This window comes from Ochotona curzoniae, unplaced genomic scaffold (genome assembly GCF_017591425.1).
Source record: "Ochotona curzoniae isolate NIBS_2020 unplaced genomic scaffold, NIBS_Ocur_1.0 contig_2599, whole genome shotgun sequence".
Classification (NCBI taxonomy): Eukaryota; Metazoa; Chordata; class Mammalia; order Lagomorpha; family Ochotonidae; genus Ochotona; species Ochotona curzoniae.
This window is the reverse complement of record NW_024465520.1, coordinates 7288713-7360801: the sequence shown is the minus strand read 5'-3', so window position 1 is coordinate 7360801 and position 72089 is coordinate 7288713. Positions and strand designations below refer to the sequence as shown.

Here is a 72089-nt window from a genome sequence, read left to right as displayed (position 1 = left end):
CCACCCCCCCACCAAGTACTCTTCCTCAGGAACTTGTGCTACGCTCTAATCTCCTTTAGGTCCTCAGGACCTGCCAGCTAGCAGGTGGCATGACCCTGATTTAGCCAGCTCATCTCTCGTCCTAAATTTCCTAACCTGCACCCCTGGAAGCTTTACTTTCTGACTTCTGTGCTAATTTCTGCGCACCAAGTAAGCCATCCCATTGTAAAGTTAAGGTGTGTCCCTCACTCTGGCCAGCCTTTGGAGGAGGTGAACCCGCTTTGGCAGGTGAACCATGTTGCAGCTGCCTCGCAGATAGCTAGCAGAGAGCTGGGGTGGTGCCCCAGCCTGGAGACCAGTTTTGCTTTGTAGATCAGGCTGGGCAAGGCCTGTGGCCTTCACCCTTCCTGACTCAGAAAGTCTGGGCTTGAATGTGTGCTCACAACTTCAGTGGCCTGTGAAAGGGGAGCAAGAAAGCACGAACGATGGAAATCCAGTTTGGGGCATTGTTCATGCTCTGCTTCTACTACTAATGGGAAGCATAAGATCTGTCACTGGGAACACTGTTCAGGTGCCTTGGCATCCCCTAGAGATAAAGCAAGAAAGGACTTTAACACGGACACTTGAGGCCACTTGCATCTCTTACAGAGAAGTAAGGCCAACAGAGGGGGAGTCACCAGCCCCAAACTCCGAACTGGCTGGGATTTTCGATGATGGTGACATGATGTCTTCTGTGTTGAGTAAAAGGGGAAAGCAATCGCAAAGCTGCAAATCAGTGGCTTATGATAATTAAGGCAGATAAAGTGAATTTGCTCTCAATCCTGGTCCCACCGGCTTCTCCCCAGCTCCAGTGCCATCAGCTGGGCTGGGCCACCATCTCCATCTTCCTTCCTCCTCCTCCTCCAACCTATTCTACACACAGGTAGTCGGCACATTCTGCTTTACTGAAAAACAATGGTGGACCTGGGATGATAGCCTAGTGGCTAAAGTCCTTGCCTTGCATGTGCCAGAATCCCATACAGGCAGCAGTTCTAAGCCCGGTGGCCCCAGTTCCCATTCAGTTCCCTGCCTGCAGCCTGGAAAAGCAATTGAGGATGGCCCAAAGCCTTGGGTTTCTGCACCTGTGTGGGAGACCCGGATGAAGCTCCAGGCTCCTGGCCTCAAATCGGTGCAGCTCCAGCTCTTGCAGCCACTTGGGGAGTGAATCAACAGATGGAAGATCTTTCTCTCTGTCTCTCCCCCTCTCTGTATATCTGACTTTGCAATAAGAACAAATCTTAAAAAAGAAAAAAAGAAGAAGAAGAAGAAAAAAAACAGTGGTGTCACAGATAAAATTCTCTTTCAATACAGCCTGTTCTTTTCATTGATAGCCTTATCACAACTACCATTGTCTATTTTATTTGTTCAACATCTGCCTCCCCTTGACAAACTCTAGGGTAAAAGGAACTTGAAGTTCTTGTTCACTCACCCTTAAGATCCTTGGCAACCAGGTACCCAGGCACCCAATTAATGTCTTGTTGAACAAATGGCTGCTTACGGGCTAGTCCAATAGCAGCACTCAAGTAAACACGCTAAGAGTCCATGTTCTCTCCTTTCTCTGATTTGGTGAAGTCACCGGGGGAAACTGGCACAGGTGGGGAGATAACAGAGCATTCTAGATGTGGGAGGGGGAGAAGAGGCTTCTCCACCCCCTACTGTTCTCCGGACAGGGACAGGCTGATCTGCAGGCTCCCTGCTTTGAAGTTCCTTACATCACTGTGTCACCTGACTTGCAGATCAAAGTATGACTTTGTGTTGGATGATCCTTGCAGAGAGCACAGACCAGTTCCCCTGACCTGCAGGGAATTAGATTACGAGATCAGATCATTTTGCAAAATCCACCAAGATCACAGCAGTCCTTGGTGCCTGGGCATCTATTGTATGCCCAGTACTTTGTCCAGGTTAACCCACTTCAATCTTCCCAAAGAGATAAGAAGAGCTCCATTAGCCCCGTTTTGGAATTGAAGAAATTAGGCTCAGAGATGAAGGGATTTGCCTACACTCCCCAGCTAATAAACAACAGCACTGGGACATAAACCCATTTGCAGAACCCATGCCAATATTAATCAGCCTTTTGATACTACAACCAAGCACCTAAGGCAAGCTATTTATGAAGGAAGGTTTGCCTTGGCTTGGGATTTTCATAGTCCAAGATGGATGCCATCTGCCAAGATGGCAGATGGCTAAGGCAGAAAACATTTTGTTGAAAGGTTCAGATGGCAAGCCAGGAAACAGAGTGACTGGGCTGCCTCAGGCTTTACATTCAACCCCCTTTCAACAACAACTTTCCAAGGGCATGTCTGATCCCCGTGTCCCTGCCAACAACCTGGAGAGTTACAACTGAGACCACCACTTAGACATCACGGTTGGGTTAACCTTCACTAGCTAATCCATGACTTTGGGTGTCATAGTCTATTCCAACCCAGCAGCCCAAGCTGGGTCAGTTCATATCACTGCTGGTAAATCTGAGCACCAGAATAGAGTGTGGTCAGGCTGCACTGGGACACAATACCAGCCAATCCACATTAGGGCCAGGACTAGGGGCTGGCAGGGCTGGGCTAGGTTGTAGCCCCCACCCAGCTGGAATTGGGGGTGAGCCAGGCCCAGCCAGGCTACAACACCCACTGGCAAATGCCAAGGTAAGGCAGGCTATTCCAGACTGGGCCGCAACACCCAACTAACACATGTGAAACCTGGGATTGTGGGGAATGGACCCAGTGGGGGTCTGAAGGGAGCCCCCTTTTGGGCCACTGCTCCCACTGGTGAGCATGAGAGCTGAGATGGGAGCAGACTAGGCTGGGCACAACATCTGATGGCCTATATGTGAGCTGGATCAGGGAAAAGTCAGGCTGGCTGACTGTACCTTCTGGTATATGCATAAGCAAAGTTGGTGTGCGTGAGTTGGGCTTTGCTGCAGCATCAGCTGGCAGAAATGGCATGAGGGCCAAGTTTTGTCAGGTGCAGTCATGACTAGACAGATGGTGGCACCCACTGGCACCAGTGTGGACTAGATAGTGGGGCTGGTTGGGACGAACTGGGTTTCAATGCCCATTGACTTATACAAGAGCTGAACTGGATATGCGACAGATTGCACCAGTCTGCAGTACATACTGGCAAGCACGGGAACCAGGGTAGGGGAGGGCCTGGTGGGGTTATTGTGGGTTGCTCTATCTAAGTTATAGCTCCCACTGGTTTATGTGAAGGCTGAGTATGTGGTGGGCAGGATTGGATTGGACTCCAACACCCATTGGTTTGCATAAAACACGGGGCTGGAGACAGAACTGATCGAGCAATTGCAAGTACCAGTGTGTGTATAGGCATTTGGGTGACAAACTATGCAGGATCATGTATTGGCAAACACACATTAGAATCAGGTCTGGGATGGCCTTAGATGAGGTTTCTTTGGGGATTCCCTACTAATTGAACCATTGGACTCAGAATCCCAACCATGGAGAGAATTGCAGGTTCCACGGTCTGACCATAGAGTGCATGTGTCAGAGCTGGGCCTCCTCAGTGTCTTAGATGGAACAGTGGACAGCATATCCAAATGCACATGGAGGATATGGCAGTACATTGGATCCTCCAGAGGACACCTGGTACCATGGCAGGGGACAGAACAAGTTGATCAACTACTCCAACCAAGTGTTGGCAATGAATAACTGAGCATACGGAGACCTTAGCAGCCAGTGGATTCTGGAGAGATTTCATCACAATTGAAGTGGTGGGATCAACAGCAACTCAGGATTGTTGAACTATCAGAACCTCTTGAGAAATTTGTGGTGTTGTAAATTTCTATTTTTCCTCCTGTTGTTGATTTTGTTTTGTGGCTTTTCATTTAAGGGGATGTATAGTAACTGTAATGGAGACTATCATATCCAGATGTGAGGATACAATGTAGTATGCATCTCTACTTCCAGACAAAGATGGACTCACAATGAAACTGTTTACTATATCTTAACAATAGGATGCTGGACTCTCTGCCATGGTCCACGCCCACAATGATGGACATATGACTGTCTATGAAGCACTATACCTTAGTAATAATATAGGGAAACTCAGTAGAGAGGACTTGAGGTGGGGATAATGGAAATCCCAGGGCCTATGGAACTGTATCATAAAATGATAATAAAAAAATTGTAAACAAAAAAGCTTCCCAGGTGAGGTCAGTACAAGACCCACAGAGTAATCTTTTCACCTTACCACCGCTTCTTCCCTGGCTCTATCCTGCAACTGAAACAAGAGAAGTGATGCCTAGCACAAGAAGAGTGTGCACTTCAGGATAACATCTGGATTCTGCTCCTGCCACTCGTTAGCTTTATTCATTTAGGCTTTTGACAAGTCACCAGCATCCTAGCAGGACGAACATCATGCCTTCTGACTTAGAAAGACATAACAAAACCCGCCCGAAAGACCCACCTGACAGCAGCGGTCAACCTTGCCTGGATCACATACTTGGGGCAGGAGCAGCTGGTGGATCCAGCAGAAAGGGCTTCTGCACTGCAAACCCCTCCCTTCTCAGACTCCCCAGGTGTGATGCGGATTGGGTTTGGTGGAGGATCTGACAAGCTGTGAGAAGAAGGGTTTGAGAGAAGGCCCCACGTTGGAAGGCAGATGGGGTCTCAGTGATGCATCATAGCTCCCTATCATCTGATCAGTTTCTCATGCCATGGGGTCTCATTCCCTGCCTGGCTAACCATTTTCTGAATGCAATCTGATTTCCCATGCAGTTCACCTAGAGGGCAAGGATGTCTTAGGTAGACTGTTGTAGATGGCCCAGTAGTCTGGCACTTGTAAACCCTGTTTTTTTCCCCAAACATTGATTTATTTATTTGTCAAGGAAAATTACACAGAGGGAGAGTCCTCTTCTATCCTCTGGTTAACTCACTAAATGGCCACAAAATCTGGGGATAAGCTGGACTGAGGCCAGGAGCCTGGAGCTCCTTCCAAATCTCCAACATGAGGGTAGGGACCCCAGCACTTGCACCATTTTCTGCTGCTTTCTCAGGCTTGTTGTCAGGGAGCTGGATTGGAAGTGGTGCAGCCAAATATGAAGCAATGCCCTTGGGGACGGGCAGAGGCTTTTCTTTCCCACTATGCCACAATGCTGGACCCAGAACATTCCCCTAATTAAATTCATGGGCTTTTTACTCAGCATCACCAGATGATGTCAACTCAGGACCTTGCCAACTGAACTTTATAGACCTGTAAGACTGGACTCGACTATGGTAAAGCCCAGTTTAACACCTTTCCAGGAAATGCTTTTGGGGGCATGGAGTCAGAGGACATCCCTTGTCTAACCTAATGAAAAAAATGCATTGTCATCACCATTGCTACAAATTCTCTTCACACGATGCACTGTGGCAGGGGCAGTCTGGAGTCCTTTGACAGTGAAATGTGGTGGCTACAAAACTCCAACCACCATACAGCCTGGGTTAACGTAGCTGATGCAAAGGCGTCACGAGGGTTGAGAGAAGCCGTAGTTAGGAGGAAAGCAAGAGTGACAGTCTGGGATGCAAGCAAGTGTTGACTGCCAGTGAGTCTGGCAGCTCCATCAGCAGGTGTTGGTACCTGGTATCTGGATGCTGAAGGGCTTCCTTGCATTCATTCCCTCACTGCACGGCTTTTGGAAAGATACTTCTCCACAGGACCTCATATTCCCACACATCTCACCCATGATGCCACAGACACCAACTACTTTCTGTTCTTTTATTGTGCAACTTAGGAAATGCCACCTCAAACTATGCTGCCTTGGTACCCTGGTTATTTCAGGCTGGCAGAATTAAAGGAATCGTAGTTGCAGCAAGAGGCTGTGTGACCGGCTGCCCAACTGCTCTTCACCTGAGACACTCCTCAGCCTCATGTTTTCAGCAAGTAATTTGAGAGGTTAGGGCAGGCTTGCTGTATGAGGAATTTTCCAGAAGTTCATGGAAAATGCATATTATGGTTTTTAAAATATAATTTGTAATTTTGTGCCCAGCTGTGAATTCATTTTTCATGAATTTTCTGAAGTTACCCACTCCAAGCTGTGCATTCCTCAGTGTTCCTCAACTGCAATACAAACTCAGGTGGGTACAGCATCTATCTGACCCATTTTCTGATTTCCCCATGAGGCGTGAAGGCCAGGGAATCCTGAGGCAAGTGTGCTGATGTTCCTGCTGCTGGCTGTTCTCAGAGTAAGAGTCCTTTGTTTCTGACTCAGGAGTCTCACATCTCCTACCAGCATCCATGAAATAGTAACAAGCTCATTCACTGGTTAGTAACTGAGGTAGAATCCAGTGCCAGGTCTGACAGCAGCTACCATGCTGGGCTCCATACCAGGCCTTGGAAATGGAGCAGTACATAAAAGTAGACAAGGCATTTCACAGGACACAGCTTCAAGTAGGAGAGACAAGCAACAGACAAGCCCAATACATGAGAAATTATCAGAGGGTAACAAGTGCTCTGCCGTGAACACAAATGGAACTATGTGCTAGAGATGACTAAGAAGCTCCTTTAAATGGAGTGACCAAAGATGGTGAGGAATGCACATGGATGTGAAAATCCCTGGAGGGAAGTGCTGGACCAAGACCAGCAAGGCCAGGAGGCCTGGGCAGATCTATGCAGCAATGGGAGAACACGGTAAAAAGCAGGACACAGTCAGGTGAAGTCAGGAAGGGCTGAGACCCTTGTCTGTGAGGCTAAAACGAGGGCGCTAGATGCATTTCCGGGTGCAAAGATGAGCCACTGACCAGTTTTAAGAAGCAATTTAGGTAACTGATTTAGGGTTTTTTTTTTTTAGATTTGTTTCTTTTTATTGGAAAGGCAGATCAGATTTACAAAAAGGAGAGATAGAAAGATCTTCCACCCACTGGTTTATCCCCAAAAGGCCACAACAGCCAGAGCTGAGCCTATCCAAAACCAGGAGGTTCTTCCAGGTTTCCCACATGGATGCAGGGTCCCAAGATTTTGCACCATCCTCTGTTCTTCTCCCAGGCCATAAGCAGGGATCTGGATGGGAAGTGGAGCAGCTGGGACACAAAACAGCCACCCAAATGGGATCCCAGGTATTGCAAAGTAGAACTTTATCCACTGAGGCATCTTGCCAGGTCCCAATTTAGACTTTTAGAATGATCTCTATTCGGTCATTAAAGAGAAATGACAATCAATGGCAGAAACAGAAGCATGAAGAAAGTGGCTGTATTTGGCCAAGTGAGAGATGACCACGAAGGAGATGTAACATCCCTCATATGTTGATTGTTTTAAGCTGAAGTCCTTTGTAGCAGAAAGATGCTGCATCTGCCTTTTCCTACTAAAACCAACCATAGATTCCTCTGGGATGAGTGCTTATACCCTTTACAGGGGTGAAAGTTGCCGTTAGCACTACAGATGGTGCTGAAATGGGTCTAAGAGTGAATAAACACACTGAAGTAACCCTTAGCTTGCTCTAGCTTAACACATAAACACCATGCAATCACTTCGCTAGAATTAGCTGCCCTGAGCCAGAGATGCTTCTGTGCAACCTGTATAAAGGCCTATGACCTTGACCATTACCCCATGTACATTCAAAATCGATAAAACTTACATGATTTTTTTTTCTCTTGTTAATCCATCTTGGGTCAATTTGGTTTTCTACAGCCCATCTAAAAACTAGGGGTACAGGGAGAAGTCTCTCTTTCCCCAGAAATGATGGTCTGGACAAGGCTAAGAAGAAGTGACAGTCAATAGAGTCAGGCTGTGTTTTATTGGTGGAGTGGACAGGGGTTGCTAAAGGACTGGATGGCAGGAAGGGAAATGATGAGTATAGGAATAAGGAAAAGAGAAGGATCAAGGATGATCTCACTGAGGTTTCACCCTGAGTTCCAGGATAAGTCCCATTTATGGAAATAAAGGAGAAGGGGGAGAGAGCCAGATTAAGGCAGACAGCCAGGGAGACTGTAGCTAAAGGTATCAACTAGAAATATGCTTACCCGGGCCTGGAGACAAAAGGAAAGATCAGGACAGGGATGTTACTTGGGGGGACCATCACTCATACATGGTATTTCAACTGTGGATGGAAGAAGACCTGGGGAGAGACCATGAACAGAGAAGATTGTGGACCACATACCCGTGACCTCCAACTGCGGACATGAGGAAGCAGGTAGATGAGGAATGAAGACATTCACGAGGTATGTATGGCGTCACAGTCTCCAGGGGAAAAAACACAGCTGGTTCAGCAAATAGAGAAGTGGGCTGGTGGCAGTCACTGAGAAGATAACAGAGTCACAGTGAGCTATCAGGAGCAGTCCCAGTGGAGTTAAAGAGACAAACGCCTAGAATACACCAAGGTAGGCAAAGGCCGGGCGTAGAAGAGTGACAGAGGCAGCAGAAGCTATAGGCAATCCTTTCCAGAAGGTAAGCCAAGAAGAGTTCCAGAAATGAGCAGCAATGTCAGGGGAAGAATGAAGTCAATAACAGATATCTATTGTGTTTTTTAAGTTGGAGGTGCTAAAGCCATAGCAAAATGCCAAGGTGAAATATCCAGAGAAGAGAGGGAGAAATTGCTGGGGCCAAGTCCTTACAAAGACAAGAAATGTCAGGGCAAACGATTTGCTTCTTCAATTAAGATGGTCAGGGAACAGGCACAGTTAAAATAGAGAAGCTGGAACCTTGGAAATTGTGCCTACAAGCAAGGGTTGGAGCAAAGGCTGAAAAGTCCTGCCACTGGCTGAAGTCTGTGCACATCTGGTCCTGAGCTAAAGATGCGCACTCAATCCAGATGAGCGGAGTGGAGTGCCCCTCAGGAGGACGTAGCATTCCTCCAGCCTCCTCCAGAGCCTGGATCAGCATTTTTCTGGACTCATCAGTGCCAGAGAGAAAAGCTGTAAGCCCTGTTATTGCATCCAGGCCCTGGCACCATGACACCAAGTAGGGCTATGCTTGCAGCTCAGAGAGCAAAGTTCCTGGTACCCTGGACAAGTGTGTGGCCACCTGAGTTGAATTACGGTGGTTTCTTTTGACAACACGATGAGATGCCCCTTGTGTTCACCCAGAGCCTGGCCCACTTGCTACCCTCCTCCCTGGTCAGCCCACCGTCTCACTTATCCCCACAGGGACCACAGGAGGCAGCACTGAGTAGCTCTGCTAATTTTCCTCATTATTTCAGGTCTAACTTGTTTCTCTTCAATTCCATACACTGTTCTGTGATTGGTCTTATGCCTTTACATCCTGATATAACTTAATCCTCATAAAATACTTCACTTCGAGATGGCCGTTATCACTATTATATGATACAAATGAAAAGGCTTACAAAGGTGAAGAAACTTGCCCAAGGTCATGCAGCTTGCAAACAATGGTACTGGGATTGTCAAATAATCAATTTATTTGAAGGGCAGCAAAAGACACTGAGACATAGAGAGATATCCCAAGCATTGGTCTACTCCCCCAGATGCCTGTAACAGACAGGGCTGCATGAAACTGAAGCCAGGGGCCTGCAACTCAGACCAGGACTCCCACATGGATGACAGAGACCCAACTCTTTGAGCCATCCCCTGATGTCCTACACATTAGCAAGAAGCTAGAACTGAGAGCTGAGCTGGAATTTAAACAGAGGCACTCCAGGATAGGATGCAGGCATGCCAAGTAGCCTCTTACACACCATGTAAACACCTGCCCCTATGAATGGGATTTAAACCCAATGCTGTGAGCCCTCCAATGGGCCTGCCCACCTGTAGACATAACCAGGGTATGTACTATCTATCCATGAGGAGTCTGAAAGCAATGTACAGTAACATACACATACAAAAACACAATGCAATTACAGTTGCATCAACTACATAATCAAAGCAAGTTGAGAGAAAAGCATACAAATTGCTATGCAATTCAAAAGAAAATGCTCCTTGGTGAGTGGAGACATGCTTGCACTGGACCTTGAGTGTCAGCTAGGATGCTGCCTAGCTGAAGTAGTTAGAATTCAGAAGGGGGCGGGCAGCTTCTCCCAAATCAACTACAATCCACTTTGTGCCTAAATCTAGCCCTGGTTTCCTCCTGTTCCCTTCACGTGATAGTCTGTCTGCCTGTCTGTCTGTCTGACTGTCTGTCTGTCTCTCTCTCTCTCTCTCTCTCTCTCCCCGGTGCATGCACACACACACACATTTCCTCTAACCCTACATTCCTAGCACTGAACATAAGGTTAGCCACATGGATGCTCTTTAGAGAACATTTGAGTTTAACAGCTCTGTTCTGGTTTCTTAATTCTAGTCTTTTCTTTATCTCATTTCTAGATTCATTAGTTTTTTAAATCTATTCTGATTTCTTTTGAAAAGCAGAGCAACAGAAAGATAGAGAGAGAGAGAGAGGAGAGAGAGAGAGAAACCTTCTGCCTGTTGGCTCCCTGCTGATTCACTCCTGAAATGCCCACAACCAACCAGGGCTGGGCTAGCCTGAAGTCAGATCTCCCACACATGTATCAGGGACCCAAGTATCTGAGCCCTCACCTGCTGCCTGCCAGAATGTGAGTTAGTACAAAATTATATTGGAGGTGAAGGCAGGACTTGAATCCAGGCACTCTGACAGGGGATGTGGGCACCCTAACTGGTGGCTTACATGCTGTGCCACAACACCTTCCCTTAACATTCATGACCAACCATACTCACATTAAACCCACTCCTACAGAATTTCCCTACTTGCTGGAAAACTTTGCCTACAGTTTCTGGAAACCCCCCATGTAAGTTCCTTATCCACAAACTCACAAAATGGGTCAGAGCTGATGAAACCAAAGCCACACTTAGCTGGTTCATTGACCAAGCAGCCAAAGTCTCTGTAGAGCAACCAGGACAACTGGTGGCAAGCATCAGACTGACAACCCTCAAAGTCAGGACCATGCTGAGATGGCAGAATGCGGAGCAGAGGCCCTGCGTGACGGGCCACAGCCAGCAGGACCCACAGTCCAGGCCCAGGCCTTTCCCTGGAGCCTCCTCTGTGGCCCTCCACTTCCTGTCTGCAGCTCTCTTGGAAACGGCCTATTTTATCATCCCAACTCATTCCCCCCTGCCATTGCCTTCCCGTTTCGATTTCAGATCACATTGACCAGTTTGAAGAAGGTAGCACACTTCAGCATGCTCCCTCTTTGAGTTTAATTTTATACCATTGTCAAGATAGACCACTTTTTCTAAAAAGTTTTTATTACATAAATCTCCAAAAGAAGGAAGAGAAAATCATGGGATCCAGTATGGGCACCGGTTCTAATCCAAGCAGCTCCACTTCCCATCCAGCTCCTGACCCTGCACCCAACGTGGGAGACCAGGAAGAAGCTCCTGGCTCCTGGCTTTGAGTTGGCTCAGCTCCAGTCGTTGCAGCCACTTGGGGAGTGAACCATCAGACAGAAGATCTCCCTCTCTGTCTCTCCTCCTCTCTGTATATCTGCCTTTCCAGTAAAAATAAATCAATCTTAAAAAAAAAGAAGAAGAAGAAGAAGAAAGTGAGAGTTACAGAGAGGGGGAGAGAAGCAAAGGGAGAGGAGGTGGGAAGATCTTCCATACATTGGTGTATTCCCCAGATGACCACAATGGCAAGGGTTGAGCCAGGTCAGAGCTGGGAGCCAGAAGCCAGGAGCTTCATCCATGTCCCCTGCATAGGTAACAGAGGCCCAGGAAACTGAGCCAGCCTCCATTGCTTTCCCAGGGCATTGGCTGGGAGTTCCATCACAACTGGAGTAGCTGGGACACCGACTGGAAGCACTGCAGGCAGCAGCGTGTGTGTGTGTGTGTGTGTGTGTGTGTGTGTGTGTGTGTGTGTGTGTGTGAGTGTGTGTGAGTGTGTGTGTTGTGTGTGGAGTAACTGCTAGCATTGGTGATGGTGTATGGCCTAGCAGTTAAGATGCAAAGTAAAATGTTCATGTCCCCCAGTGGAGTACCAAAGTCTGAGACTCAGCCCGGGCTGCTGACTCTCCAGCTTCCTGCTAATGCTGACCCTGTGAAACAATGGTGGCAATGAATTAAAAGAATTTTGGGCTCTCACCATAATGAAACAGGTTGGTCCACAACCTGAGATGTCAGAGGCAGCCAGTTGTTTCATTTCTGATGCCACCTTCTGCTGCTGTACCTGGGGCAGGCAATACAAAATGACCCAGATGTTTGGACCCCTGTGGGAGACCCAGAGGAGGTTCCAGGCTTCAGCCCCATCCCAGCCCCAACCATTACAGCCTTCTGGGAAGTGAACTAGAGGATGAAAGACACTGTTTGTTTGTTTGTTTGTTTGTTTGTTTGTTTGTTTGAAAGGCGAAAAGACAGTGAGCAAGAGACAGGGAGAGAAATATCTCTTCTGCTGGTTCACTCCCCAGATATCCACAGCAGCTCAGGCAGGGCCAGCCCAAGCCAGTGCCCAGAACCTAACTTGTGTTTGCCACATGGTGGCAGAGACTTGGCACTTGAGCAATTACTTGCTACCTCAGAGCATGCACCTTAGCAGGAAACTGGGATAGGCTGCCCCGTGCAGCATCGCAACACTGGCAAACTCAAACATCAGCCACAATGAACCCTTTTTAAGACCTTGTCATTCCAGTTACTCCCCTGCGTACACTCATACCATAACATCTTGGTGTGGTAATTGTGTATTCAGCTGAGTTTGTGGGTCCTTTTGACATGGTCATAGATAGTTTTCTTTGATGTTCCAAGCTCATTTTGTTCTTCCTCTGCCCTCAACATATAATTCAACTACTTCTCCAAGGAATTTTGGTTTCTTTTCCTGGGAAACAATCATGTAAAACCACAGCCTAAGCATCAACCCTCCCTCTTATTCAAACTCAAGCCAGTGTATAACTAAACACCTTGTAACAAAACACCATTGAACCAGAATTTTTTTTTAAGTTATTTTTTGTTTCTGATGGTTTTTATATAGTTGATTAGAGTGTAAAAGGTCAAGGGCTACAGGAAGGTGGGCGTGACTATTGTTTCCACAGTCTCTTTTTTTCCTTCCTGTATCTGGGGAGAAAGGGAAGATATGGGGAAAGGCCACATCCAGCCTCCCAACTACCCTGGGATGGAGGACAGCCACCCGACGCCATCCCAGGGTTCTTGATGTGGGGTATGCTCTGAGGGTCCTGCTCTAGAGAGGTTTTTAGAGTTCAACAGTTCTGAATTACTGCCGATCTCGCCACTCCAAGCACGATGAATCTCTCCAGAGTGACACAGTCCACTCCATTGGTTCAGATATTCACTGCCAACACTTGGCTGGAGCAGTTTATCAACTTTTCTGTTCTCTGTCCTTCGTTGTGGTACCAAGTGTCCTCTGCAGGCTCCAACATACTGCCATATCATATCCTCATGTGTACCTGGATATACTGACTACTGTTCTATCTAAGCCACAGAGGAGGCCCAACTCTGACACATGCATTCCACAGTCAGACCATGGAACCTACAATTCTCTCCATGGTTGGGGTTCTGAGTCCAGTGACTCAGTTGGGAGGATCCCCACAGAAACTTCATCCGAAGTGATCCCAGACCTGATTCTTGTATGTGCTTGCCAATACAGGGCTTGGCACAGTCTGTTGCACACACTGGTAGTTGCATTGCCAGATCAGTTCTGTCTCTAGCCCTGTCTTTTACACAAAGCCCAATCATTCCCACCATACACTCGGCCCTCACGCAAACTAGTGGGAGCTACAACCTAGTCAGAGTGACCCACAATAATTCCCACCAGGCCTGCCCCTGCCCTAGTTCCTGTGCTTGCCAGTATATATAGCAGACTGGCACAATCTGTCCCACATCCCATTCAGCTTTCATACATGTCGATGGGCGTTGAAGCCTACTTCTTCCCGAAGAATCCTATTGCCCAACCCACACACATGCTGGCAGGTGCCATGCTCTGCCTAGCCATGCCTGCCTCTAGTCCTGGTTCACCAGTTGGAGTGGCAACCCAGAGGGAGGTGCCCGCTGTTTCCTTAATGGGCCCATTCCCACTCCAGGATCTTGCACTCTCCAGGTGGTTCTGCAGTTTAACTTGACAGAATCTGGTTCCCCATGCCAGCATCCACCAGCTGATGTTGCAGCAAAGCCCAACCAATCCACACCCACTCTGGCTTATGCATGCACCTGTAGGAACAGTCAACCCAGTCTGGCTTTTTCCTGATCCAGCTCATATGAGGCCCACAGGTGTTGTAGCCCTGCCCAGCCAGGTCTGCCCCAACCCAGCTCTCACATTCGCCAGTGGGAGAGTGGTGGTCCAGCAGAACCAGAATTCTTAGTACTTCCACCTGAAGAGACAAATGCATTTACACAAATCTGATTTAAAAATTCTACTGTTCAATGATGAAAGAAGAATTTTTTAACAAATGTTGCTGACACAACTCTATTTTTACACAAAAGAATGACATTGAGTCCCTGCCTCACACGATATGGTTATATGTAACTCAAAATGATCACAGATAAACATAAATGCAACTGAAAACACTGGCCTGAATAATTTAGACCTTGGGCTAGGTGTATTGCTCCTTAGATGTGATACCAAAAGCAGAGGCAGTGAAAGAAAAATGGGGTAACTTAGATTTTAAAGCATTTCATCAAAACGGCAAAAACAATCCAATTTGGGGTTTTTTTTTTTTTGGCAAATCAAATACATAATAAGGGTTTAGTCTCAGAATATATACTCTCGCAGCTCAAAAAAAGACAACTGACTCAAGTTTTTAAACTGCCAATGGGTCGAATAGTCACTTTTCCAGGAAAAAAATAAACAAACAAATGTCCAACAAGCACGTGAAAAGATGCATAACACTGCTAACCATCAGAGAAACACAAATCCAACTCACAGTGAGATGCTGTGTCACTTCCACCATGCCGACCAGAATCACAAAGACAGATGACAACAAGTGGAGTCAAAAACGTGGAAAACCGTCATTCCCCACGGTGCTGATGGGAACAGGAGACAGCACAGTTGTTTCGGAAGCCAGGCTGGCAGTTCGCTGGCGTGTTAAGCGTTGAGTTGTCATGTGACCCAGCAGTTCCACTCCAGAAGCCACACAAAAACTCGACATGAATGTTCTTACACACACTCTTATTCAGGACGCTAGGGAAGTGAAACGACCCAGACTTCCATAAGTGGAAGAAGGAATAAACACAACGTGGTATGTCCACATCATGGAATATTCATCCATTAAAAAAAGAAACGAAAGTGCTAATACATGCATGACAGATGAATCCCGAAAAAACAATGCCAAGGGAAAGAAACCAGGTCACATGATTGACTCCATTTGTGTGCAACTCTGCAACTGGCCAGGCTACAGAGACAGGAAGTAACAACGGTTGGCTCGGGTGCGGAGGATTGGGAGGTAAGGGGGTGATTGCTAACGCGCACGAGATTCTCGAGTGATAAGCATGCTCCAAAATTAATACCAATAGTGATGACACAACTCTGAACACACCCCCAAAATTCAATTACACATTTCAAACGGCTCGACTGTATATAACATCATGTCAATAAAGCAATTACACGCATGGCGAGGCCCTCCCCCTGGTAGCCTGGTGCTTACCAGGTATCCACTCTTCAGTCACTCATCGCCCAACAAACGTGTGCTATCTGCACTCTAGCAGGCACCATTCCATGTGGAGATAATCTGGCAAAACGTGTCCCAAGAAGCCCACAAAATCTAGCCTTCGTGTGGCTGACATGCTCTTCATGTGGAAACAAACAGCAAAGGACACTGATGAAAATACTTTCTCCAGGGTAATATAATGAAAACAACGCAATGGGGAAAAACAAGGCAAGGGAGAGCCATGCTCCCAGGAGGCAGGACAGGAGAGGGTGGGAGGGGAGGCCTCACAGGGGTGGAGCAGAGACCCAAAGGAGGGCAGGGAATGAACCACACTGACATGGAAGGAAAGAACATTCTAGAAACAGAGCGCATGCAAAGGGCCTGAGGTGGACATGGGTGATGTCAGGGAAGCAGAGTCGGTGAGCAGCAAAGGAAGAGACAGAAAAGAATCTGCTCTTATTGGAGCAGAGCATCATGGAGTGTGCACAGCAAGGTGTGCAAGCCACACAGATGGTGTCTCCGTGGGCAGAGCATGTGCAGCCTGCTTGGCTGCAAGATAAAAACGCAAGACAATTGGCCACTATCTAATTCCAGCTCTCATCTGGCCTATCTTAGGGCCCAGGGGCGAGAAGGCCTCTCTGGGCAGCCTGGCGGTAGCAGAGGGCCTGAGCTATGTCAGGCATGCTGCCTTGCGGAGTTCCTGGGGTGCCTCTGGGAATCCCTGTGCAGGACGGGTCAGCCGCCTCCCGCTTCCCGCAGGTGATCCTAGCTCTCCATCTATACCGTATCCGGCTTTCCTTTGCAACCCAAACTGTTTCCAGTGTCTCCCAAACAGGCAACTTCAAGAGAAACATGAAGTAAAAGACGTCACAGGAAACACACAGAACTGGCAAAAATGCCCAGAATGGATCTCAACAACCGTGCTGGGTGCAACACGAACTCGGTGAACAGGAGCGCCGGCTCAGAAAACACACACTGGGCCCACAGCCAGACAGCTCCCCCCCACACCCACCCCCAGTCCTCGGCCAGGAAACAGAGCCCACCCGAACTCCACAGACCTGCCGTCAGGAGTCCGGTGCGACCCAACGACAACCTCAGTGGGGTGTGAGTGGGGAGAGAAAGGCTCAGAGTGGACAGTCCTGCCGCCTACCTGAACCAAAACCAGGCCATGCCCTGGACCCCTCTCCCAATACGTGTGTCTTGCGGCTGTGTAAGTGTACACACACACACACACACACACACACACACACACACACACACACACACACACACACACACACACACACACACACACACACACACACACACACACACACACACACACACACACACACACACACACACACACACACACACACGGGTTTGGCACCTGCAACAGCTCACAGCACAGGAGCTTCACAACTCCACACGTCCCATCACGAAGCCAGGTGCGTTTCCGTTCCCGTCTGATGCAGCCGCTGGATTCGCTCCCAGCCGGTAACATTCTGAGCCCGGGCGGCTCCTTCAGCGCCAGCGCCAACACCAACTTGCTGCTATGTCCCTGGGCCCGTGTGGTATTCAGGCCATGAAGAGGAAAAGGCCTCGGCCGGCGGCCACGGGAGCCTGCGCCAGCACACACCGGAAGGTGCTTGGCTGCCCCAGCCCATCAAGGCTACCCTGAGATACATCTCAGCTGTGTGATTTCCCAGGGCAGTGAGACCCAGGCCACAGGTGGTCAGGTCAGCAGGCTGGGCCCTGGCACGCTGTGCTTGGTACCCAGCCAACTGCCTGGTCCTTTCACCTCCCACTGGATGGGTCCTCGAGGGCATGGCAGGAGGTCAGACTTGAGGGCTGACCCCCCAGTCCTGCCCCACACCCTCTCCCGGGGGCCGCTCGTGCTCCCTGCCCTGACCCCAGCAGGCCTCAGGGCTGACACCTGGGGCACACACCAGCCCCAGGTGGCAGCAGCCCCAGCCCTCCCACTCCCCTAGGCTAACAGGAAGGGAACTTTCTGCTGACTCAGCTTCCTAGAGTTCATCAGAGCCAGACAGACATGGCTTGCCAAACACCCATCGAGTAGCCTCAGAAGCAGGGCAGGTACTGAGAAGTCCAGCCAACATCGTGCTGTTCAGAAAGGCAGAGGGGAGCCATGGGCAGCTGCATGACCAGCTGCAGCTAGTCCACCAGCTGTTACAGCCCAGGCAGCTACAATATCCAGAGCTCGGTCACTGCAGTTAACTCAACACAGGTGTGCTCTGTTAGGCCCGGCGTGGCACCTGTTCTGCATCCTTTCCCCTTCAGATTGCACCTAACCTGCACGTCACAGCTGCCTGCTGCCGTGCACATGGAGGCTAGCCTGATCCACAAACAGCGGAAACTGAGGCACACGCAGTGGCAACGGCTGGGCCAAGCTAACGCAGTGGAAAGCAGCAGGGCCTCTCCTGACAGGGCTCCCGCTGGGCTACGTTTGAGAACTGGACGTGTGCCTTTTGCTATTGGGCCCTGGACTCAGGGCCAGGAACTCCAGCGGGGTTTCTGGAATTGGGGATGTTCCAGAAGTCAGTGACCATGTAAGCCCTAGTACCTCCTGCAGCGGCAGCTGCCTTATCGCTGGGACTCAGCCATTCTCTCTCCTCCTGCCAGCACCCTGCTCCTGCCCTTCCAGCCTCTCTTCTTGTTTACTCTCCTCCTCTCTCTTCTCCTCTTCATATTGTTCTGCCCGGTGTCTTCTCTGTTATCTCTTAAGTCTCATCCTCCACCGGCTGTCCAGCCACGGGTTCATCTGTCCCACCCCAAAAGTTCCCAAGGCAGGAGCTGCAATGGCTAACCAACAAGACGCACAATGCAGGATTATTTCAAAGCAGAGAGAGCAGGCAGGAGCAGTTTGCTCCCATGACCCCAATCAGGGGCAGGTGCTGGCTATCTGCAAGAGCAGCAAACTGGTGCACAATAGCCCACCCACCCAAAGTCTTCAAGGCCCGCCCCTTCCCAAGGGCACCCCAGCAGCCTGGGGGCTGTTCCAAGTCCATGGCATCTATGCCTGGCCGAGATGAGAAGACCATCTTGCATGGACGTTCAGACAAGCCAGCGACACACCAGGAGCTCCCGAAGCAGGCCCGGGTGCTGGCTGGCTTCCTCCCCAGCCCTGCACTGCACTCTCACCTGACTCTCTCTTGACCAGACCATACTCTCCACCTCCTGCCAGGAAACTGCCTCTGACTCATCCTTGAAAAACCACTCAGAGAAACCTGTCCCAGGCATCCCAAATGGGAGCCATGGCCCCATCCCCTTTGCACCCCATCCTTGGGTCTCAGGAACACCATGCCGCTCTGTTAGCTTCCTGCGACTCCTTCACAGGCCACAGAACTCCTCCAGGTAAGACCTGTGTCTGACCCCATCCTGTATGGCAGGACCCTTCCTTCCCCAGACATACCAGGGGGTGTACTAGACAACCCCCCACCACATACACACACACGTTCAAATGAGTATTAAAGAAAACAGAGAAAAGCAAGAACATCACACAGCTAACAGAACAGGGACAGCAAGCACGGCCTGGGATGCGGCTCTGATGAAGCTGATACATCAGGAGACCCCAGGCCAAAGGGAACAAGCAAGATGCTGAAATCCGCCCAAGAGCACTGCGCAGAGCCGGCTCCCCAGCCCCCTGGCGATTTCGCAGTTACTGTGTAAAACAGGCCTGAGTCACGGAGGGGTCTTGACCCTCCAGGTCCTGTCCCACTTCACCCAGGGTGGCCCCAAAGCATGGCAAGTGTGTTATACACTACATGGCAGGATCAGTGAGATAGTGGGCAGAAAGTGGGCGATTCCCAGGACAGCTAAAGCCAGCGCTGTGGGGCTACCTGCCCAGCTGTTGGCTGGGGACTGGCTGCAACCACAGAGAAGCAGCAACAGGAGCGTGTGCAGCTGCCACGTGGCTCGCGGTAAGGGGTGGAGGCTGCTAGGGCTGGGGAAGCAGGGGTGAGGTTGTCCTGCAGGAGGCCTTGACTATCAGCCCAGGGCTTGATTAGACAATGTACCCCAAGCCTGGGAGGACTTCTAAGCATCGCAGTCCTACCAAAGGCAGCGCTGAGAACTGCTTGAGTTAATTTGAACCCCTTTTCCACCTCCGTCCATAAACCCAGTCAGCTCTTCCTCCCCAAATCCTCTCCAGATAAACAGATCATCTTAGGGGAAACCCAATGCCATCCTCCAGAGATGCTCCCACCAATCAGCTGCCACCCCAAAATCCCTGTATGTAAAACCGCTAAGCCCCAGTTGCACCCACCGCCTCTCTCTCCCCTCCACGAAGCAACCTGCAGAAGCGTGTCTTCCCATCTTCCACTGTGCTGTTCTTTGCTGGCAGAGAGGTACTTTGATCAAAGAACGCAGTAATGCCGGTTCTCCTACTTGCTGCCCAGAAGGGGGCGTTAGAGGCGCAGGAGGTTCTTCTCTCATTTCCAAAAGGGGTTACAGGAGTGAGCGGACCAAGAACAAAGGAAAACCTGCAGATTGGAAGAGAATCACGGAGGGCAGTGGTGTCACTTTATAAACAACTCTACCAGAACATGGGCAGCAAGAGCTGGCCTTCAGGATGCTTGGTCCCTACCCTGCGGTGTGTCACTGCAGACAGCTGAACACGCTTCTCCACCCCAGCCCCTGCCTGTGGGAGCCTCAGACATCCACATGTCCTCCATGCTTGCTGGCTGTGTCCTCTTGCGGGCAATTAGATTTTCCAGAACAGTCAAAGATGCAAGGCAAAATGAGAAATTCAGATGTATTTTCCTGTGCATGAGTCACACACCACCTCGGAGTTTGCCCAATGTTTTGAGCAGCAGTGGCATCCCTAAGACACTGCCGGGGAGCTCGGGTGTGATGTTTAATTAAAACGCTTCAGCTGAGCCAGGGCACTGTCACTGCTGGTGACAACGTAAATTACCCATCACCCAGAAATTCCACTTGGGAGAATTTCTCGTAACGCACTCTGACAAGGATATTCTCCAGACTTCCTCTCCAAAAAGCAGAATTTCAGAAGTGGCTTAAATCCCCCGGAGGGCGCCGCCCTTAAAGGAAGATGGTATCCTCGTGTAGCAATGTTCCCGGACCGCGATGTGACAGTATCCAGGCACCCAGCACACATGTGCAAGCCTTGCCCTGATGGAAAGAGGAAAGAATGTGTGGTGTTCCCACGTTCACTTTGGATGGACAGGACGATGAGCATTTTTAATGTCCTATTTGCTTGCTTTTCCTATTGCAAGCATGAACAGCTTTTGTAACATAGAAAATAATAATAACAGGAGAACTGGAGAGCCCCGTCACTCATGCGCAAAGCAGTCACGGTGTTCCCTCTTTGTCCCACTTCGGCTCACGGGGTAGTTGGGTCCAGTAGACATCACTCCGTCCACTTGGGCACAAAAAGCAAAGTGGAGAGACTCGGGGCACGTGGGGTTCGGGAGAAACTCATCAGCTCACTTCCATTTCCCCAGAGATCAAGCATCTTGTAAGACAGCGATCCCCTAACGTAGGCCTGCAGCCGGCTCTCCTAAAAACCTGTTCACGGGAAATACTGGCTGCAGAAAAGCTAAGCCTTTCACCACAACTGGTAGACACTGAACAGCCTGCGGGGCAAGAACCCTATTCACTGCAGGAACATGTAAGTAGAACTTGAGAAATGCCACAAGTGTTCTTCCAGAAGCAATGCCCTCCAACGTGTCCCTCCTTTAAAAGAACACTTGCATGAGGCTATGAGAAACAGAGTGTTTCTGTTTCCTTAGATACTTCTGGTCGGTGTCTGATGCGCTGGATTTTCTTCATTGCAATTGCACACCGTCCCCTAGTGTCAATCGGTGTTATTACATCCCATTGTAACATGGTCTTGGAGGCAGATACACCAGAACTATACCAACAATAGCCATTTACATAGAGAAACTTATTCTGTGCCTCTGTTTTTTGTGCACCAATAAAAAATTTGGTCAGGTTAAGAACAATAGGTGATATTTATTAATCCTATGCCAGGCACAATTTACTTGTCCCAAGAATCCTAGGAAGGGAGAACTATTTGTATCTCTGAGCTTATGCAGTGCCTCACAATTCAAAGAAAGAGTGGACACTATATGCCACCCACACCAAAATCAAGCCAAAGCTAGTGGCATACAACCAGGAGAAAGAAAAGCTCCGGAAGAAGCTAGCATCATGTCATCCTGGCTCACCACGCTGGAAAGAGATCAGCAAAGGGCTGTGATGAACTCCGTGACTGCGTGTCCACCGCCAGCCGTCTTGAATACTTCTAACATCAGTAGCATCGTCATCGTCATTTCCACCACCACTACTCAGAGGTGTGAGCTCTAGCAGGGTCACATTGCATGTGCATAGTTCAGTTCAGCTGTCCTTCTCCTAAATTATGCCCTGTGAACATATTTGGAATGATACTATATTCTTTCATCTGGCATCCAAGAAAAGGAAAAAAAAAAGGACACTCCTCCTGGCATGAAAAGCCACGTGCAGACAGCAGGTCAGGGCTCAGCTCTGTTGCAACATTAGCTGTGACCAGTGTCATCTGAGTGGATGATTTCAGCTCACCACTTCCTTTCCTTAAAAAAGAAAAAATCCTATGCCAGACAGTTCACTGCAAGTCTCTGATTTCATTGTGCAGAAAGAGACACAGAGAGAAATCGCCCATCCTTTGGTTCAGTCCACTACAGCTGAAGCTCTGCCAGGCCAGAGCCAGGAGCTGGGAGCGCAGCCCAGGTCTCTCGCATGGGTGCCAGGGGACCAAGCACTTCAGCTGTGACCGTTATAACAGGAGTGGAAACCCAGGCCCTTCCACGTAGGATGCAGACAGCCCAGCCAGCACCTTAAATGCTATGTCAATGCCCACCACCACAATTAATTTTAAAACATGTTCTTCATCCCTAAAAGAAACTTCAGCATTATGATTAGTCGTCCCCCATGTCTCCAAATTCTACCAATCCTCCATAATGACCAATCTGCTTTCTGCATCTAAAAAGTTGCCTGTCTTGTCTATTCTATATTTCATTCCAATGAAGTTACAATATACAAAGTATTTTAAAACCAGCTACTTTCTAGGCTCATCCATGTTGAAGCATGCAAAAGCACTGATTATAGTCTCCAAATAATATTCCATGGGATGGGCCCAGCGTGATAGCGTAGCCATTAAAGTCCTTGCCTTGAATGCGTCGGGATCCCATATGGGTGCCGGTTCTATTCCCGGTGGCTTCACTTCCCATCCAGTTCCCTGCCTGTGACCTGGGAAAGCAGTGGAGGACGGCCCCAAACCTTGGGACCCTGCACCCACGTGGAAGACCTGGAAGAAGCTCCTGGCTCCTGGCTTCAGATCGGCTCAGCTCCAGCCATTGCAGCCACTTGGGGAGTGAACCATCAGACAGAAGATCTTCCTCTCTGTATATCTGACTTTGACATAAAAATAAATAAATCTTTAAAAAAAAAATTCCATGGGATGGATATCCATAACCCATTGATCAGCTGAAGAACATCTGGAATGTTCCTACCTTTTAGCTGTCACGGATGGTGCTGATGGGAACACCCACGGACAAGTCTCTGTGTGGATGTGAGTCCGTCTTTCTCCTGGGTGGAGCTGGAGGGAGCTGGCTGGCTCATACAGGAGGCAAAGCTGTGGTGGAGACGCCGAGGAACTGCCAGCAGCCACAGCACTGTGCGGGCCTGCAGGGAGGCCTGAGAGCTTCAACACCTCGACTTTGTTCCCGGGCCTGTAATTCTTCAACAGAGTCGGCCCGGTGAGTGCGCAAAAGTCTCCTCACAGACTGGTTTGGCATGTCCCCAATAGCTAACGATGCTGAGCATCTTTTTATGTAAGACTGCTACTTTGGGGACACTGGGGACGAAGTAGCCACAGGTGCCAAGTGGCATCGGCTACTTGGCTGCTAGCATCCTAAACACCTCCAACCGAATGTCAATAAACAGCAATCAGAAGAGATGGAGCTGAAGACTCTGAAGATAGTCTTTGCAGTAATTTCTTTCTCTGAGTCTCTCTTCGAGGCTGATAACAGGGTGAATGGCCACACAGAGACTGACCTGAACTAATCATTTGCGTAATAAATTACAATCATGAAGTCCCCATAAAAAGAAAAGTGTTGGCACCTTCTGTGAGATCTACATATGGTCTCCAAGAAGTCTGTGGAAAACACGTATTATTATGAAAACTTCACATGCATTTCAGTTGTTTGCATGTGAGCATTTTTACTCCAGTTTCCATGTTTGAAATGGTCTTTGTGCATGAGCTCATCGTGGCTTTTATCTGGGGGCTCATGGAAGCCTTGTCACGGGGAGCGGCACCAAGCAGAGATGCGCAGTATACGTGCTCTGTCCGACAGGAGGGGAGAAGTGGCCTGGAAGGCACTGACATGGCTGACGCCTGCGCAAGAGCTGGGCAAGGGGAGGCCTGAAGCTGGGCACTGTGGCCGCACTCTAAAGGCCAGGGAAAGGAGGGGCTCAGAGGACACATCGCAACACCTGCTGCATGTTCTGGCCTCGCTCCCGAGAACGGCAGGACGTGGCCGTGTGAAGGGTTTCCAGTGGTAGACGTAAGTTGTCATAACATGTTCTCACTTTGAAATGATCGCTCTGCTGGTAGGCTCTGAGCCAAGCAAGCATTTAAAACACTCCAATCCAGTGGCTCAACAGGCTAATCCTCCATTTATAGTGCTGCCATCCCAAACGGGTCTGGGTTCCAATCCCGGCTGCTCCACCTTCTGATCCATCTGCTTGTTTACAGCCCGAAAAAGCAGTGAAGCATGACCTAAAGCCTTAGGATCCTGCACCTTGTGGGAGGCCTGGAAGAAGCTTCTGGCTCCTGCTTTCAGACCAGTCCAGCTCCAGTGATCAACCATTTGAGAAGTGAACAATTAGATGGACTCTTTCTCTCTTTCTCTCTCCTCCCCTTCTGTCTTGAGAGGCAGCAGTAAGGAAGCAGTTGACCAGGGACCAGGCTGCTTGGCTGCTTGGCTGCTCGGCTGCAGTTCTGGCTCTTCTACCCGCCATCCCTACCCCGAGGCTTGGAGCAGATGCTCTTCTCTATGACGCAGAGGGGAAAAGCCAGGACTGCCACTCGAGGTCTGGCTAGAACCACTGTGCTGATGCACACCCCAAAGCTGCACTCTTCTCATCTGACCTTGGTTCTTACACACCCAAGGGTTCCCTCGCTCACACCCACTACTGACTCAAAGAGAGTCGCCAGGGACCGAGGGTTTGTGTCCCCTTAAATTCATATGTTGGGGCCTGGCGGCATGGCCTAGCAGCTAAAGTCCTCACCTTGAACATCCCGGGATCCCATATGGGCGCCAGTTCTAAATCCGGCAGCTCCACTTCCCATCCAGCTCCCTGCTTGTGGCCTGGGAAAGCAGTCAAGGACGGCCCAAAGCCTTGGGAGCCTGCACCCATGTGGGAGACCTAGAAGAAGTTCTGGATCCTGGCTTCGGATCGGCATAGCATCGGCCATTGTGCTCACTTGGGGAGTGAATCATCGGACAGAAGATCTTCCTCTCTATCTGACTTTCCAATAAATAAATAAATCTTTTTTAAAAAATCATATGTTGAAACCCTAAACCCCAATATACACAGTCTAAGGAGGTGGGGTCTTGGGGAAGTAATAGGTCATGAGGGTAACACCCTCCCAAGAGGGATCAGATTTATAAAACATGATGAGAGCTTTCTCATCATGTTCCCACACGTGAGATGTAACAGGAAAGTGAGAGTGTGCAGCCTGGATGGGCCCTTCCCAGCACGGGCCATGCTAGCACCCTGCTTCCCAGCTCCCAGCCTCCGGGACTGGGAGATGAAAAGTCCTGTGGCTTCTCAGCCTCCAAGCCTTGCTTATGCTTTGCCAGAGCAGCCCGAACGGCCAAGACAGACACAACGGTGATGGGAACTATTTCTACAACTAGACAGAAAGCAGCAAACAGAATGCGAGCAGATGATACACAGGCATGTGCCAGAAAAATCCCAGGAGTCCCCAAAGTTAGAAGTTACACAGACATGCCACTGCAGGGGAACGCATAAACTGTAGCAGCCCCGCACGATGCATATGCTAGAAGCAGCAGGAATGTGCAATCTGACCGCATGCGGAGATGGGGGAAAGCACATGCCTAGATTCCCTCTCTGTAAACTATGACAACGGACAAAGTGATCCCCACTGAGGGATGTGAGGACACGGGTTCCCCCAAGGGTGGGCAGTGATTGGAACGTGTGGGCGGCTAGAAGGCAGAAGAAAGTTTCCAGGGAACTGCTCAAACTGGGTTTCTGGATGTAGCACTGCTGGTTCTTCAGTTTGTGTAAAGCTATTGAGCTAATATTTAAAAATGAAACACTGAAAAGACTGCACATAGAGCAGAACTTGGTAAAAAAAAAAAATCTGTATGACATATGCTGTCATCTCTCAAATTCAAGTTCTTGTATCAGGTCAGCAAAGTAAATGCAAACCTTCTGAAATGCAGGGTGCCGATAGGTCCTTGCATCCGTCCTGAGAGCTGAGACCCCGGCTGTGACGGTGTCAAGGAAGCACCAGCTTGTAGAAGGTGATTTTATCATGCTGCCTTGGGATCTGAGAACTTGCGTTTCCAAAGGTCACTTTGGATGTGAAGCTTTAGCAGAGGAGTTTTCCCAGCTCCCCCAGTGACTCCACCCCTGAGAATCTCTTTGTGGTCCTAGCTGCCCCTACCTGTTTGACACGGCCCTCTGGACCCTCGATCGTGCACCTGCCCAGAATCCCACTTCATTTCAGACTGATGGTTCCTTGTCCTCATCCGAGACCCACTTTCCTTAAGGGATGATATTGGACCATTATCCTATTTGGCCTTCTGCCCCGATCTCCTGACTGACTTTTCTTTCTGTTCAGGTTCTCAGCCCTGGCTTTCGACAGAATGACTAGTGTGACCTCGCTGGGGACCTGATATCAAGATTCTTAGCACGATTCCTCTGGGAACTGCACAACACCTTGTTTCTGCCAGGCTGTATTCCTGCGATGGAGAAACAAGGACTGTCCTGGGTAAACCACATGCTGCTTAGGAGCGGGGGCCACATGCTGCTGCTTCTGCCCCTGCGTGTCCTACACTTCCGGTTTCTCTCACTCACTCTTGGGTTCGTTCCTATTGTCCCAATTATGTCCCTTCATATTCTACTTGGCCAATTTCAATCCTGGGGGTGAGAGATCATCTGGGCTCTTCCCTTCTGCTTTCTGATTGCAACTTGAGACTGAAAATAGAACAACTCAACCTCAGCTAGGCTGCAGTTGCCAGTAGTCAAAAATGAAGTCTATAAATGGACTCCATTCAGTTTTTAATCACTGCCTCAGGAAAATATTTTCAAAATGCTCTAAACTTGTTTTCAATTCCATTCTATAACAAACAGGAATTCAGTTCTCTCACCTGGCAAATTCAATCTTTCCTAAAATTAAAGAGAAGAGAGGGTAAATCAGTCATGTTCCAGGCTTTCCAAAAGACCCAAAATCCTATCTTCCCAAAAATCTCACTAAAATATGAATAAAGTCCTCTAACAATAAGCCGTACACAGTTTTGTGCAGTCAACACCCAATGGGACCTTCAAGTGACAAGTTTCAGTTGGTTTCCCAGGGTGCTCTTCTGCGATGGGAAAGAAGAGGAGCTGAGTGTTAGGAAACCCAAAGCAAGAGGCTGCTGCTGCCCCGTGGTACGGCGCCCATGGCGCCTGCCTACAGGAATCCTCTCACTGACATAGCGGTAAAGGACTCCAGCAGCCCCAGCTGAGATGGAGGCCTCGGCACCACCACAGTCCTTACATAAACCTCTTGCTGTCAGCCCTTCAGAGCTCATGAGAGCTGGGTGAATACAAGACACAGGGTTGGGTGTTTAAAGTCTGGTTCCTGGAGAGTTACGTCAACACCAGCTGGAAAATGATCAGAAATGAAAACTTGCAGATTGATCCCAGGGGTACTGAACACACTCTGAGCGGCAGGGGAGTGACAGCCGCCAGGCTTCCTCTTCACAAGCCATCCAGGTGATGCTGCTCTAAGGCCACAGTCACAGTGTGAAGCCATCCCCCACGCCAGGCACGCTGAAACATCAGGTGCACTGCTTCACACCAGAAGCCAACGTGGGGGTCTCTCTCTTATCACAGGCCCACCCTGGTTACAAGAAGTGTTTCTCTGCCTCTCCTAACTGGGGCCCACAACAGACTGTAAACATCCACTCAGAATCCACTCCTTTGCCTTCTTCCTACCATGATAGGCACTCTGACACTGCTACAACTTGTAATGCGTCGTAGAAACTGCATTCCAAATCTCTCTTGTCCCCAACAAGCATACAAATAAGTAGCATGCGCCAGGAGTATCTGGATGGAAGGGATAAGTTTAGCAGCTATAATATTCCTTAGGAAAGAGATTTATTTGCTTCTATTGGAAAGGCAGTTCAGATTTAGAGAGAAAGAGAGACAAAGATCTTCCATCCGCTGGTTCATTTCCCAAACAGCTACAACAGCTGGAACTGAGCCAATCCAAAACCAGGAAGCAGGAGCTTCTTCTGGGTCTCCCACGTGAATGCAGGGTCTCAAAGCTTGGGGCTGTCCTTAAGCCATAAGCAGAGAGCCGGATGGGAAATGGAGTAGCACGGACATGAACTGGCACCCATGTGGGACTCAGCACTTGCAAGAAGAGAATTTAGCCATTGAGTCATTGCTCAGGGTCCCGTAATATACTCTTCTTTTTTCATTTTTTCACTTTTTATGATAAAGTTCTACAGGCTCAGGGGTTTCCTCTCCTCCCAGTCTCCCTCCCCCACCTACACTGATTTCCCTATATTATTACAAGATTTTCATCCCTCAGCAACAGCCACAAGTCCATCATTCTGCTACTTCAGTGTATCCTGCCATTGTAGGCATAGACAGTCATACAAAGTCCAGCATCCTATTGTCAAAATACATTTAACAGTTTCAAAACTCTTCCCCTTTCCCTCCCCAGCTGGAGTGCTTACAGAGCATTCGGTGATGAGGGCAATGACCACAACCCAGGGGCTGGTGGAGCCAAACACAACCCAGTCTACAGCTTCTTTGGAAGACAGAGTTCCTTTCTAGAACTTCAGTTCTCTACCTTCTGTCAGGCTGGCATTTCCTACACTCATTCCTATACATCCACCTGTCTAGGCCTGTGTGTGCCGCTATAACAAAATAACACATCCGGGCCTGGTGTGTGAGCCTAGCGGCTAAAGTCTTCAACTTGCCCATATCAGGATCACATAAGGGCACCGGTTTTTGCCCCAGTGGCCACGGTTCCCATCCAGCTCCCTGCTTGTGGCCTGAGAAAGCAGTTGAGGGCAGTTCAAAGCCTTGGGACCCTGCACCCGCGTGGGAGAGCTCCTGCTCCTGGCTTCGGATCAATGCAGCTCCAGCCACTGTGGTCACTTGGGGAGTGAATCAATGGACAGAAGATCTTCCTCTCTGTTTCTCTTCCTCTCTATATATCTGATTTTGCAATAAAAATAAATAAATCTTTAAAAAAAAATAAAAAGGACAGAAGCAACAGGAAGAACCAATGCAAGCGTCCTAAACTGGAAACAAGCTGAGCACACTGGTTTCCTGAACTGCTTTCAACAAATCGCCATGCACAAAATATTAAGAGCAAATCTAATGACACAGCACACCACGCGAGTCTCATCCCTCGGCTAGAACAATGTGTTTATTTCCTTGTTTAATGCCTTCATTTAACTGCTACAGTTCCAAGAGTTCTCCATGGCTTCGTATGTTTGTGTTGAAGTATAATTCCCACCGTGAGGTAGTATCAGAGCGGAAATGCAATCTAAGAGGCGGGGTCTTTCGGAGGGGGGTTGAAATTGAGCAGGGCACGAGGGTGCCACCTGCGTGATTGTTCTTGGTGGCTTGACCAGCGGAGGGGAGGGCTGCTGAGCCACGTGCCCTCTCCTGCTATGCAACACTCTGCCGCCTCGGGACCCCGGGAGCCAAGGCAAACCTCTCGGTCCACAGCATCCATTAGACGTGTTATCGCGAGGAAAAGCCGAGTAACAGGGCCTGTGTCAGTCTTACTCTCTGCTGGGTCCTCGGGGCTGAATAAGCTGAAATTGAATGTTTGCTGAATAATTCTCAAAGTTTCTGGGAAAAGTACCTAATGATCCATAGTGCACCACCTAATGTGACGTGCAGTCAATAAAATATGAATGTTTATAATGTTACATGAAGTGAGAAAGCATAAATATTGCATATACTTACAAGAAGTAGAAAAAAAAGAGAATGAATGAATGTTAGAATGATGGATGCATTTTACGTTTCATTTTTGTTGTATTTCCAATCCTTTCTGTACTGAGTGTGGATTGCCTCTGGAACATTCAGGGCCTTCGGTTGGAGGGATCCCTGCCAGGTGATCCAGGCAGAGTGCCTTCTGCGTCTCTTCTCTTCACTCGTCAGCTACACCCATCAGACTCCAAGACACCTTGTGTTTTCTGCGTTTCCTGTATCTGTTTGCTTGGAGAGAGAGACAGAGATCTTCCACCTGCTGGCTCCCTCTCCAAAAGCCTGCAGTGGTGACAGCTGGGCCAGGCAGAAGGCGAGAGCCCAGGACTCAACCCAGGTCGGCTCATTCCACATGGATGCCAGGGACCCAAGCACGTGGGCCATTGCCTGCTGCCCAATAACAGGGCACTAGCAGGAAGTTGCCATAGGAGCTGGAACTCAGGCCCAGACCCTCCAACACGAGTGGCATCCCAAGCAGCTGCCTAACCTCACCTTTTCCACTGCGGAATGTCTTCTCCCACGGATATCTGGCTATTTGTCCCATCTCCTCTCAGCCTGCTTGCTGAAGACAGGGGCGGGGGCCTTCCTTCCTGGCCTCCAGCTCCCAGCAGCACTTCTTCTGCCCCTGAGGCTGCACTTCAAACATATTTGCCCATCAGATCTCCCTGCTCTCCCAGCTTCTGCTTCCACGAAGTCCAGCAGGTCTAGTTTGACAGATGGGTTCAGTTGAGCCTAGCAGAGTCTTAAGATGGAAACCACAGGTGCCTGAAACTTTCCAGGGATTCCCCCCATTAGGAGGAAAAACCAGAACCCACCTTCTCCCTGCCACCCCCCACCCAGCCACACACACACACACACACACACACACACACACACACTCCCTCTCTCTCTGTACAGCCTTTGCCACCTTCTAATATGGTCATTCTTTTCCTGGGCTTTCCCCAGTGTCAACCCCAAGAGCAAGCAAAAGACTCTTGTTTCTGGCTATTTTCCAAGCCAAGAGCGGAGCCTGCCAGACAGCTCCCATTCCACAATCATAGTTCAGTGAAGGAACTGCTCCGTTTACTGAGTCAATGAATGAGTGAAAACTCACGGAGGAGACAGGAGGGAAAGGCATGACCCCGCAGCTGTTCGTTTCAGCACAGAGGGCATAAATTTCTGCATGACTGCAGACCACAGCTCAAAGGTAGCAGACAGGACCAAAAGGGGATGAAGCTAGACTTGACCTCAAGCAGGCAGGGAGGGAGCAGAGAGAGAGAAGCCAGACACTCAGGAAGTGAGAGGAGAATTGGTAAGTATGTGGCACTCACACACACACAGCTCCAGCCAGGCCACCCACAAAGTGAATGTCACCGCTTAAGAGGCACAGCAGGGCTTTCAGAAATCACCCTCTGAGAGGAGTGTGTGGGAAAGTCAGCACGTGGGCAAGACGGGGCCATCGTAGCCAGTGCTGCTGGAACAAGCTCAATCAACCAGCCATGACTCTGTGCCACCCTCCTTGCACTTTGCATCAGCCGTGCTCAGCAAAGCATTCAAGGGAGGCACTTCCTGTGTGAGGTTGCCTGCAAGCTGGCCCCAGCCTGTTCCAAACATGTTGTGTGCCTTCTCAGCTTGAAGTGGACAAAATCCGCTCTCTCCCTGTCCTCCGCCTGGTGGTGGTCATAGCAGCCTTCAGAGGGAAAGTGATAAACTTCAAATGGAAGGTTTATTTATTTAAAAGGGAGAGTTACAGAGAGGAGAGGGGAGATAGAGAGTTTGCCAAAGCCAGGAGCCTGGAGCATCCTCCAGGTCTTCCACATGGCCAAGAGCTTGGGCGATCTGCTGCCTTCTCAGATGCGTTAGCTGGATGGGCAATAGAACAAGCAGACTCAAGCAAGTATCCAGATGGGATGCCAGTGCTACAGACAGTAGCTTAATGCACTACACCACAGCGCCAGTCCCATGGCACTGGGTTTTCAGGGATCCAGGAGAAATTTCCTAAGACTTTCCAAAGAGCTCAACGAAGGTTCTCAGCAAGGGGTACTTGAACAAAGTAATCCTCATGTGGTTGAGAAAATGTTCAACAGTCACATAAGGAGCTAGAGAGAGGCAGCTCACATCTGGGCTTGCCGTCACTCAGCCCCCGTCACAGCTGCTGTCTGAGAACCCCAGAAAAACACTCGGGCCTCCTCTTGAGCCAGTCAGCTTTGCTAGGTAGCAGGAATGAACCAGCTCTAGGACTGCTAAGATCAAATTCAGCATCAAAACTCTGTTTTTTTCGAATTTGAAGATTTTCTTTTTAATATATTCTTACTTGCATGATTTTCCATGATACAGTTTTAGAAGTAGAGGGATTCTCCTCTCCTGCCCTTCCTCTGTCCCCAACACCTCCCACACTGTTTTCCCCCTTATGATCGTAAGTACAGCCCTTCAGCAACAATCACAGACCAACATTCTGTTATTTAAGTATATTATACCATTGTGAGTATGGGCAATGGTAGAAAAGTCTAGTATCCCATTATCAAGATCTATGGAACAGTTTCACTGGGAGTTCTCCTTTTATTCAGGAGTAGACATGCATACTGCACAGGGCCTTCATTTCTCGGCGTACTAGTTTTCATTTACACAGTTCATCTATGAGAAAACAGGTATACGCATGTTTACCTATGTATCTACTAATCTTGTATTTTGCATGCAGGCTGCCTTATATCAGAGAGAGCATGTGATATTTGTCCTTTGGGAATTGCCTTATTTCACTGCATGTAATGATCTCCCATTTGGACTATTTTGTTGCAAATGTTAGAAGTTCAGGGTTTTTTTTTTTGTAAATGACTGAGTAGTATTCCACGGAACAGTACCATAGTCTCTTCATCCAGTCCTCTTTTGACAGGCATCTGGGGCTGAGAAAAGGCAACACAAAAATTCATCTGGAAACACAAGAGACCACGAATGGTCAAAGCAATCCCAAAGAATAAAAATAAAGCTGAAGGAATCACAATTCCAGATGTTAAGAAATACTAGAGGGAAGTAGCAATCAAGACAGTCTGGCACTGGTACAGAGACAGAGAAGATCAGTGGGACAGAAGAGAAACTCCACAAGTGAGTCCACACACGTACAGACAGCTCATCTTTGATAAGAGAACCAAAAATAATCCAGGGAAAAGGGTTGGTCTCATCAACAAACTGTGCTGAGACAACTGGGTGACAGCCTACAGAGCTAAGAAGCTAGACACCCACCTGTCACCCTCTACAAAAATCAGCTGTAACTGCACACAGAGATCATCCAACTATTACACAGAAACAGGAAGCACTCTATAAGATACAGACATAGCACCCAGCATGATGGCTCAATTGACTAATCTTCTCCTTGCAAGCGCCAGAATTCTATATGGGCACCAGTTCATGTCCTGTCTGCTCCCTTTACCATCTAGCTCCCTTCATACAGCCTGGGAAAGCAACGGAAGATGTCCCTGCACCTGTGTGGGAGACCTGAAAGAATCTTCTGGTTCCTGGCTTTGGATCAGCTCAGCTCCAGCTGTTGCAGCCACTTGGGGAATGAAGCAGCAAGTGAAAGAATTATCTCTGTGTCTCTTTCTCTGTGTAAATCTGATCTGCCTTTCCAGTAAAAATAAATAAATCTTTAAAAAAAAAAACAAAACAAGATAAAGACATTGGTGAAGGCTTTTGAGAAAGTCACCAAAAGCACAGGCAGTCAAAACCAAAATCAACAAATAGGACTACAACTAAGAAGCTTCTGCACAACAAAGGAAACAATCAACAAAGCACAGAAGGAACCAACAGAATGGGAGAAAATCTTTGCATATTATACAACAAATAGGGGATTAATATCCAGTATTTACAAAGAGTTTCAGAAACTCATTCACAGCAAAATGCTATGACTGTCCTGAAACCAACTGGGCCTTTTTTTTTTCCTTTTAAAGATTTATTTTTTATTGCAAAGTCAGGTATATAGAGAGAGGAGGAGAGACAGAGGAAGATCTTCTGTCCGATGATTCACTTCCCAAATGTCCACAACAGCCGGTGCTGAGCCAATCTGAAGCCAGGAGCCAGGAGCTTCTCCCAGGTCTCCCCCAAGGCTTTGGGCCTTCCCTGAGTGCTTTCCCAGGCCACAAGCAGGGAGCTGGACGGGAAGCAGGGCTGTCAGGATTAGAACCAGCGCCCATGTGGGATCCTGGCATATTCAAAATGAGGACTTCAGCTGCTAGGCCACTGCACCGAGCCCTGGGCCTTTTCTTATTCTCTTATGTCCCCCGCATCTTACCAGCGCCTCCATTCACACCTCTGGGCACAGCTCCTCTGCTGGCCTTCCTGTCCCGCCCAGAGCCTGCAGCAACGCTTCCCACCCTCTCCTTCAACCACCTGCAACCCCCCTTCTTTCCAAAGCAACTCAAATGTCCCCTCGCCCCTGTGCCAAGTGTGTGCTAACCGCAGATCACTTCTTTCATAAGACATTGCGTGTACTTTATCTCTGACTCCCTGAAGGGAGGGGGAAGAGTAACGCCCTTGATTGGCTCTTGTGCCCCTTAGCTTACTGGACTGCTGCTGCTCCTGCTGGGTGAGGGCAGGAACCACACCTCTCCTCGCCACCCACGGCCCCACACTCAGGTGAGCCTGAGGGCTGTCTCAGATAAGATTCAAGAACTATGTCTTAATTAAAAAAAAAAAAAAGGTGCTCATTTGAAAGGCAGCATCATTAGAGAGAGAGAATTAGGGAAAGCAAGAGAGAGAGAGAGAGCTTCGATCTGCTGCTTTGCAGCAATAGCAGGGGCCAAGTCAGGCCCAAGCCAGGAGCCTGGAACTTCATGCAGGACTCCCACATGGGTGGCAGAGGCCTAAGCACTAGGGCCATCCTTTACCACTTGTCCCAGGCCATGAGCAGGGCGTGACATCAGGATCTGAAGCAGCACTCACAAGGGATGTCGGCATCCCAGGCGGCAGTTAAACCTTCTATGCCACAGCACCCACTGCCCATGACCGTGATATGACCATCACACAACATGACTTAATGAATGTAGACACCAACTCCTCTCCCTTCACTGCCCAGCAGTACACATTCCCACAGTATGGGTCACAGCCCCTGATGCCTGGGAACCCCAGATGTCAGACCCCATAGTATTCCAAGCTGGTCTGACACTCAGAGCCAGGCTGCTGTGTTCTTCCTCCTCGTGGAATAACAGCCTCAAATGAGGTCACTCAGCCATCGGGACAGAATGAAGCACCACGAGACTACATCGCAGCTTGTCTAAACAGACGAGAGGTCGCCTCGCTTCCGCTCTGCCCCCTCATGGCAGCTCTGAGCCTTTCTCCCAAAGCTCAGCCTACGTCCTCCAAGGCATCTCGCTGCAATGAGCAGGAAGCCCAGCCTAGCTCGCAACAGATGGCCTCCAGGTGAGATATGTTGACCAATCGTGAACACCCCCCACATCTGAGGGGTACAGCTGCGCCCACTCTCCACCCAGAGGAACTGAGGCTGAGCGAGCTTCAATGACAGATGGGGACCTCTAGGTCTCACCCCTACCATCACATCACGCAGGGATCGGTCATCCCAATGCCCATGAAATTATTCTGTTGGCCTCTTTGTGTATTTAATAAATAACTTGCAAAAATCTCAGAGCCTGCACCCTGGTGTGGCAAGCTAATCTTGGGCCTGTGGTCCAGCATCCTATAGGGGCACCAGTTGCGGGTGTTCTGCCTCTGATTCAGCTCTCTGCTGGTGTACCTGGGAAAGCAGCAGCAGACGGCCCAAGTCCCCAGGCCCCTGCCCCACATGGGAGGCCCGGAAGAAGCTCCTGGCTCCTGTTTCTGACCAACTGAGCGCTGGCTGTTGCAGCCATTTGAGGAGTGACCCAACGAATGGAAAATCTCATTTGGTGTGTGTCTCCTTTCTGTAACCCTGTCTTTCAAGCGCCATAAATAAATAAAAATATAATCTTAAAGATAATGTCATATATATTAGTATATAGTATTCCACATTACTAAATTAATACATGTTTGAGGTTTATTTGTTGTATAATACAAAATAGATATATTACTATAATACATATAATATAAAAGATATCTGTATCTCCCAGTGGCCAGGGATGCCTAGGCCGGTTCCGTCGCTGGAAGCAGGGACAGAGGAAGCCACCAACACAACAATGAACAGAATCAGGTGCAAAACGGAAAGGACACCAAAGACCTCAGTCAAGACCCTTATCGTGTGCATTAATAAATGAAATCAGCAGACGGCGGCCCAAGACCTGGCTTCTGTTTCTGTAAATGTTGTTTCACCACTGGTCCCAATCATCATCTGTCCACTCAAAAGCTCAATGCCAGCACCCAGGACGCCGAGTGACATCAGAGGCATTCATCCAATTAGCCACTTCCCTGGCTCCAACTACTAGAAACTTTTTTTTTTTAAGAACAGCCTATGTGTCTGGGAGAGGAAGGGAGCTCACTACGCCATAAGCTGCTCTGTGGACACGCGGAGAGGGTGGCGGGGCCGGTGCACACCGCTTTCCCCGGCTGGGGAGGGTCTGCGGCTGGAAGCGCGAGGCCGCGGACGCGCCGTCGCCCAGGGACACGGACGCGCACCGCGCACCCGTCGCGACCTCGCTTCCCACCCGCCATGGCGTCGCGTCGCCGCAGCTCCAGCGAGCGTGACAAGGAGGAGGAGGACCAGAAGGAGTCTGAGGAGGGGTCGGAGGAGGAGGAGGATGGGGAGGAGGAAGATGGGGAGGAAGAGCAGGCGGAGGCGGGTCCAGGGGCTGCCTCCGCAGAGGCGCCGCAGAGTCCGCCGGACGTGCCTGGGATGCACTTCAATGAGTACCTGTGGACAGCCTTGAACTTCGACAAGATCCAAGACTACAACCAGCTCGAACTCTGCCCGCGCTTGCCCAGCGTCGCCAGCCCCAGCCTGAGCCCGACCACCAGCCACGCTTCGATGTTCTCGTGGAGCCGCACGCCTAGCGAGAGCCCGTCCTCCAGCGTCACCCCACACAAAAGTACCGGCCCTCCTCCCCACTGTCCAGGCCTCGCGGGCAGCCGGGCCACGCAAGGCTGAGCCTGCATCTGCCTGGGGGTCTAGCTGCTAAATGCATGCGCCCACACACATACACATGTACCGCGACACACACACACCTATGCATACATACATATGCGCCACTACACACAAACGCACCCTTCTTGCACATAGCCTGGCGTATTGATTACTCTGCCGTAATGATTGCCAGTTTGGGATACGGGTGGGATGCATTGTAAAAATAGAAACTTGGGCACTTCTCTAGGAAGTGTGCCTGTCACATGCCTTAAGGAGGCCATGGGACTAAACAGTAGGAAACACAAAACTCCTTGGCAGGTTCAACTGCACCGAAACCACTTTCAAAAGGCCTTTTTTAAAAAACGACGGTTATTCTGAGCTTTCTCAGGCTCCCCGCTTTGATATTTGGATCTGGAAAATTCTTCAGTGAGGAAAAGGGGACTCTCTTGTGCATAATAGGCTGTGTAGCCACATCTGTGGCTGGTACACACACACAGACACACACACACACACACGAGTGATTGTGAATGACAGCTCCAAACACTGTCAGTGTTGTCTGGGGGTGCCGGGAAAGACTGCCCCTTGGAGAACCGCCCACTGAGAGGTAACGGCTAAATGTTTACGTGCTTCATTCAACAGGTGTTCCTAAAATATTCCATACATTTAGGAAGGAAATGTCTGATGCGAACTTAGATAGGTAAGAAAACGCTTTCACTTTTTATATCACCATTTTCCAAGGCGATAAGGCTTGCCTCACATATCAACATTTTTAAAAAGGAGAAATAAATAATCCGGGGCATTTATGATTTTTTAAGGACTTTTTTTTTTCTTTTAAATGACAGTGGGACGGGCATTTGGCGTAGCAGTTTAAGACCTTGCTTTTAGTGCCCACGATCTCCTATTAGCGTTGCTGAGTCCAGTCTTGGTTCCACATCCCACTTGAACTTCCTTCTAATGCAGGCTCTAGGGGCAGCAGGCAAGTCGGGCCTTTGAGTTCTCACTACCTGAATGGGAGACTAGAATTGCGTCCCAGACTCCTGGCTGTGGCCTGTGCAGTCTTTCCAGGCATGCGGGAAGTGAGCCAGCCAATAGAAGATTCTCTGTCTTTCAAATACATTTATAACATTTTTCAGAACCTGTGAAAAATGTAAAGGTTCCTGCCTGTCTCCAGCTCTTTCCGTGGCTGGAGACTTAGCACGAAGCAGTACTGAGCATGTGCACAGCAGTACCCACGGGGAACATTTAAAGTCTCTAGTCTGCCGGCCAGCGTGAACAGGCACACCCTTAATGAAACAGTAATCTCTGCCTCCTTCAAACATGTTGGTAGGACCACAGCTTGGAAATACCTCATGCCCTCAACAGCTGGTGTGGAGTCAGGCTGAAGCCAGGAGCTAAGAATTCCATCCCAGTCCGCCCGTGCAGGTGGCGGGAACCCAAGCACATCACAAAGCCAAGCAGCCACACTCCAACCGACCCCCTGACGGAGGGGCAGTTTGCCCTGCTATGCCACAAGGACTGATCCTAAATTTTATGAGCAACGTTTAGATTCTTAAGCAGAAGAACTGTTCTGTCTCATTTTTAAACCTTTGACTTTTTCAACAACAAAAAAAATGTATTTGCAGTTTAAAAATTACAGAGGCAGGTGTTTAGCTTAGTGATGAAGATGTCATTGAAGACAGCTCTGTCCTATAGGAGAGTACCTGAGTTCAGTCCCTGGCTCGGGCTTCCTAACGTGCACTCTGGGAGCCTGCGGCGATGGCTGAGCCCTTGGTTCCTGCCACATGGAACACGTGGTTTGAGCTCCTAGCTCCCAGCTCCGGCCTTGCCCAGACTCTGCTGTTCTGGGAGTTGGTAGGTAAATGAGAAGCTGGGAACTGTTTCTGTCCTTTGCCTTTTAAACTAAAAGAAATCATAACAAGTATATATAATTTAAAAATCGGGGTGTTGTGATGCTGTCATTCGATATATCAGAATGCCAGTTCCAGCGGAGGCTGCACCACTCTGCTGAGTCACCTGCCTGCTGACTCGCCTGGGCAAGTGATGACCCAAGGATTTGGTGTCACTCCACCCATCTGGGAGGCCTGGATGGATTTCCAGGCTCCTGACTCTGACCTGGTCCAGCCTTCGCTGCTGTGGCCATTTGCGGAGTGAACCAGAAGATGGGACCTTCTCCCTAGCACTTTGCCATTTTGCCTCTCAAATAAATAAACCCTTGTTTAGGAAAAGTGTAGAGGGGCAAGATGGGGGTAGACAATAAAAAGCAAAAAGAAAGTTTAGAAATCAAAAATCTCCCTGACCTTGTCCACTCCCACATCTACTCAATAGAGTAGATAAACCGTTAACTATTTTGTTACTAATTTTGTTTACTTGAAAAGCAACAAATCTGACATCTGCTGGTTCACTCCTCCACATACCTGCGACAGCCAGGGCTGGGCCAGGCCGAGCTGAGAGCCAGGAAGTCATGCCAAGCCTCTCGAGGCGTGGGCACCAGCAGGAAGGAACAACTGTGAGCACAGCGGGGCCTCAAACCCGAGCACTGCGATGTGAGACACACACATCCCAACGGACATCTCAACAGCCATGCCAGACGCCTACCTCCTTGTCCACTAAACAGTTTCAAGAGGATACTTCAAAAATTTCATGAAAAATATATGCTATGAAAGAGCTATGTATGGAATCTGAAGGGTTTTTTGCATCAACATCAACGTCTTCTAGTTCCCTTCTTCCACTAGCTCTTTGAAGTATCACGTTTTAGTTCCTTGATTGATTTATTTGCAACTATGGACTTCCTGGTACCGTATCAGCAGTTATGTTAATTTTTAGTTTGTCTAGTCTTTAGGAGTTTAAGGTATTTATGTCTCTATTTCTTGGTTTATATTTTAAGTTAGAATGCATTTATTTTGAAAAATTAACATCTTAGAGGACGTGTGCATTTTGCCATTTCTCCTTACACCTCTTCTCACCCAGTTAGCAAATTATGTACAAATGATATTAATATATATATTCACATAAAGCTGTATTACTTTACCACTCTTTCATGCTTTGTTAATTTTAAATAGCTCTTGGTGTTTTCGGTACAGGTTGATTTGAAATATTGCAGACCACCAATTAAAAAAAAATCCCTAATGTTATGTTTTGAAACATCGTTTTGGGAATGAACCAGCAGGTGGAAAATCTCTTTATAAATCTCTCCCTGTGTAACTCTGCCTTTCAAATAAATAAATATAGTTATTTTTAAGAGACCAATAATGGGAAGGGCAGGCATTGTGTCATAGTAGGTTAAGCTGCCCAGAACACATGTGTCTTGGATCAGAGAGCTGGTTCTTGTTCTAGTAGCTTCTCTTCCAATGCATCTTTCTGCTGTGTACCCGTGAGGCAAAAGGTCATGGCTCAGGCGCTTGGATCCTGCCACCCTGTGAGAGACAGCCCCTGGAGAGAGAGAGAGTCCTGGCCCCTGGATTCGGTAGAGCCCAGTCCTGGCTGTGCTGGGCATTTAGGTGGTCAAAAGTATGCTCTCTCTCTCACTTTCTGCCTTTCAAGTTCACGAAAATAAACTTTTTTAAAAAGAAGCAAATATGATTGAATTGATGTTTAAGAAATTTAATCCTATGTCTGTAAAACTTGTCTTCTCTGCTGTGTTGTCTTCACTTCGCTGCTGTGGGTTCCCTGCCCATACCCTCTTGATTCCCACTATTAATTTCTTTCTTCTATTCCTTTTCTTTTTGTTGGAAAAGCACTGTAGATGCCTAAGATCTTTTTTCATAAATGTCTTAAAGATAGTAAAATTCCTGGGTCCTTGGGAGGTTTCTTCATTAGACCCTCATACTTTCTTTGTTAGGAATATAAATCAGTCTTGGGACTGGCACAACAAGTTAAGCACTGGCTGGCATCCTACAAACCAGTTCAAGTCCTAGATGCTCCACTTTTCATCTAGTGCTCTGCTAATTCACCCGGGAAAACAGCAGAAAATAGCCCAAAGGCTTGGGCCCCTGCCACTTCTGTGGGAGATCCAGAGCTCCCAGCTCCTGGCTTCAGCCTGACCCAGCCCCAGCTCAGCGTGGCCACTGTAGCCCTTTGAGGAGTGAACCAGCTGCTGGAGGTTCTCTTTCTCTCGTCACTCTCTATAACTCTGCCTTGCAAATGAACAAATAGTAAAATAACATGAACCAGTGGAAGAGAATGGGCTTGACACCACTTCCCCTCAAGGTCCTGCAGACCTCGCTCCCTTGCCCACCAGCGTCCAATCTTGCTGATCAGTTTGCTTCTCAAACCTCCTCCTGGCTGACTGGTGGCTCCCCTTCGTGGCCCCTCTCCTGTCCTTCCGAATCCTCCTAGAGGCGGAGGGGTCTCTTGGACAGATTCTCTCTCCTTCATAACTTTGTCTTTATGTTCTTCATATCTTCAAAATGTCCAATGTGCGTGTGTGTCATTACTCAATTAACTTCTGCAGAAGAAGAATTCTGCAGAAGAAGAACTTCTGCAAAAGAAGAATTCTTTTCTTTGGCTATTCATATTTGTCATTTCCAATAAGCAGTTCTATTTCTTGGATGATTTCTGTTCAAAATGGCGTGTGTGTGTGTGTGTGCGTGCGCACTTTAGTTATTTGAAGGTAGTATCATATCATAGTTCTGCTTCCTACATTTTCCTTTCAGAGTTTGTTGTCATTTGCACCTTCTCTTCCATGTTGTTGGCTCACTTTACTGGTGATCTTTGGTTTTTGATTTGTGTAAGTGAATGGTGGGGCGCTTGGAAGGCTGCTGCAACTGAGCAGTCCTGGCGTCTGAACAGGACTGGCAGGAAGTGCCTATCAGAAGCCTTGCACAGGTGGGCAGAACATATCAAAGCCAGCTGCCAGCAGTGCCTAGGTAGGAAAGAGTCAAGTCGGGAACCCTGCCGTTACTAGGGTTAGGACAAGGATCTTCTTCTGCATGGTTGGCGTTCTTCATGGATGGAATGTCCCTTCTTCCACCCCAACCCTGTTGGACAAATCCCAAGCAGATGGATGCTCCATCTGCTCTGCTTCTCTGTTTAAGGTTAAGAAATTCCCACACAGGTTACCCACTATGTTTACAAAGCTGCTCTTTATTCCTCTTTATAAATAAAAATAACTATTGCCATCTGCTTTACAAGGAGAAAGAAATGGGCCTGCCTGGCCAACTGTGTTAACTTCACTCCTTCAACAGCTCTGGTGAGTTCCCAGATTCATCCTCTGCGAGTTTGGTTGAGTCACTACAGAAATGTCTTAGGAAATCCCTTTCTTTAGGGCCAGCTGGTGCTATGGCACAGAGCCTACACCCTCCAGCACCAACATCCCATATGGTTACTGGTTCAAGCCCCAGCTGCTCCACTTCTAATCCAGCTCCGTACTAATGCACCTAGGAAAGCAGTAGAGAATGGACCAAGTCCATGGGAAGTGGAGCAGCTGTCAGGCCCCCCTGTCTTGTTTTCCAGGGCTCTTTGCTCAGAAAGATTTCGGAAAGAAGGGAAGAACTGTGTACTAAGTTGCCATCTCCACTTGGAATGGGAACTTCTTCCTGAGATCAAATTCTCACTTTCTCACTGTAAATCTTCCCAAAAAGGTGCTTTCATACTTAAAGCATTTTCTAGAGGAATTTGGCAAGATTGTGTTTTCAAAGAAATACATCCTAAAATTTCATGAAAATGCCATCAGTGTTGAGTTACTTCTGTTCTTCTTTATTATATTACTATTCTGGTAGAAAATGAGACAATCTTTAGCAGACTGACAGATGTGGAGAAACACGCGTTTTGGAGGCAGAGAAGAACTCCTGTGACCTTTGGGAGGCTCCTCAAACTCCATCATCTTCAGGAGAAAGATGAATTCTTGCTTTGATTAACTTTTGGCTTGGTTTTGTACTGTTTTATTTTGTTTTGCTTTTCACGATTTCTTTTTATCTAAAAGGCAGAGTTACAGAGAAAAAGTGAGACAAAGAAATTTTCTATCCACTAGTTCATTCCTCAAATGGCTGCAATGACTGGAGCTAGGCTGTGCTGAAGCCGGCAACCAAGAGCTCTTTCCAGGTCTTCCACGTGGGCCTTGGACCATCCTCTGCTGCTTTCCTACGTTGTAAGCAGGAAGCTGGATCAGGAAATGGAACAGCCAGCACATGAACCATATGGGATGCTAGCACTGCAGTTGGAGGCTTGCCTTCCTTTGCTACGGCACGTGCCCCATCATGTGTCAAGCAACTACTGTATGTCTGTACATATATATATATATATACACACACAAATCTATACACCACATAGTAACTTCTTAGTAAATGTTAAACTGTGTTAGAATCATTCATCTTCACATAGAACTTCAGAAACGGTCTCTAACCAAATGATAGAGCCCTAACCAAATGATAAGTTTTGTTAAGCACTGAATTAGAAAAGAACAAAACCACTAAATGTTGCCTAGGGATTCTTCTTTAATGTTTCTTAATTTGTCATCCCTGTGCCTTGGTTGTCAGGGAGGAAGATAAACAGGGCTCCCCCAGAGACTGGCCCAGGTGCCTGAGCAAAAGCACTCTTCCCCGTTTGAGGACTCGCTCACTGCAGAGTGAAAAACAAACCACTTGACTGATGCAATGTGCTGACGAGCAGGGGTGGGGACACTCTTCTGCCAAGAAACATTTGGATATTTTTACCATCACTGCAGGGCCAAACAAAATTATCCACTGACAACTGGACCTGCTCTGAGTTTATGAGAGTTTGCATCCCACCTGTGGTTGCCTTGGCAGGGTTGGACCAAATAATTTCAAAGGCCTTATGTGGTCTCCTGGCCAAATGTTCCCCACCCATGCAATAAAGCATGAAAAAGAGAGGCAGAGACGTAAGAGAATCTAAAAATTTGATAAGGTAGCAATCCTAAACTGAAAGAGAGAGAGAGATGTCACTTGATCATTTTTTAAAACTCCAACAAATTATTTTTAAGATTTGTTTCTTTTTATTGGAAAGGGAAATTTACAAAGAGAATGGGAGACAGAGAGAAAGGTCCTCCATATGTTGCTTCACTCCCCAAATGGCTGCAATGGCCAGAACTCAGCCGGCCTGAAGCCAGGAGCCTCTTCCAGGCCTCACATGTGTGTGCAGGCTCCCAAAGCTTTAGGCCGTTCTCCATTGCTTTCCCAGGCAGGGAGCTGGATGGGAAGTAGAGCCAGGGCACAAACCAGTGCCCATGTGGGATGCGGGTATTTAGAGGTGGAGGATTAGCCAATTGAGCCATTATGGTGGGCCCCAACAAATTGTTTAAAATTTTGAAATTTGAAGAGTCAAAGAAGCTTTAACAGCAACATCGTTAATTTCTTTTCATTTAAGACTCATTTTAACTAGTAAGTCTCAATAAAGGTCCACTTTCCTATCATGTCATTGATGATTAACTGGTAAAATTATTAATAAAAATGAAAGATTTCTAATTGCAGTAAGCCCAACAGCTGGTTGTAGTATTTTTAAGCCATTGAAAGGCAGCAAAATCTGATCAACAACAAAACTGTGACCAACGACAACACTCATAGATACCGTAGTGATAACTCACTCCCACAGGGGCATAATGCAGCACTGGGAGCCTCTGGGACTTAAAAAGGAGCACTTTCCAGGGAACAGGTGTGCTGCAAATGTACCACGCCTACTGTTATTGAAGAAACAAGAGTGCAAGAAAATATTTCGACTAACACAGAATTAGGATCTTCTATGTGTATTTCTTATTTGATTGTCAACCACCTTACATTTAGAACACTTGCCAACAACCATTGGCATATACTCAAAACTAATATAGTGCCTAAATTTCAGCAGTGCTTACCAGAATGCGTGCCAAGGAGTAGAAGCATCAGTTCAAACAGAAGAAAGTTGGCTTCAAGAACTGGCTGATAAAAAACAAACCCGTGAGTAGTTGCATTTCCTAGCTCTGGCCACGAGGTGGAATTACATATTGGAAATGTCACAGCTGTAGAAGACCAGGTTCCAACCCCAACCCCAACACAAGCACATTGGCCAAACTGCCTCACCCCCTGAACCTGGTTATCTCACATTATCAGGGGGTTGTTTTGAAGATCAAATTGAGAGTACATATTTAAACACCTTGATATTAGAACTTATCAAGTGGTCGCATTTCTGTTCACATCAAGGAATAATCTGCCACTATATTTATACAAATATCTTTTTTGTTATAGAAATAACATGCCAAAGACTTCAAAAATGTAATGGAAAATACACACATTATCTTTGTTTATTTAAAAGATGGAGGGCCCCTATATGCTGGTTTACTCCCCCAAATACCTACAACAGCCCAGCCTGGGCCAGAGCTAAAGCCAAGAACCAGAATTTGATCCAGGGCTCCCACATTGGAGCATGCATTAGCAGGAAATCTGAACTAGAGAGAGCAGAAACTCAAACCCAGTGTGAACCAACACACTAACACACCTGTCCCTCCACTGTTATTTATTTTCATCAGGATCCTTAAGCTCATTTGTGGAACCATCATTGTGGCATCACTTGCTTTGACAACATCTTTTGCTGGAGTACTAGTTTCAGTCCCAGCCGTTCTGCTTCCAATCCAGTTCCCTGCAAGTGCGCCTTGGAAAGCAGTGGAAGATGGCCCAAGTGCTTGGGCCCTTGCCACCCTCACATCTCAGTAGCCCCTATCCTTTGCTCTGACCTTGAATGTTGCTCTGCTTAATGTTTCTTCATGCCAATCCCATTTGCTTTAAATCTTCCAGACATGTTGATGGCCATCTTCTCCATTTCCAGTGCTCTGCAGGCTACACACAGAGTAACCCTGCTGGTTGAAATCTGGGTCTTGAACTCCATCCCCACGATACTTATATGAAGCAGAAAACAGAAGTGGCTGTTTGGTTTTTGGTCATGACACCTATTAGGATGCCAGATTATCACATCTGTGCCTAGGTCTAATTCCCAGCTGTGGCTCCCCGTTCCATCTTCCCTGAGGGAAACCGGGTGGTGGTTCAAGTAGCTGGGGACCCCCCCCACACACACTCCTGTGGAGAAGCCTAGATTGAGTTCCTGTCTCCAAGCTTTGGCCTTGCCCCGTCCCAGCTGCGTTGGGGAGTGAGACAACAGTGCGTGGGAGATCTCTGTCTCTCAAAGTAGATATTCTTTTCAGTCTTTAAAAAACAAAAGCACAAAACAAAAACGTGTGCAAAACATTATAACAAAAGATTCACTCTTGTAGGGCTAGGAAGGAAGGGAGAAATGGTCTGACACGTGACAAGCATAGTACATTTCCTCTGATCCTTATTGCTGGTTCAGTGTTCATTGGAAAAAGGCAAAAGACAATCACAACAAAGACACTGGTTCTTCTGAGACGCGTTTCCTCCCTTAGTCCTCTCCTCTCCGGTATCATCGGGATTGATGGCAAGTATACTCGCTTTTCACAGGGGAGAAAGCAGTCCACCAAAAAAAGGAAGCTGGAGCCATAAGCCAAGCTGCTAGGCTTAGAGGTAAGTGGACCTGGGGCCTCAGCCCTTCTGCCTGGAGAGACAGCTGCTGGTAGGGAAGCCGCCCTAACCTGCACACTGCCCACACCTGGGCAAGAGTACGCCTCTGGAAATGTGTGCAAAGCTGTCGGTCGGCAGCCAGGGTGCTCACATGGTGAGTGTGGGATGGACCAGAGGGGATGGAGAAACCAGAGAAAAAGAGAAACACAGCACAGCGGTGGTGACCCTTCCCTCTAAACGTATCCTTTCTCTTCAGAAAAGTGGGTAATTAACCCAGAAGAGACAACACTAAGTATCTTAAATGAGCTCGAGGTAAGAAATGCTGATCACTTCAAGTAGCACACTGTTCACCCGGTAGGAAAAGCTGGTTGACTCTGCAGTCTCTCTGTGTCTCTAATTCAGTTTCAGGAAGACTTCATGACACTGTTTGAGCCTTCGCTGAGAACATTACCCAGCACAGGGCCACCAGCCATTTTGGCGTACAAAAAAGAGACTTCAAATTTAGACATTAATTTCAAGGTAAGTTTAATCTATAGATTTTATCATTATTCTTTTTTCTTAATGACATAAAAATCCACATAATGTTTGCACAAAAGATGTCAAACATACTTTAGAAAGAAAAAAAAAATGCAAGGCACACCTTCTTCTAGAATCAGACCCAAGGCCTGGCAGTTTTAGCCTCCATAGAGATTGAAATGAAGTGCCAGGAGCTGGGTGGCCTACACCAACTGAAACAAGCGTAGCATGGTTCCAGGGCCAGGAGTTCCAACTCAAGGTCTCTGCACAGGGCCCACATGGGAAGGAGGCCTTGTTAAGTGTGTCCTCACTCTGGTGGTGGTCGCCCCTCCCTGGCATGGCTCAGCTGGCAGCTGCCTCAGTGCAGTCCCTGTCCCAGCAGTCAGGAAATTCCCTGTGTCCACATGTCCCCCATTTCTTAAGGACACTTGCTGCCCGAGGGCCCATGTGAAATACTTCCTCTGAACTTGATTCCATCAGCAGGGATCATCCAATATTTCCAGGCGTGGTCATGCCGATAATGCTGTGCAATGATTTAACACCTGTGACTGATGGGCAACGGAGCAAATCAGTAACGCCAACAGAGTAGTGGCACAGCCCCCTTCACCAGAATGATGTGTGTGGACTTAGTGGTGAGATGATCCACCTGGACTGGATGCCCTGCACACTCCCCAGATCAGGGTCTCTGATAACTTCTGGAGAGCACAACAGGCTCAGGTTCACGCACGGACAGTAGGAGGCACGGATGGCGTGAGGCAGCACGTGTGGGATGCATGTGCATGGAGCGGGAGAGAGGCTCTGTGGCCACGTTACCATGATGTTCTTTGGCACACGGTACAGCACACTGCACTGCACAATGCTGATGACACAACACATCAAATATCCGTGCAATGTAACAGCAACACCTAGCTGCCCAGGTTCCCAAGCTTTCCGATCACCCTACTGACTCAAGCTGAAAATGTTTTCAAGAATATCTTGAATGTGTCTGTTCTGTTGAGAGACAGAGTATATATCATCTGTTGATTGATTCTCTTAAATGCCCGTAGTGACCAGCACTGGATTGGAGCCAAAGCTTAGAAGCCAGGAATGCCATTTCTGTCCCCTCTACAGGGTCAGGGCTCCAACTACCTGAGCCAACCTGCCTCTCAGTGTCTACTTTCAGCAAGCTAGAATGGAGAATCAGAGCAGCGTTCAAACTCAGCCTCTCCCAAATGGCTTCCTAGCATCCTAGCCAGTGTCCCGGACCCCAGGCGGAACACCTGCCTCTGGGCTGGATTACTTTTTTCTCTTATATAAAAAGTCTCTTGAGCTGAGGTTACAGTCTGTCCCTTCTCCCTGCCACCCAGAGATGAACTTGAGCATGGTCTTCCCTCTGGGACACATAGCTGCACCAACACCCAGTCAAGGCCAGTCCCTGATGCTCAGGTAAGCCTCTCACATCCAGCATTAACACTAGTCTGGTTCAGGGAGAGCCACAGCAGCTGGCTTGGCCAGCTCTCCTCTCCAGCCACACCCTCTCCCGGTGTGGATTCCAACTCCAGATTCCATCTTGCTTCATCTCCGGATGGAAGGAAGGGGCCACAGGCCAAGCCCTTTGTAGAACACAGCTTATGGGGGGCTTTTCTTAGCATTGCTAAGCTCTCTCTCAGCCCTGCTCAGTCATCTGAGAACTGTGCTAGATTTTTCATCCTGATTCTCTAATGCAAGACTTTACTCTCCATTCTGCTTTGCACAAGGCGCACAGTGATTGTTGGTGAACAGATTTGATGATGCCTTGAAGGACAGTAGTTGAATGGTCGTTGCTCTGAGATGGGGACTCCTGGCTGCCCCAGCCATCTTTAGCCATGTGGGGCACTGTTGTCAGTCTCAGAGGATGGTTTCCATGGCACATGTAGCTGCCCTGGGGAAGTTCATGGCGGGAGTCTTTTCCTGGAGGCCTGGGTGGAGTCTGGCTGCTTGCCTGCAGGGCACCTGCTGGCACAGATTATGAGCCCCTCTGGAAATCATTTGGCCTTCACTCTCTCCCCTGCCTCTTCCCCTCCCCTCTCACCTTGCTCTCCTAAACTACCATCACAGCACAAATGCCCAAGCAGCAACTCGGGGTCCCTCTGAGAAAGGGCTCTCCGTTAGCATTATGAAGTTAATTGATTGGTAGCCTACCTAATAGTTACAAGACTTTCTCTTTAAAAAAAGAGTGCAATTGATTCGAAAGGGAGAGCAACACACACACACACACACACACATCTTTCTACTAGTGGTTCACTTCCCCAAAGCCCATAGCAGCCAGGGCTTGGCAAGATCAAAGTTAGGACCAGGGACTCCATGTAGGTCTCCCGTGTGGGTGACAGAGATCCAAATGCTTAACTTACCACCTGCTGCCTCCCAGGCAGTGGGATTGAAAGTGGAGTGGAACTGAAACCCAGGCCCTCCAATAGAGAAGGCAGGCATCCTAAGAGGCATCGCCAAACCACCGTCCTGACCCCCCTACCCCGCCCCTTATCAGGCCCTTTAAAAAAAACAATTCAGTGATATTCAAACACCTTGGACTAGTTGCATAAAATCTAGTATGGGTTTCTTGCCTTCCATGTCAGTGCACACTACACATGTACCTACCCCACAAGGGACTGTGCGTCCTCAGTCATTTCTGCAACCTCCTGCTGAGACGGGAGAGGCCTCCGGGGACACCGAGAGCTCGGCCTGGGCTCAGCCTAGTTCTGCTCAGTTGCAGCAGTCTCTTGGAGTGCCCCAGGCCATCTGGATCCTCAGCAGCTCCCGACTGAGTGACTGGACTAGTATGCCATACATATTGGCAAGCCAGGGTAGGGGGTAGGCCTGGTTGGGGTTACTGTGGGCCACCCTGACTGGGCTGCAGCTCCTACTGGTACGTGCAAGGGCCAAGTGTGTCCAGGGCGGAACCAGGCCAGACTACAAGAGGACACGGGTGGAGACAGAACCAACCCAGCAACTGCAACCACCAGCTGATCGGGGCAATGGACTGTGCCAGGCCCTATGCTTACTAGAACGCGCAGGAATCTGGACTGGGAATACCTGAAAATTTCTTTGAGGATCTCCCCAGTTGAGACACCGGACTCAGAGTCCTAACCAAGTAAAGACAGAACAAGTCAAGCAACAACCTCAGCTACCTGTTGGCAGCAAAAAACTGGGCAAATGGAGACTCTTTAGAAGGGACTGTGTCAATCAATGGACTCTTCAACGACCACATCGTGCTTGGAGTGGCGAGACTGGCAGCGACCCATGAATGGTGAACTATTGGAACCACTTGATCGAGTATCTCAGAGCATGCCCCACATCCGGGACTTAGGGTGGGTGGGAAACTGGGTGGGGCTTCTTCCTCTATATCCCCCTTTAGGTCTTGAACCTTTTTTACCCCAATTAAATATGTAAGGATTGTCAAAATAAAAAGAAAAAAAAAGGATCACTGGTCTCACTGTTAGGTGCCTCCTGGTAGAGAATCCCAGTGCCCTGAAAGTGCCACATCGACTATTTCTGAGCAAGTTGGCAACCCCCTCCCCACCTGCTGTCCCACAGGACTTCCATCAGTCCTATCCAGGACCTGCTCCTGCTGCTCTCAGAGCTGCCAGGCTTCCAGTGGCCAGCTCATTTCTCTCTCTTTCTCTCTTTCTTTCTGAAGGATGAAGAGGAGGAGCTGTCGCCTGAGTGTGAATTTTGTGGCAGCGATCTCAAATCATTTTTTTCCAGCTTGGATATTTATTCTGACTACAGTTCCACCGAGCAAAAGAAATGTGTGAGTTTCAAGCCAGGCAGAATGAGTGTTTTTGTAAACACTATTTGTAAACATAGGTGGTATTTTCTCCTGCATTTTCCACCTGCATTGCTGTTGACAAAAGATGTATAGGCTAGCTGCTGGGGAAAAGCAGATCACAGCCACAACAGGACACCTCAGACCCACCAAACGGACAACGCTGAGAAAGATAATAGTAATTGCTGGCAATGATGTATAAATCTGTACATTTTTTTTTTCACCATAAGATGCATTACCCATGAACTTTTACAAATTTTTTTAAGAAGACACAGAGTACAACAGATCTTCCCTCTGGTTCACACTTCAAATACATGCAGCAGCTCAGGCTGGGCAAGAACAAAGCCAGGAGCCCAGTATGCAGTCCAGGGGCGGGTCCGTGTGCGTGGCTAGGACTGAAGACTGGAGCCATCTCCCCATGCTTCCCTGGTTGCATGTTAGCAGGAAGTCGGAACCAGAAGTGCAGCTGGAACCTGTACTCAGGCACCCTGATTCGGGATGTGAGCAGCCCAAGAGACATTGTAGCCACTCCACCAAACACTGACGCCATGATCTTTCTGAAGGCTCCTTGTACGCATGAGCAGCACAAGCTCTGCACCAAAACAGATTTATCTTGTAATTCTATCTTCCATTTATTTTGTGAAATTCCCTTATTTAGCTTCCCTATGACCCCATCATTCTGTTCTAAGGTTTGTATCCAAAGAAGTTGACAACATAAATCCATGCAAAAACTGACACAGGAGTGTTCATAACAGTGATTCCTGACAGGCAAAAAGCGAAAGACTCCTGCTGTCCATTAACTGATTAACACATAAATTAGGAATAGTAATTCACACAACGAAAGATGCTCATCCAGAAAATGAAATCTGAAGTACTAAAACACAATATATTATGGATGCATCCTGAAAACATTTTGCCAAGTGAAAGGAGTCAGGCGACAAGGGTCACACTTTTGTGATTCCAGGTATATGAGCTGTACACAATATGCAAATTTAGGGAGGCTGAAAATAAGCTTGTGGCTGTAATGGGGTGGAAGGAGATGCAGAGGGGAGGGGATGGGAGGTAGCAGTTTCATGTTCTAAGAGCATGGTGACTTTGCAAACATAAAAGCCAGCACCTTGCACCTGTCCTATGAGTGGATTATACAGCATGTGAATTACATCTTAATATCACTGTCACCAGAATGAACAAGAGAAAAGCTGTGCTGGAGCATCAGCCAAAGCCTATTCATCGTGTCCGGTGTCTGTTCCCTCTGATTGTTTTCACCTAGGGCTGATGATGCTAAAATGACCTTTTTGCTTCTCAGGCCTCCTGTTGCCTTCGTTTCCAGAACCTGATTGACTACGTCTATGAGGAAAATCAGAGAGTCCAAAGCTCTAAACCGGAATTAATCTGTATTGATCCTCATGCGTCCCACGGCAGCGAGGTTGAGAAACTCAAAGCGAAGGAGAAAGCCTTGAAGAGGTATGAAGAAGTTACAGGAAGCTTCCACAGGCTTCCACCTTCTGGGAAGCCCTGGGAAGAAATGGAGACTGGCCAAAGCAAAGCCATGATAATGGCTGGTAGATGTCATGGGAAAAGCTCTCGGGAGATCAGGCAGAGCATGGATGGAAAGCGGTCATTTACCAAGCCTAGGTTAACAGGATAACTCAGAATCCTCTGTGGGAGGAACGTGCCCGCCCCCCACGCAGGAAGGCAGCCTTCCGAGCTGGTCTGCATTCACAAGTGAAAACAGATAAAAGTTAAAAGGCTCCCCAAAGCTGACATTTGTCTTATCTGTCGTAAGCTTTAGCCACATCCCAGCTTTACGCACGTTTCTTTGTTTTGTAGAAAACAAGAGCAACTACTGGCTAAACAGTTTGTCAAAAAGTTTACTGAATACACAACTGCCTCCGAAGGTGAGCGTGTTGAAGTTGATGTTATAGACTAAGTGCATGTCATCCGACAGCTCCAACGTGTGAAGAGGAGAGCAAATCTGTGTTGTAAAAAATAATGCTGAAATTATTCACTCCCAAGTAATTACTCAAAGTGGCTTGGGAAAATCTGGTGTTTTAGTCATCTGAGTTTTGAAGTTTTTACTCGTCATCTCATTGTTAATATTGGTTGAAACACATCATTAACATCTACAGAGCACGTGACACGTAGCTGTGAAGAGTTCTCAAGATCATTGCCTCTCGTTTAATTAAGCACACATTCCATTTTGTTTTCAAATTGGGGTCTAGAAATCATGTCAAAAATCAATCTGGCTATTTTGCATATTGGTTCTGTCAGTTAACTGGCCAGTATAGCTATAGTTCTGGCATAGTTGAAGAATTACCAATTTTATTTTATTTTTTTCTTTTTTTAAAGATTTATTTATTTTTATTGGAAAGGCAGGTATATAGAGATCAAAAGAGATGGAGAGGAAGATCTTCCATCCAATGATTCACTCCCCAAGTGACCACAACAGTCGGTGCTGCGCCGATCCGGAGCCAGGAGCCCGGATCTTCTTCCAGGTCTCCCTCATGGGTGCAGGGTCCCAAAGCTTTGGGCCATCCTCAACTGCTTTCCCAGATCACGAGCAGGAAGCTCGATGGGAAGCAAGGGACACCAGGATTAGAACCAGCACCTATATGGGATCCTGGCAAGTGCAAGGCAAGAACTTTAACCACTAGGCTCCCGCACCAGGCCTGAATTATGAATTTTAGAAGCAGAAGATGGGGCTGGTGTTGTGGCTCTACAGATTAAGCCACTGTTTGCAATGCCAGCATCGCATTCCAGAGCCACAGGCGATTCCTGGCTGCTCTACTTCCTATCCAGCTCCCAGCTAACGTACCTGGGAAAATGGAGGAACATGACTCAAGTGCCTGGACAGCTGCTAATCTTGCGAAAGAACTGGAAGGAGTTCCCCACTCCTGCCTCTGATTCCAGCCTTGCCAAGTTCCACCCGTGGCCATTTGAGAAGTGAACCAGTGGTTGGGAAGTTCTTCTCTCTCTCAAATAACCAAATACATCTCAGAAGCGCTGGTTTGCATCCTGCTTCTCCTCTTACAGGCTGCCCAGTCTGGGGTAAATTAGACCATCCTCTGAGCACTGCTCAGTCACTGAGCTCAAATACCTAGCGAAGACATATATTTTTGCAATTAGATCCTTAAGGCCATAAAACTTGATAGTCAACCTTCTCAAAGGTCAAAAATGCCACTTTCTTCATATAATAAGAGAACGTTCTCGATTTTTAGCGAAAGAAGCTCCTCACTGACGTAATGCAGGTCCCCGCTCCCCGCCCCCCCACCCCCTTGGGAAGAAATGAGTCTGAAGAATCAATGATTTGTAATGGGGTTGGGAATTTTTTACTTTAGAAGAAAGGTTTGTTCCAACGTTAAACATGTAAGTTCTTTCATACTATTATTTCCCCCACTCAGATCCAAAGCATTTAAGAACGATTACCTACCAACTCTCCATGAATGTTCCAGAAGAAAAGACAGTTGAGGGGAGTCTGCTTGACCTGCAGCTGAGCAGCAGCTTCTCCATCGTTTGCTGTGATTCTAGGAGTGTGTGTGGAAAGGTAATGACTGCGAGGACTTTTGCTCGCCATTTTTAAGACTGTGCCAATTTTCTAAGGTTCGTCTTGCCATATACACTTCCTATGTCCAATTTATGTGTATACACATGCTGTTTTTCCTGAAATAAAGGGCATCAAGATATGATGTGGGGTTAATGACGATGGTCATAAAGTGAACAATAGGTCATCCTGAGGGTAACACAGTTCAGCGGAGACAGCATAACTATGTACAGGCCTGGCCTTTTGACTTCTCCTAGGTTTTAAAGCAATGTCTTAAGAAATCTTTTTGGTTAAGACCTCTTTAGTTCAAAATGTGCTAGTTATACATTACAGAAACACTGGAAATCCTTGGAAGAGTAAAAACATGAGGGGTTCACCTCACGTCCCAAACTATCATTAATATCCCAATATGTTTTGGATATGCACTGCCCAGGAAGGTAGCAAGAGGTAAGTTCATTAAAACCAAAGTTGACAATGTCAACCTTCAGCGTACTGGTCATATGGAGTCCCATGTAGCTGGGTGTGAGCACAGCGCAGACGCAGGACATGCATCGACTGTACAGCACGCGTCTCAATCTTTGTTCCTTCCACAGGTTTCTGTCACACACCTGTAACTATTATAGAAGTTTTCATCTATTATCAAACTCAATCGTAAAAGTACATTCTCCCAGGCCGACATTGGGTGCGGCAGCTAACAACACACTACCTGGGACTATGTGTCCTGGGTCCAGCTGCCACGTTCTGGTCCTGGCTAGGCTTCCAACCCCAGCTCCCTGCTCATCCGCACCCGGAGAGGCCGCAGGAAAGACCCAAGCCCTTGACTCCCTGCCGCCCACACAGGAGACTTGAACGGAGTTCTGGGTTTCTAGTTCCAGAGCGTGCGAGTAGTTACCACACTGCAATACTGGAGGAATGATTACAAGGAAAAAGAAATGTAAGCTGGGCAAGTCCAATCAAGATGCAGAGTTTCTGAATATTTCTGATCTGCAGTTGGGTGAAATCCACAGATTCAGAACCCCTGAGCGCAGACAGCTGACCGTGCAACCTTCTGAAATCCTCGGCTCAGAACAAAGGAAACAGATTCACTTCAGGCCATCACAGATGAGGTTTCCTAACAGAGATTTCGAAAGCAGCCAGAAAAAGAGTAGAAACAGAGACATACCTTCCAACCTAGTAAAGGTGGAACAAAAAATGCAATGATTTGCTTTAAATTCACATATGACAAAGACAGGTAAATGAGACACACATAATACATGGACAAGTAGAAAGCATTAATATTAGTTATTGTACATATTGTGTTATAAATAGACTAATGCTCCAGTTAATGAGACAAAACTGTCAGACTGAAATGTTATTTAAAAAGAAAGAATTCCAACTATATTCTTTTTATAAAGGACATATGTGATATTAAACATAAATAATTAAAATATAAACATAGCAGGCCTGGTGCAGTAGCCTAGTGGCTTATGTCCTCGCATTAAACACACAAAGATTTCATATGGGCGCCAGTTCGTGTCCTGGTGGCCATGCTTCCCATCCAGCTCCCTGCTTGTGGCCTGGGAAAGCAGTCAAGGTCAGCCCAAAGCCTTGGGACCCTGTCCCCGCATGGGAGACTTGGAAGAGGCTCTAGGCTCCTGGCCTTGGATCAGTGCAGTTCTGGCCGTTGCGGCCACTTGGGGAGTGAATCATTGGATGGAAGACCTTCCTCTCTGTTTCTCTTCCTCTCTGTATATCTGACTTTCCAATAAAAATAAATAAAGCTTCTTAAAAATATGTAACGATATCAATGCTAAATATAAATTTCAATATTATAAAAATATTACCATAAATAAATGCATCAGTTAAAGACATTATCAGATATAAACAGGATCACTCTGTAATGATACATCTTCAGTATACCAGGAAGATACCATGTTATAATACATTTCGCATATCAACACAATCTCAAAATATTTAAAGTAAAATTTTGCTGAAGTAAAAGGAAAAAATAAAGAAACTGTTCAATCCTACTTCATTCAATTATGGAGAAGGCTACTAGACAAGGGGGGGGGACAGCAATGCCACAGATATCTGAGCAATTAATTTAACAAAGCAATTTTTGAAGATCCATATATTAATTTGAAAGGCAAAGTGACTCAGACAGAGAGAGAGATCTTCCACCCACTGGCTTATTAACCAAATGGTCACAACGACAGGGCCAGGCCAGGTTCCAAACGAGGAGTCAGGAATTCCTTCCAGATCTCCCACATGGTGGCAGGGGGCCAAGTGCTTGGTCATCATCTCCTGTTAAGTATATGGAGGCTGGGAAATTTTTGTAGGTTGATCCCAAAATGTAAGTGATGGTATCTAGAGCTTAGAATGTTCAACGTACGCCTAAAGAATGCAGGAGAGACAGACTGTTCTCTGCTGCGTAGTGGGATCTATTGAAGATAAAATAACAGAGTCTGAATGAGACTCATGTTCATGGGACATGAACATCTGATCTGTGCAGGTAATGGTGTTGTGCAATAATGGAGGAAGGAGCATCCTGTCAACACCTAAGTCTCCATTCTTAAAGTGCAATTGACACTTTACTCAAATAGCTTAAAGACCTAACTGTAAAATGTAAAATTACAAAAGTTTTTTTTTTTTTTTTAAGCTAGGACAGCTTTATGACTTCAGCTCAAGGATTTACTAGAGTTAGACAAAAGCAGCAATCCTGAAGGCGCTGGTACAGGACAATTCAAATTGTGAAAAACAAGAACAGAGCTGGATCTGCAACACAAATGACATGCAGAATCCTTGCATGCCACATGAAAAAGGAATTTTATAGATTCACTTTTTTTTTAAAGATTTATTTGTATTGGAAAGTCAAATATACAGGAGGAAGGGAGACAGAGATCTTCCAACCAATGATTCATTCTCCAAGTGGCCAGGAGCTTCTTCCAGGTCTCCCACGTGGGTGCAGGGTCCCAAGGCTTTGGGCCGTCCTCAGCTGCTTTCCCAGACCACAGGCAGGGAGCTGGATGGGAAGCATGGCTGGGATTAGAACAGGCATCCAGATGGGATCCCACCATGTGCAAGGTGAGAACTTCAGCCACATGGCTACAATACCAGGTTCTATAAGTTGACTCTTAAAAAAAAATCAACCTACTACAAAAATAGGCCCCCCAAAATTGAAGAGATTCATCACAAGCGAGAAAATTGAAATCGTCAATAAGCATTTGAAAAGGCACTCAATCATCTTGGTCACTTTAGAAATCAAAATTCAGGGAAGGGTGACTAATCCTGTAGCTGTAAGTGCCAGCATTTCATACAGGCACCAGCTCATGTCCCATCTGTTCCACTTCTGCTCTAGCTCCCTGTTTATGGCCTGGGAGGGCAGTGGAGGATGGCTCAAGGCTTTGAGACTCTACACTGGCATGGGGAAACAGGAAGAAGCTCCTGGCTCCTGGCTTCAGATCAGCTCAGCTCCAGCCATTGTGGCCATTTGGGGGTGAACCAGCAGGTGGTAGACCTTTCTCTCTGTTTCTCCTTCACTCTCTAAATCTGCCTTTGCAATAAAAATAAGTAAATAATTTTTTAAAAATGAAAAATATAAACCACAATTAGAGATCAATTCATACCAGCACATAGACAAAAACAGAAACATTTGAGAGTACTAAGTTTGGAAAAAGGTAACAGCTGTCGTTCTGCGCCTGTCCTGGAATTGGCAATTAATGTAACGCTTGTGCCTCATTTTGGCATCATCTGGTGAAGTTGAAGATGGGTTTCCTGGGACTCAGCAATTCCACCTGAAGGTGCGATGTGTTTAAAGGACTGAACAAGAGCATCACAGACGATCACAGCATTGCTGTCTGTACCAGCCCACCACTGGGAGCAACACAAGGTTCCTTAACACAGTACGATGGATAAACAGGCAGTGATAAAGTCATCCCCCAGAGAACTGTAACCAGATGAAAACTGCCGTACGGGCACGGACACACATGATGCTAACACGGAAATAAGACCAAAAAAAAAAAAAAAAGATGCAATGCACAATTGCTTTTTATATAAAATTCAAAATCAAGAAAATCCCTATTGTTTGGGAATGATAAAAGTACAAAGGAAAGAGATTACTGTGCAATCACACTGCTGGTTATACTTCAGCAGGAGACGCGGGCCCATGGAGTGTCAGCCACGCTCCAGTGTGCTTCCTGACCTGGACGGTGACCTGCACAGGTGTTTGCTTCATGGTTACTGGTTAACAAAACAGTGGGTTTTAGTATTTGCCTGGATGTATTCCATGTCTCATAATTTTTAGATGCTTAACCATGTTTCCAAAAATATGTTGTTTGACTGTGTAGGCTAGGAATTTGTGTATTAATTTTAGTGCAATCCAAGATAGTGATTTATAAAATGAATCTCTAGTTTGTCATAAATAAGGTAGGGTGCCAATTCACTTCCTTCTTGAACTTTGCATTTAAAATAATTGAAGTTGGAGATGCAGAAAAAATCTCCTATATGTCTTTATTCACTTTGTTACACTCCACTTAATGCCATAATCTGAACTGTAAGAACAACCTGGAGGAGACACGAGCCACCGCAGCTTTTACTGGAGTGCTTTTCCTTTCCTCTCCTTTTTCTCTCTCTTTTTAAAAGATTTAGTTAATAACTCGGAAGGCAGAATTGCCAAGAAAAATAGCGAGAGATTAATCTTCCATCTGCTGACTCACCCCAAAATATACAGGTTGGTTTGGGATGGACCAGACAAAGCCATAGACAAGGAACTCCATCTGCATCCCCCTTGCAGCTCGACCAGCATCCAAACACTACTCCATCTACCAGCACATTATTAAGGACCTGGATGGGACATGGAGCAGCCAGGACTCCAGCAGCCATCCCGATGTGAGATGTTGGTGCAGCAAGTGGCAGCTGAACTTGCTGCAACAATGGCAGGACCTGCTTTTCCTTTTTTAAGCCAAGTTTACTCAAGTAAAATTTATATCTAATGATAGTTATCCTTTACAGCCATTTGGTTTTAAAAATGTGATAGACTGCATAAGCCACCACCACAATTGGGATATGAAATGTTTCCATTTGCTAGGAGCCTTTTTTTTTAACCTCTTTTTCTTATTATCATTTTATGATACAGTTCCATAGGCCCTGGGATTTCCCTTGTCCCCTCCCCAATTCCTTCCCCCCTCACTGAGTTCCCCTGTATCATTACTAAAGTATAGTTCTTCAAACACAGTCATATGTCCATCATTGCGGGCATGGACAATGGCAGAGAGTCCAGCATCCTATTGTCAAGATATAGTAAACAGTTTCATTGGGAGTCCATCTTTGTCTGGAGGTAGAGATGCATACTGCACTGTATCCTCATATCTGGATATGATAGTCTCCATTACACAGTTGCTGTACATCCCCTTAAATAAAAAGCCACAAAACAAAATCAACAACAGGAAGAAAAATAAGAAATTTACAATGCCATGAAGTTAAATAACATGCTACTGAATGACTAACGTGTCGCTGAAGAAATGAAACAGAAAATCAAGAACCTTCTTGAAGAAAATGATGCTACTGTATGATCTATGAAGAATTTAATCAGAAGAAAGTGTTTTAAAGAGATGAAACTAACAAGAAAAATCAAAATCCATGAGAAATGTAAAATGTGAAATGTGTCTCCTGTAGGCAAGAAATAGATGGGTTTTGTTTTTTAATTCAGTCTATTTATCTATGTTGCTTGATCGATGTGCTTAAGCTGTTTACATTCAGGGTTAATATGAATGGGTGGTAATTTGGTCCTGTCATTTTAGCAATGTTGTTAAATGATTTACACTTTTGCTGTTATTTTACTGGGATGTTCTTTGCATTTGTCTATGGGGTTTGGTAGGCCCTATTCCTTTTCTCTGTCAAGAGAACATCTTGAAGTATCATTTGTAGAGCAGGTTTGGAAGAGGCATACTTTTAACTTTTCTTTACTGCAGAAGAATTTTATTTCATTTTCAAAGACAAAAGAAAGCTTTGCTGGATATGTTATCCTAGGCCGACAATTTCTGCTTCTAGAATCTGGAATATGTCACTCCATTCTCTTCTTGCCTGTAGAGTTTTCTGTGAGAGATCTCCTGTGAGTATAATTGGCATTCCTCTATATGTCAGTTGATTTTTTTCACGTGCACATTTAAGGATCTTTTCCTTACGTTCAATTGAAAAGAGCTTGATGACCACGTGTCTTGGTGAAGATCGCTTTTGGTCAAGCCAGTTGGGAGTTCTGTGCCCTCCTGGATCTTGTTTCCCAGTTCTTTCTCCAGATGAGGGAAATTTTCCTTTATTATTTCCTTGAATACATTTGTAAACTGAGCTTCTCTTTCTGCACCTTCTGGGACTCATATAATTCTTATATTTGACCTTTTAATAGTGTCTTTTAATTCTTGAATACTTTTTTGGCCCGATCCAGCTCTGCTTCCAGCTTTTTGTTTGCTTCTCCCTGGTGACAGGAAATATCTTCCAATTCTGAGATTCTTTTTTCTGCTTCATTTATTCTATTTTGGAGACTCTCTACTGCACTTTTAATTTGCTCTACTGTGTTCTTAATTTCTGATATATCAGCTTTCATTTGATTCATTTCCAGTGTGACATATCCCTTAAATTCCTTGCATGCCTGCTTTATGGGCTTCTCGTGTGGATAAGAAGCTTTATAACAAGTGTTTTGAATTCTGTATCCCCCATTTTCTTGATGTCCTTCTCAGTTATTTCTAAGGTTGGCAAAGGGTTTTGCTCCTTGGCAGGGGAGTCTTCAGTAATATTTATTGTGCCTCTGTCTCTTCTTTTGCTCTTAATCATTGTACTTCTGGTTATCAGAGTCTTTTCCTTCGGGCAGGTTTCTAAGCTGTGTCACCCACAGGTCTACAATTCAATTTTACTTATTGCAGTTGGTACATGGCTCCCTCCAGCGAGTTCCAGGTGTGGGTTCTTATGTTAAATTTCCACCATGATCTCCATAGCCCCAGCTCTTGGCTCACCAGTCTCTGTCTCCTGTGATACCAGGTTGATGCTGCACCATTGTCTGTGCAAACTTTCTCCCACTTCGGTTGCAGCAGGTCCCAGCATTAGGGAGACACCAGGTGTCCTTAGCTAAGTTGTTGATGGTGCTGATCCTGCCAGAACCTGCTGGTCATTAGATCTGAGGGCCACACACTCCTACTTTGACCCAATGATGCCATAGTCGGTATTATTTTCCTGTGGGACCAGTGCAATGCAATGAACTCAGTGAGCTCAGCGCATGTGCAGCTCACTGTTTTCCCTGCAATCTTAAATTATTTGCCACACCATATGAAATGGCGCCTGGTGTGCCATTTCTTGATCTGTTGGTCGTCAGGTCTGAGGGCTACCTGGACCTATCTTGGGTGGAACTGGTAGGATGCCACATTGTTGCAGTTCACTGAGCCAAAAATGGATTCACTCTCAGCTTAGTACTTGCACAGTATTGTCCATAGCCCTTGCCTCCTTAAATAAAATGGCATTCGATTCAGCTGTAGAGAGTGGCTTGTGAAATCCACACTCTTCCCACACTGCCCCTCTGGGATCTGCTGCTCTGTCTCTGATCCTGGTCAAATAAAACAGACCAGCAAGATGGGCAGTTCTGTGTCTGGGTTCACCTCCTGAGCTCCTGGTAAATGTCCCTTCCCACGTTGCTGGTGGAGTTCTAGCTGCCGGTGGAATTCAGATGGCCGCTCACTGAATGCCACTGGGGTATCAGTCACTGCAACACCACACCGTTGTGTCCACTGATTTTCTGTGTCTGTCATTCTCCAGGTACCCCTCTGCTGTTGTTCTGTCCTCTTCTATTTCCTGAAATATGCCCTCTCTGCTTCACACTGGCTAATAGTTCTCCGTCTGTTTAAACATGTCCTTACCCTATTTCACCATCTTGATTCCCACAGGGGCTGGTTTTTAGCTGCTTTTGTTTTTATAGCAATGTATGTGTGAAATTAAGAACTAACAATACAAACAAGCAAACAAATGGCAGGCATGTGACCTAGTGGTTAGGATAGCACTTGAGGAGGGACCAATTTTGTAGTACAGCAAATTAAACCTTCCCTTGTGATGCTGCCATGGAGATTGGCTCATCCACTCAAGTCCTAGCTGTTCTGCTTCCTATCCTGCTCCCTGCTAATGCACAGTGGAAGCAGAAAATGATCCAAGTATTTGAACCCCTGGCCGTCCTGTGGGAGACCAGGATGGAGTTCCTGGCTCCTGGTTCCAGACTTCTGCCTGGCCTAGCCCTGGTTGCTGTGGCCATTGCAAATTGAACATCTCTTTCTCTGTATTTCCTTCTGTGGCACTTTGCCTTTTAAATAAATAAAATCAATCTTTAAAAAAAAAAGAGACACCACTTGGGATACCTACATCTCATATTTGAGTTTTGGGTTTGAGCCCTGACCTCCTTTGCAGTCCCAGTTTCCTGGTAATGGACACCTAGGGAGGCCACAGGTGACAACGCAATTACCTGGATCCCTGATACCCATGGCGTGAGGCTGGACTGAGCTTGCAAACCCCAGCTTTGGCCTGACCCATGCCTGTTGTGGGCATGGTGTGTGTAGAGTGAACCAGTGGATGGAACATTTCTCTCTCTCTCCCTCTCTTCAATATTTGAAAGAAGTAAACTTCAAATAGATTTGTAATGACATACTTCTACCAGAAAGGTTGTATCAGTTATGCTAAAAATGATCAGGGACTATCAAAGATTGCTAAGGACTGCCCCCTCAAACTGAAGGCAGGGAGCAAAAAAATGTAGTCAAGAAATGATGTGTGTCGCTGGCTAGCCCACAGTGTTCATTGATGTGCTTAACGCCTTGTGTTTGAAACCAGTAAGAGTGAGTGTTCTGGTGTCTTGTGCCGTGTGCAGGTTGTGAGGGACCAGTTCCTGGAAAAGCACTACAGACACGGGAGCAAGTTTCTGACATCCTTTCCCGATGGGACAATGCAAATATTGTATCCTTTTTTCAACAATCTCTTTTTGTTGGCTGTTCTTTTTTTTTTTTTTAACTCATTTAAAAACAGGGGGAAAAATACAAAAAAGGTATTACCTGCAAAATTCTAGTATCCAGAGGCGGGCTGGTGACATTTTTAAAGATACCTTTTGTATTTTCTTTGCTATGAACATACACAAGGCTACTTTCTCTGCATTCCCCTCTGTGGCAGTTTGCCTTTTAAATAAATAAAATCAATGTTTAAAAAAAATGCGACACCATTTGGGATACCCACATCTCATATTTGAGTTTTGGGTTTGAGTGCTGGCCTCATTCACAGTCCAAGTTTCCTGGTAATGGATACGTAGGGAGGAACATATACAAGGCTGCTTCAAGAAGTTCTTGAAGAAGTGAATTAAAAATATGAATTTATTTTGCTGCAAAAGAAACTGAAAACCATGTATATAGTGCTTTCATAATATACTGTTCCCATGCTTCATGAAAAAAAGATTTGCACCAAAATAAATTCTTACTTTTTCATTCCACTTTCCCATGAATGTTTTGAAGTATTCTCATGGAGTTCTTTAGAAGTCACCTGTTAAGTATGTATTTTGTAACTGGTCCTTATATATAATAGATGCTATGAGTGTATAATATGCAACCTATACCAATATGAGAGTACTGTTTCCATATTCACATAATATTTCATTACTGCAGTGTATGAGGGTCCTTCTAGAGGGTCCTGGAAAATGTTATTCCTTCTTTCTGCCCATGAACTTTTTGGAGTACGCCTGTGCTGTGCCTAGCTCCTGTGACCGATCAAAGACGGCTCGTAATGCTTACTGTTTCATCTGATAGCTACAGGAGCACCTTTGTACAAACTTACTAAGTTATTATCTTGAATGAAACACCAAGTACTAGAAGTTCTGGGGAAGAAAGTTTTCCAGGATTTCCGTTCTCCCAGATGTAGACCAGCTTACACGTGTGTGAGGAGTGTTGCTATTTGTAACAATGAAACTCAACCTCCCTGAATGGAACTCTGAGTTATTGATCACCCAGACTTCCACCGCACGGCCAGGCCATTGGGCAGTTTGGCATGAAGTTCATTGAGCATCTGGAGGAAAGTGGAAAGAAGCAAGCAGAACACGGGCCCCATTTTTTTCATGAACTGAAGGTCTCCCTCTGTGAAGTGGTGGTCGCAGCTTCCTAAATGTTTAGCTAAACCACCAATAATAAACCAGAAAAATGACTTTCATGGCACAGGGGGTGAAATGAACTTTTAGTTCCTTGGGCCTTTTAAATAAAAGAGAAAGCAAGATTTGTTTTATTTATATATATATAAATATATATATAAATAAAAATATATATATTTAAATATATAATTATTTATATATTTAAATATATATATTAAATATATATATATATATATATATATATTTAAAAACCTGAAATAATTTACCCAGCTTTTGTTATTACTCATTTCCTGCCCTGACTTCATGGCTGATTTTCAAAATGACTCGGAATCAATCTTGTGCTTACTTTATCTCTGCATTTCTCATCAGCCTAGATATGGACTAAGTATAGCCTCAGTATATGTTTCATGCTGTTGTATATGGAGTTACAGTGAGCACAGCATTGTGGCCTAGTAGGCTATGCCTCTGGCTTCAGTGGCGGCATCCCTTAGGGACACCAGTTTACTCTCTGCTCATGATGTTGGAAAACAGATCCTTGAGTCCCTGCACCCACGTGGAAGATTCGGAAGAAGCTCCTGACTCCTGGTCTCAGAGCAGCTCAGCTCTGGCCATTGCAGCCATTTGGGGAGTGAACCAGCAGATAGAAGGGCTCTTCATCTATAACTCTGCCTTTCCAAAGAAAATAAATAAATAAATCTTAGAAAGAAAAGTAAAATGTCAGTAAGTCATCAGTATTCCCTTTTAAAAAGAGAGAGAAAAGTGGAGCTATAAAGTCTTAAGCTATTTTTATTTATTTGAAAGGCAGAGAGACAAAAAAGAAACCTTCTATTCACTGGTTTGCTCTCAAGATACCCAAAACACCACCAAGGGCCGTGCCAAGCCAAAGCCAGGAGTCAGAAACTACAGCCGCCCGTGTGGGTAGCAGAGACCCAAGAACCTGCACCGTCATCTGCTTCCTTCTTTGGAGCATGACAGCGGGAGGCTGGGCCAGATGTGGAGCCAGACGCAAAACCAAGCCGAAATGAGACTGAGGCTTGCTAAGCAGCGTCTCTGTAACAAACACTCCACCAAATACCCACCCCAGCTGAACTGTTCTCTTCATTCTCCTGACATTCACAGCTCAAGTGTAGAAATGTCACTTATATCTTACAGCCTACCACCATGAAGTGATTTATTTTGTGAATTCCTCAGGATTTTCTGTATATAAGAACGTGCGCCCTGCAAAGACACCCCTGCATTTCCCTTTCCAAGCTGGGTGCCGTTTGCTTATTTTCCTTTCCTGAACTCTGTGTGAGCAGCTCAACTCTTGGCTGGAAGTGGAAAGAGTGAGCCCCTTGCTTAGCTTCTTGACCGTAGGGAAAAGCACTCCAACTTTCCGTGCGAAGTGTAACTGTAGCTGTCAGCTTTACATAGACCTTCATCAGGTTGGGGACATTCCGTTCTACTTGTAGTCCTTGGACTCTTTATCACAAAAAAGGGGGGGAGGATTGGAATTTGTCAAATGCTTTTTTCTGTGGTTATGGAGATCATAATGTGTTTTCTACTCTTTACTGATATTTTGCATTCACTGATTTTCAGATGTTAAACCAACCTTGCATTCCCATGACAAATGACACTTCATCTTGATACATAATTCTTTTTTATATAATGCTAGATTCCATTACTCGTGGTTGTTTAGCATTTTTGTATCTCACAAAATGTATTTTGATCCACATGAAGAGCCTACATTTTAAATAATAATGTGCCCTATATTCAGAATGCTATGTAACTACACAAAGCCCTCTTTCACAGATTGAATGCTACCCCAGAATGGTCAAGCATCATTACAATTCACATTGCCTTATCTGAGTTCAGCTATCCATCTGGAAACCTAGCCATCATCCGAGTACCCAACAGGATAAGTGGATTCACTTGCATAGTTCAAGGAGATATGTCCAGTAACCCCTCGATCCTGGCAGTGTTGGACTCTTCTGGCAAAAGTTCCTGCTACCATCCTAATGGAAATGTCTGGTAGGAGCCTAGCTTCCTTCTGCTGCCATTGATTTTCTCTTACTTGAGAGACAGAGAGACAGGAAGACAGAGCTGCCCACCACCGGCTGGTTTGCTCCCCTCATGCTGTCACGGCCAGTGCTGGGCTGAGGCTGGAACTAGGAGCTGGGGACAGAGAAATCGATCAGGGGCTCCCAAGTGGGTGACAGAATTCCAACAACTTGAGCCATTAGTGTGCATTAGCAGGAAGCGGAAGTCAAGAGCTGGAGCCAGAAATCAAACCCAGGCAACAGAATGTGGGAGCTTCAAATCTTAACCACTATGGTAATGCCCGCTCTTATGTTTTATTTTGTGGGGAAAAATCATAAATGTTATGTATGGCTTGAAGTAATCTGTTTACGTTTGTAGTCAATAGATAGTAATGCTCAAATCTTCTGAAAAATCTTTCTAAGGGTGTGGCACAGTAGCCTAGTGGCTAAAGTCCTCGCCTTGCACATGCCAGGATCCCACCTGGGCACTGGTTCTAATCCTGGGCAGCCCCGCTTCCCATCCAGCTCCCTGCTTGTGGCCTGGGAAAGCAGTCGAGGACGGCCCAAAGCCTTGGGACCCTGCACCCACATGGGAGACCCAGAACAGGCTCCTGGCTCCTGGCTTCGTACAGGCACCGCTCCAGCCATTGCCGTCTCTTGGGGAGTGAATCATTGGACAGAAAATCTTCCTCTTTGTCTCTCCTCTTCTCTGTGTATCTGACTTTACAATAAAAATAAATAAAACATTTTAAAAATTCTTTTTAAAAAGATTTATCTGCTTATTTATTTAAAGGACAAAGTTACAGAGACACAGAGGGAGAGAGAGAGAGCTGAAGATCTTCCATGTTCCAGTTCACACCCCAAGAGGCCACAGGGGCAGGGGCAGGCCAAAGCTAGGAACCAGGAGCTTCATTTGGTCTCCACGTAGGTGGCAGGGACTCAGACCTGGGCCACGTTCTGCCCTTTTCCCAGGAACGTTAGCAGGGAGTGGTACTGGAAGTGGAAGCATCTGGGACTCAGCCAGCACTCCCAGGGGAGTCACATTTGCATGTAACAGTTTAACACAATGTGCCACAAGGCATTTTTGGTTTATGCATTTCATATGCTTCTCAGTAGAAAAAACCCAAGCAACTATACAAAGCAAGTCTTCATTATATTCATTATATGCATAGGTTGAGAAAAGAGGGACTGTACAATTGCAGTACAGAAATCTTGAAGAATTATGTGATCTTTTGGAATAAGAACCTAGCACGCCGACATTGAATACAGGTGTCTCAAGTGGCTAATTAACCACTACAACAAGCGCTCTCTCCAACCTATCTCATTAAGAATATTAAAGATGATTCACTAGCAAATTAAGCCAACCTTCTAAGTGTCCAGAATTGTACCTGTTCTCCAGGTAGAGGTTGTGATCCAAATTGAAGAAGAGAAGAGACTCTGATACAATAACTGAGAATGGCATTGTAATTTTCGCCACTAGATCTCAGACTTGACTGGGCTAAATTTGTATGCAGTAACACGTGGGCGTCAGTGATGCCAAGAGACTGGTGAGACCCAGCTGGTCTGACGTGTTGCAGGGCACCTGAGCACAGGTGTTCTGTCTCATTGGCCACACCCAGATCTCCGGAGAGTCTGCATTGGTGGCACAGATACCAGAAGCAGCTCTCTCTCGGACTCAGGCCAGTGAAGGCGTCTCCAGAATTTACACCTCCTGGGTGTCATTTTGGGGTGACAAAAATCTAACCTCTGATTCCCCATCCTTCAGATATAATCCACTCTTGTAAATCTCTTCTTTACCAGATCCAACCTCTCCTGCTCCTTCTTAAGTCTTTTCAGATCCCCTAACTCATCCCGGTTCCATGTTCTGAACCCATTTTAGCTTGTGAATAGGGTCTCAAATCGGACTCGGTACTTCACCGCCCATATGCCACCAGCTGGCATGCAATGTCATTCCCCTTAATCAGCAAGCTTCAGGGCTAATCTCAGCATTGAATTCGGGCTATTACTTACAATTTTGTGTTCTCTTCTCGCCCAGGGTATACACCAATATCTTGGGAGGTCAATATTCAGATCAAGCTGGTAACAGAGTAAGAGCTTGGAACTGGTCAAGCTTGATTACTGCCTCACACTTTGTGTCATTTAAGCCTGTCTTTCTGGCTTTGAACTGCTACATTGGGATTCGCATCTTGGAACAGGACAAGATCTCTATCAGTTTTCTAGCGATGGGCCAGCAAGCAAGAATCAATGTTGGAACCAAAGTGAAGGTAGGTACATTTTTTAAAATACCCTACGCATTTAGGATAAGAGTAAAGTAACTCCATTCAAGTTATTACTGATGGATTATACATATATTATAGACGTAGTATGTGTTTATATATATATTCCACCAGTCACTAACAACTTCAGAATTCAAGCAGAAAAAAACGCATAGTGAAAGTTTCCTGCGATACTGAGGCAACACTGTCATTTTTCCTCTTATTCTGAAATTCTTCCTACTTCAGGCTTGTATCCAGATAAACATTTGTGGAGCCTTTATTCTGTGACTGGTGGTGTTGCTATGGGGTGGGGAGTGTGCTTTAGGTTTTTCTATTGTATCCATTTTTGCCTAGGCTGTGTTATAATGTCCTGCATTATCCCAGGAGACCTGAGTTCTGATCATGTTCCAGAACACAAGGTTTATCGTGTTGGAGCCAACCCTTGATTCTCCTGGTCCTCTGCCCAGTTAGCATTAACAGTGTCCTCCTCTGGGCTGTCCAGGAGCTTGCCTTTATCCGTGTGTTATGAAACCATGCTGGGGCCCGGCGCGGTGGCGCAGTGGTTTAGGTCCTCGCCTTGCACGCCCGGGATCCCATATGGCGCCAGTTCTAATCCCGGCAGCCCCGCTTCCCATCCAGCTCCCTGCCTGTGGCCTGGGAAAGCAGTCGAGGACGGCCCAAGGCTTTGGGACCCTGCACCCGCATGGGAGACCCGGAAGAGGCTCCTGGCTTCGGATGGGCATAGCATCCGCTGTTGCGTTCACTTGGGGAGTGAATCATCAGACGGAAGATCTTCCTCTCTGTCTCTCCTCTCTGTATATCTGCCTTTCCAATAAAATTTTTTTTAAAAAATCTTAAAAAAAAAAAAAGACAAGCATGCTGCCTTACTTGGCTTTGTAGTTACCTGTCTTCATGGTGATGGGATCCTGAAGGATGATGAGTCTTGCTCAGAGCACAGCCCAGAACACACTCTCTGTGACTGGCAGTATTACACTGGAATGAACATGGACTTCAAGAGTCTCTAGTCTCAAACCTCAGCTCTGCCAGCTGGTAGAATGGATGAGTCTGAACTTCAGACCAGTACCAAACGTGGTACTTGGCACTGCAATAAGCATTTAGTAATTGGCACCTCAACACAAATATAGAGCTAGTATGAATAGAGCTGTATGTACATGCATAGACACATATAACATGTCTAGTGCGTGACTTCGGACAAGCCCCGAGACTGAAGCCTTTTGCTCAGCCAATTGTTTTTGAAGATCTATTTTACTTTTATTTCAGTTACACAGAGAGGTCTTCCACTCAATGCTTCACTTTCCAAATGGCTGAAAGGCAAAAAAGAAAAAAAAAGAGCTAAACCAAAACTGGGAGCCAGGAGCCAGGAGCTTCCCAACACAGGTGCAGGGGCCCAAATACTTGGGCCCTTTTTTTGTTGCTTTCCCAGGCCACACATATGAGCTGCATTGGAAGTGGAGCAGTCAAGCATGACATGCTGTACCCATGTGGGATGCTGGCACTGCAGGAAGAGGCTTAGCCTAGTATACCATGGCACTGGCCCCTAAGCAATGCCTAAAGGGAGGGGAAGCCCCACACTTCGGAGATATATTCAGTTGCTCAGAAGCCTGTACTTTCATGTGAGTACACTTCAATATTCAACACAGGCAGGATGACTTTGAGAGTATCAGCCAAAAGGCAACTTGAGATGCAGCTAACATCCAGCAATGGCTTACTACGTTCTAAGCACTATGGTGGCCCTGTCCAGGTGGTCTAGGACAGGCAGGTGTTTGGACTCTAGACAGGTACCACTCCTAATCAGCAATGTGCAGCATCCCCTGCTGACACCTCATGCCCAGGGTAAGCACATCTGCCTGAAAGCATCCAGGTGTCCGTCTCACAACTGCCTGCCCTTCCTCCTAGTCCCTTCCACTAGGAATGAATTTTCAATCAAAGCAACCCATTTTGGGAAATAGGGGAAAATCTGATGTTCAAATATTTTACTTGTATCACTGTTCTCATAGCTATCATTTCTTTGATTTTTTTGAAAATGAATAAAAATGATGTGTAAATACTTTCTCATATTTGAGGATTATGCAAATAATATAGAAATAGATGGCCCAAAAAGAGGAAATTCCTTTTTGATCATTTCTTCTATTTTAACCTCCTGTCCCAAAATAATCACCATCCTAAATTTGTTGGGCATTTTTCCCTCCAGGTATTTGTAAGTTATCAATATGCATTTTTAAAACAACACAGCAAAAATACATCTTATTATACCGATTGTATTATTGGGGGTAGTTTTGTTTTGTTTTGCTTTTCACTTCAATGTGGAATGTTTTCCCAGGCCTGCACTCCCAGGCATACTGCAAATCCACCTGAGGTTGTTAGGGAGAGTTCACGTGCACCTGACGTGATCTGTGCTGACCCTAACAGGTTCTCAGCACGTTGTGCTCAGCCAGCCCATCACTTCCTCCCTCGGGTGCCTTCCTCCCCTCACTTCCAGCAACCGCTCTGCCTCATTTTTCCTCCCACATCGCGGGCTGCTCTTCTCTTTCTTGGCTGAAATCCAAAGCAGAACTGGGACTTGAACCCAAGCACTTGGGAGACACAGGTGCCCAACTGGGGGTCTTAACTGCTGGGCCAAAGCCTTCCTCAGAGAGGGAGCTTTGGTCACCCCCAGTCCTACCTACTTGCCAAGCAGGGCTGTCTCCTTCCGTGCCGTGCCAGTGGGCACTCAGTCTTCCCACCCACACAAATCACACCATCCTCCCTTGGACAGTTTCCAGGAACGGGCCAGGTGAAGCATCTTGATTCTTCCCTCAATAAATGCTGGTTGTATTACTTGACTGAGTGGTAAGCTTTTGAAAGTATCCAAATTGCAACTGATGTCTCAAATCATGGTGTTTCGGCTCTTTCCACATTCAGGTTAGAATAATGCCACAGCCCCCTGCTTACACATAGCTAGACCCCCCAACCCCCAGTAGGGAACCCAAACCCAGATTCCTGCTACTATTTGGCTCCTCCCACACACACCCCGTGCCCCACATTCTCCAGTCGCACTCCTGTCTCTAAGCTGCTTTTCTGTTTCTCTTTGCTGAAAAGCTCCTGCGCCCGGAGGAGATTCCCGTCCTCTGGTACCTGGGCGAAGATGACCTCCTTCTGCTGGCCAAGTTCATAAAGATCCGACGCCTGTTTCATAAGCTGGAAGGGTGTATGAGCTTTCCCTCAAGCCAGGTTTTGGGAAAACTAAAGCAGCCCCCCTACCTGTCTTCCCTTTCTCTAAAACTAACTGCCCTCTGTCACAATGCTGGCATTAAGCGGGATATCATGGCAGCAATACAGAACATAATCAATAAAAATATTTAAGATTTGATGCTTTCATTTGCTTTGTTAAGCTCCTCTTTGGTGATGTGGGGAGGGGCCAGGAGGCTTCCCCAAGAGCAAACAGAGTGACTAGGAACCTCCCAAAAACAGGTGATGCCATCAACTGAGAACACACCTGCTAGGTTGTCACGGGCTTATATTCTTGATCTGAAAACTGCCGAACACCAGAAAATGAGCCACTCATCAAAAGTATGGGTGTCGGTAAAGAACGAGATGACAGAGTGAGCCAAGCTGCTTAATGAAGTCATCGGGAGG

General features: G+C 46.9%; 1 protein-coding gene across 1 annotated transcript; it reads left to right on the top strand.

Annotated features, from left to right (window-relative positions):
* The first annotated feature begins 37420 nt into the window (after nucleotides 1-37420).
* ERICH6 (glutamate rich 6) lies at nucleotides 37421-71823 on the top strand. Its single transcript, XM_040974899.1, has 13 exons — nucleotides 37421-37458; nucleotides 44553-44644; nucleotides 46157-46219; nucleotides 46473-46528; nucleotides 46619-46735; nucleotides 50385-50498; nucleotides 51820-51977; nucleotides 52344-52411; nucleotides 53915-54057; nucleotides 62924-63009; nucleotides 66035-66190; nucleotides 68234-68462; nucleotides 71553-71823. Exons 1-13 carry the CDS (start codon nucleotides 37436-37438, stop codon nucleotides 71814-71816), a joined length of 1569 nt encoding a protein of 522 aa, XP_040830833.1. The 5' UTR covers nucleotides 37421-37435; the 3' UTR covers nucleotides 71817-71823.
* Nucleotides 71824-72089: the final 266 nt, after the last annotated feature.

What these genes read in the sequence shown, in the direction of transcription:
- ERICH6 (XM_040974899.1), top strand. Translation starts at nt 37,436, where the DNA reads ATGTCTGATGCGAACTTAGATAG. An exon ending in GTATCTTAAATGAGCTCGAG is followed by an intron (nt 46,529 to 46,618) that starts GTAAGAAATGCT and finishes TCTCTAATTCAG; the next exon opens with TTTCAGGAAGACTTCATGAC. An exon ending in CATCCTAATGGAAATGTCTG is followed by an intron (nt 66,191 to 68,233) that starts GTAGGAGCCTAG and finishes CTTCTCGCCCAG; the next exon opens with GGTATACACCAATATCTTGG.